A 72089-nucleotide genomic window follows, 5' to 3' on the forward strand; every position below is an offset into this window, starting at 1 on the left:
TACAAACATACAAGCTAATTTAATTTGACTTGGTATATTAACAAAAAACCTATTTATCACAACAGAGCGAAACTTAAAACAAAAAGTACTTATCCATTAAAAATATATTTTATTATTTGCTGATTTTTTAATTGTACACAGTGGCTAAATATAGCAATTAAATTGTGTTTTTTTTAAACATTAATTTTTTTTTGTGCTGGCAATATAAAACGATACAGCCGTAAAATTATTAAAAATAAAAATCATAAAATAATTTTTGACGTTTGTAATGTTTATGCGTGGTTCATGTATTCTAGAATTCTGAATATTTACAAAATACAATCAATTTACATAGAATATTTTACTGAAAGACATCTGGATATTGTTATCAAGTGACTTACGACAGTATTTTGATTATTCCTAGTTAGTTTTGCGTGCCCATTTTGGTTATTTAGAGAATTATGTCAGAATCGTAAGTGAATAAATCTCAGCCGAAATGGGCAGAACTAAAAAGAAACCCGGCCCAAAACGCAGAACGAAAGCGGCGACTCCTGAAAATACTACAGAGACATCGAGAATATTTATTAAGACAGAGGAAGAAAATGAATCGCCTTTAAATGTAAGAATAATTGAATACTTGAGAGGTAGAAATGGCAACCAGTTGATGAATGAGATCGACGCAATACTATTCTTTTTGAGTCGTGTTCGCCCCTTAGATGGAGCATATCGTCGGTGTTTTGTAAAAAGGGCGAATCAACCATTTTGGCGAAATCGAGACTTTAATGAAAATACAATATGAACCCCACTAGCTTTGTTGTGTAAAAACGGCGAATTTGTATCTCTACATGAAAGTAGGTACTTAAAAACGATAATCGACTAAAATTAAATTAATTAAAATTACGAAATAAAAAGCAACTGTGACATATTAGGCCTTTTAAAATATTATATAATAATACCTATTATAATGACAGTATTCTTTCTAAGCTTTATTATAAACTTGTTAGATATTTATAATCATCTACAGGTAACAAACAAATAAATGTCAAAAGTTAAAAACCCTCCTCCTGTAAAATAGCATTTTGGTTGATTCGCCCTTTTTACAAAACACCGATGATATAGTCACCACACGCCGCCTCCAAGAATCCTTGTCGATCGCCACCCTTGTCATAGTGGGTCTATTCTTTACTTATCGACCGCTAAAGTGATAAAGTGATTAATATTATCAAACTTAGGGTAGGTTTGTATCAAAGTTTTAGCACTTATTGTAACAGTTATAATAAGTTGGTTGTAATTGTTGCAATAAGTGCTATATTTTAACTGTTAACCTTTGACTGTTTAGACGGCTAACTTATTGTAACAATTATTATAATACTTCAATACAAATATGTAATAAATACTATCACTTTAGCGGTCGATAGTCGCCTTGTGTATAGAATAGACCCACAGGTTCTGTTTTGTATGGCAAGTTGAAGACAATTATTAAAAACAACTGAAGCCTACTTAATTCTAATTTTGGTAAACATACTTTTTCTTTCGACCATATCCGATCATATGGGCCTCCACAGGATGGAGGTTTGTATTAACAGATTTTGTTTTCACGAGAAATGTATGTCAGCCACTTGCTCAACCTATTAGGTCCATACTCTGACTCATACACAAATAGAAAAAAAACAATATGTGTACTTGCCAGACCCAGGATACGAACCTGGGACCTACAATGCTATAAGCCGACGTTCAAGCCACGCGGCTATCGTACATACAGTACAATGTATAATCAAAAATATTTGAAAAACCGCCCTTCATTCACATTTTTAATGTAAAAAACAAAATATACGTATGCCACACCATTTATACTATGACTAGACAATGGCGAAGGGTGGTAGTAGGCTGTTTAGATCTGAAATAGTGCACACTAAACTTTGTCAGTCATACGTATTTTCATTGAACTAATGTACATGTGCATGAATTTACTTGCAGCAATAGTGTGTATTTTAAACTGTCGCGATAATAACTGTTTACACGTAATAGTGCTGCTGTCTTGCCAATCTCATTCTTCAAGAGTAGGCGAGACGCGACGTTGTTATTTTATGGTACTATTTGACAAGTCGTGAAAATCGCTTTATCTTAAAATGAGACCGGCAGATTCGCCACTATCGTTCTACTGCGGAGGCGCATATATCGAACAAATCCTAACTGTCTCAACTTTTTTGATTCATGCATGCAATTTTGCAACTTGCACGATGATACATGTTTAGACATGCATTTTCTTGTTATGGCCGTGACAATACGTACTGTCAGCAGTAAATCCATGCATGTGTAAACGGGGTATAAGACTATAAATTGCAGATAGTGTTAGTTTTTAAAATTAAATTTGACTCTTGAAATCAACCATATCTGCTCTTTAGTTAGAGCATATGGACATCATCTGGCACCTCCAAGAATCCATGTCGCTTGGTTGTCTTCTTGTGTACCTCCGCTGTATACGTACACTCTGCGGATGGTATTTAGCGGTCTCTCAGAACGGTGGAATCTAGTTGGCTTGGATAACAGGCAAGCCACGTTGAAGTTCTTTTCAAGCATCCGTAGCACATGGCCGAACCAGGTCCAATGTTGTTTCTTCACTTTAAGTGTGATGACTGATGAGAGACTGCATGGTCCGCTCTCTTATCTCCTTCTAAACTTATATCACGGCACACGTTGTTCTGAGCTTTCATAAGGTGACATGACTCATTACCATAAAGAATGTAAGCGTCAAATAGGTAACACTCGGTTGTAACAGAGTACAGTCGTGAGTTCCAGCCATTGTGCATCGAGTTGAATGTTACTCTAGCTATTCCCATTCAATTCCTCTTTGCAAAGTGTCATCTCCCGTGAAGTTATCCCCACTTGATGTTTTGATTATCACTAATCTAGTTGATTTTCTTTGGGCTGATTTTAAAATGACATGAGACAAATAATTGTTATGCAGCCTATCGATAATCTCATGAATGCTCTTGATTGAGTTATCGAATAAGACAGCGCCGTGTCAGCTCGCATAGCTTCACTGTCAGTGACAGCTATGCCTCAGTCAGGTGGTATTGACTTTTGTGGTATGAATTCAAAGAAGATGATGAATTGAAACAGAGCAAGGACACAGCCCTGGCTGACTCCAGTCATGACCCCAAACCATTCCATGACATTATCACCAATTCTGACACAGCATTCACTATTCACGATTATGGCGATGATCTTGGGAAGGATCCCATATGTTCGCAATATCCTCCAGTAGGAGGGGCGGTGCGGACTGTTGAAAGCCTTCTCATAATCCACAAAGCAGTAGGCCAACGGACTATTTAGCTCATGGCTCTGCGGGAGAAAACATTGAAGGTTGTGAATTTGGTCAGCACATGTGCGTCCAGGTAGAAACCCAGCCTGGTTTTGGGAAGAGAAATGAAGCAAGGACACAGCCTTGTCTAACTCCAGTTGCGAGCTAGAACCATTCTGTAACAGTGTCACTGATTCTGACACAAGTTTTGAGAAAATCACATAAATATATTGTGACTGTACTGGGAATCGAACCCTGAGCCCCCGAATTAGAAACCAGCGTCTTATGAATTTGATACATTTATTATCCAGAGTTCATCCTAATTATATAATGGAATATGTTTTCTTTGAGGGCATTTCATTTTCTATGCATTTTCTGATCATACTATTATATTTATTACAGGAGTTACTTCCGACGAACATCGCATGCGAAATTAAGCCAGAGAATGGTGACGATTTTTATAGTGATGTTTCTTTCGACGACAGTTCGAGTGACCTACCAATTTCTGCTGATAATCCCATTAGAAATACGGTATCTGGCATTAACAATGACACAGCAGATGGCATCGGTTATACGGCATCCAAAATTAAGTCGGAAGATGATGATTATGTAACATCGTCTTCTTCTGAAGAAGATCCACTGATGGCTGGGGAAGAGAACGATAAAGAAATGCCTTCAGGTAAGTTATGTAATTATGTATAGATATTGTTTTTTTTTTTTACAGAATATATCCTGATTGAGAAATGTTGATTGGGTGAATCTAACTCAGGCCCAGATAGAATCAAATATCGATATTATGTAAATCTAACTAACTACAAGAAAGCCACGATCAAAATTGGATGATAGATGCGAAAACCTTGGATTACCATTTAGTTACATGTATCTAATTTGGCATTCACGAGACAATCAACAGGCTCCATGACAATTCGTCTCGTGTTAGTTTTAAAATCAATGCGAATAAAACCAACATTTTGTGCAATATCACCTGTCCTGATCCAGACTTTCCTCTGATTAGTGACGTTAAAAATATCAAGTGTCGACAGCTTCAAATACCCAAGAGTACACATCACGGGAGATGGCATTTTGCAGAGAGAGCTCGCTATCCGAATGGGAATTGCTGGAGCAACATTCAACTCGATGCGGAGTGTCTGGGACTCAGGATTGTACTCGGTGCATTCTGACGGTGATGCTTTACGGTAGCGAATCATGGCATCTTACGAAGACTCAGAGCAACCGTATACTGAGCTTTGCGACGGATACTAAGTAGGTGTGCGGTGGTATGACTTTAGGAGCAACGAGGAGATAAGAGAATGAATCGAGTAGCCTCTCACGCATAAAGTGAAGAAGCGACATTGGACCTGGTTAGTCCACGTGCTAAGGATGCTAGAAAGAACCTCAACCCGGCTTGCCTATTCTTTGAGCAAACCGGATTTCGGCATCCGTAAATACTATCTATAGAATGTATACGGCGGAGCTACGAAATGCTGGTATGATCTGAAACGACTCAAGAAGACTGGCGAGTGACATGGGTTCTTGGAGGCATCGTGTGCTGTCCATACACTCCGGCTGAGGGGCGCGCACATGGCTGAAGAAGAAGAAGAATTTGAATATTTTAGCCTGAGTTGTCCTAATTGAAATATCGAAAAACATTAATGGATATTATGAAATATTAATATACTTTTTAGAATAGTGGATCACATGAAAAGACCTAATATTTAGAATGTTGAAAACAGTTATATAGAATCTGCAATCTCATATTGTTATATTATTATCTTTGACGTTGATGTATTTGATTGGTCGCCGATGTACATCCACAGCATCTCAATTATAAATTAATATACATTTTTCTTTGCAGCCAACTCAGGTATCACATCCCAGGTTCGTACATGCAAGAATGAACCCGTCGCTAAGCTTCTTCCTTTGGTAAACGTGATGAAAGATAACAGAGGCAACGAAGTGTACAGCATAGACGGGCACACGTTCCGCTTCCACGCCATCGGCGACAACGGATCCATACACATTAAATGTGGCCAATCGCATCGCACTGGGTGCCCGGGGGTGGCTTTAATATCGAAGACGGTCAATGCTGTAGCTGTCATCGCACTGGGCGGCTCGCATAATCATGGGATGGCGAAATCGGACAAGAAATCACGTACAGGTATCAATTTAACATATTCCGACAATCTTTTCCACCCGTTCCAAATTGTTAACTAGACACTAGGATTTAAATAGATGGCGATGTGTTAATTTGTCGATACGTATCTCATGAGCCGGTAGTCAAATAAAAATAATTAATTTCTTTGTTAAACATTATTTATCAGTAAAAATCATAAATTTTAAGTAATCCAGTATATTTTTCGCACTCGTTCATTCATAGCCATCTACACTCGTAGATATGTGCGTTAATATCGTCGCCGTAGCGTACTAGCCAAGACCTGAACAAAAACCAACCATAAGTGCGCGTGAGAAAGCATTCGGCATACTTATAATCTCCGCAATATGCGTTAGAGTAAGATAGAAGAACATAGAGTAACATAGAGTTAGCGGTAATTATTTTTAGTTAATTCAGTAGAAAAGATGGTTAACAGTGTTGTATTTAAACGTGGTAGTCGTAGTGCGAAGCAAGAAGCTGGTATTACGTTTCATAGGTAAGTTCCACCAACCGCAAGTAACAACAAAACGCACGTAACACGGTTTTACTTAGCAAAACAAAACGCGGAGTCTATACAGTTTATAGTCTAAGGTACCAGCGTAATATTATGCTAATCGGACTGGCTGGACTCTATCTCCTTCTTACTAGTGCGTATTATGGAGTATGAGGCTCGCTCGCACGCATTCACATGCGTATAATATATTCATTCTAATTCGAAGAACCGTTTAAGAGTGCTCGTGAACAATGTGTGGATTATAATTAATAGGTTCGGCGTTCTTCAATGAAGAATCAAGATGAGAATACAGGTATGTACTGTTATATGATATATAAAAAGATTTTTTAACTATCCATGTTGTTTTTTGTGTATCAGATATAAACACTTTTTATCAACATGTAATTGTATTAATTAACTTTGTTCCTGTATGTATTGAACTTTATTTATTTTTTAACCTCTAAAACATTACTTGTCTGTAGCAGGGATAAGTACTATGATTGTATAAAGGATATTATTAAAGTTAAAATGAATAAATAAATTGATCAAATGTCCTAAATCTGACGCGCCGTGTTTATCTCGTTGATACGCAAATGCCTGATTATTTTTTTTATTTATTTAACCGGTTCTATGCCTTCAGCGAGTTTTCTTGCTCTATGAAGCTGTAATCGACAGGCCGCACATACTAATTCTGCGAGATTTCTCATCCGACTTTAAACTCAAATTACTAGACACTGCCGATTGATTTGCATAATCGAAAACAATAAACACATAGTGACATCTGTTTGAATAATTATGAAATACTAAGTCACAAATTATTGGTATTACAAGTAAGAGTTTCGCTCTACATTCAACATGTGTTAAAAATCGACCTGTCAGATACTCGTGAGCTAAAAAGAGGGTAACTAATCAACGCCTAAATGGTCTTTTATATAAGGATATAACAGTGGCGAAGGGTGGAGATAGGCTATTAACCCTATGAACGCGAACTATATATCAGTTATTCCAAATACACCGAGAAATAAACTATATTCGTGATATTCTCGCTAAAATAAATCGAAGAAAATGAAGACGTTAAAATATATCGAAGCAATGACATCCCGGCCAATATGGCGGACGTCCAGTGTTCACATGCACGATTTGAATGCATATAAGCAAGCGTATCGCCGCATTTGTATTGGAAATAAGGGCTGAGTACACACTGCTAGCGTTACTATGATAGATTTATCATTAAAAAGTCATTTACACTATTGTTCGAAGATAACATTCGTAAGTCGTAAACTCAAATTTTATTACCGCGTCAAATCATAATATATTTACTTTCGTCGCCATAAATTAATGTTCGTCATCAATGCTATAGTCGACACTTAACTCATTCATTTAGTGCTAACACTGCGACTGGCACGTTTGGAGTCGTTGGCCATTATATCTAATTAACGTGTTATTTAAATGTGGTAATTAAAAGGTAATTAAAGAATTAGCAGTGATTGTGTTAAGATTAGGATGTTTTGGAGGATATATAAAAAATAATTACCTACGGCTAAAATACCATATTATTTATGGTGCGCTGTCGACTTTCTCATTTTACAAAAGGCCCGTCGAAAGATTGTCAGGCAAAAATCGACCATGTAAACATGGCACTTCGTGGCACATATAAAATATACGTCATTATTACACGTAAAAATAAATGTAAATATGAAATATGGAACAATGAACAAAGACATACTATATTTACTGGAGAGCTGAGCGTCGATGAAATATTACTTTTAATTGAGAAGCAGAATTTTTAACCGGATGGCTGCCAATAGCGTCTTAAGCCGCGCACTTTTCCGTGAATAGAACGCCGCTCATACAAAAATGACATCTTTGGACGTACCGCTTTAAACGGGATTTTACTAACGTAAATCAATTATTTTAAACATACAAATATGTTGAACACACAACGACATCTATTAGGAATATCGACACATACTCAGAATTGAAACAGAATTCGTTTTTACCACTTGAAACGTAAATTGAAAAAAGCTTTGTCACTGGAATAAATGGTGGCGCTAACAGGGCTGTGTAATCCATTATCACAGTTTATATTACGGCCTTCCCCGAATTCCTGGTAAATTCTTAAATTCTGTTTTAATTCGTGTTCCATGTTTGGCGATTCGGATTATTTTTTGTGTACCTATTTCGCGGTAGAATATTCTGATTTTACTTTATTTCTGTTGAATTAGTTTTATCATAATTACTTTCAGAGAGAAAACAGAGTGCTTTGACACGTGATTGCCCTTGCCGTTGTTTGCCCTCCAAATCTGCACCGACGAAACGGAAGTCGGAATTGCCATTGCGTCTCACAGAAAGGCACTTTATGGGTAAATTACCTACAAAAGAGGATAAAGCTAAAGCAATGAAGAGATGTGTGGTGTGTCTGTCCAAAAGATTAAGAAAAGAATCAAGATATCACTGCAATCAGTGCAAAGTGGCTCTCTGCGTGGATATTTGTTTTGAGACCTATCATACCATAGAAGACTATTAATTATTTTAAAATCTTAGTGCGTGTATATAATTTTAATATTAAACTTACATAAACAATTACTTTTGACATATAATTTAGTTCGCGTATTTTCTATGACACATTTTGTGACAACCTTGATTTGTCATAAACATTTTAATTTTGTTATTATGGATAAATGGCGGCACAACCGGCGCACTCTTCATTTATTTGGTAAGTTTTTATAAGTAAACTTTAATATGTTTTCAAAAACGATATATTTAGAAGGTTTTATTTTTGCTATAAATTCGCGGCGTGCAAGGTACCGCCATATATACACCTGCCAGGAGTTAAAAGGTTGAAATAAATAACACAAACTAAAATTTACCAGGTGTGATAAACTGCAAAACAATGTTTATTTTTGATAGCCCTGGCGACGCATCGAGTACGCCCGTCTTTTCAAAGGCGCGTGATTCGAACGACTGGATATTGAGTGTTCTTTTCAAAAATATACTTGTTTTTTATTTGACATTTTTACAACGTTTTTATTAGCTCATATTCTTATTTGTCCTGTGGTTGTTTGTTCAGTACAAATCTTGCAATCGATTTTTAACTAACTTCTCGACATTTGAAACTTTTAGAATATATCAGCCAATGCATTTTTATTAATACTTTTAGCCATCTTTAAGTAGAATTGATTTCATTTTCAGTTAATTCTGTTTTGTATGAAAAGTTATTTCGGAAGAAATTCGTAAAAAGTAAAACTATTATTGGTTGCTAAGTGGGTCCTAGCAACTAAATTATTAATATAATATATACGTGCGTTACTATGGAAATCAGTGTGACATTTCAGTATTATTTCTATCGAGTACAAATTTTTTTTGATCGTTTAAGCTAGTCAAGTCAAGTTTATATGATTCAACAGAAAATTTAAAAACGTTTATAAAAAGTTCTTTTTATGTTGTAATTTTATTAATTTATGTGAAAAAATAAAATGAATTGGACACATGAGTAATAAATCAAACTTAATTCAAACTCAGTTTATTTCTAATGTAGTTATTTGTTATTATGATCTGTTGCCTGATATAATATCTACCTAAAGGTTTGACCTAATTTTTAAAGCATATAACCACAAGTGTGTCTTTCTTGTTTGATCGAAAATACGAGATAAAGTCTATGGCATGTTAACATGCCAATCGCGTTAAATGGTGACTTAAATCGTGCACATTAAACTTTGTCCGTCATAACTGTTTGTTTTTATTGAACTAAGACTACAATTTGAATGTGGTATTGGTTAGTTTTTAAAAATCAATTAAACCCTGCCTCAGCCAAACCAAAATAGTTTTGGTACACTTTGGGCAATCAGACAAAATTGTGCAAATTTTTTCATTCATTCTTTGTTTTCGTTGAACTAAGAATACATATTACAAATGTTGTTGGTTAGTTTTTTTTTAAATTCATTAAGCCCTGCCTAACCAAACCACAATAGATAAAAAATATTATTCTATCTATAAAATAACCAAAATTATGTATGATTTAATGGCATAATTTTAGATATTTTATAACTAGACGAGTATTGTTTGACTATTATCTATTATGGCTTGGTTTCGCAGGGTTTAATTGAATTTTAAAAACTTACCAACACCATCTGTATATTGTAGTTTTATTTCAATGAAAACAAATACTTATGACTGACAAAGTTTAATATGCACTATTTATGTCGGATCTTAACAGCCTACCTCCACCCTTCGCCACTGGGATATAATAACAGTCAATTGGTATGAGCACAGTTCATTATCAACTAACTATAAGTTTAATAGAATAGTATGTATTATTAAGATGAACGCGCTCGAAATGCAGAACTTAGAGTTCAATTCGAATTCTCGTTTTTAGTCTGCCACTCACTGGCGTAACCAAAAATGCAATTTTATTTGAAAAATGTTTATTGGGTTCTTGCGGGTTATCTGTGATCAATTTTAAAATATGAATTAACCCAGCAACCTAAGAACCTAAAAATCTAACAAGGGATCTATAATTAAGCCCATATCCGGAAAACGAGCATTATCCAGAAAACGTCGTTCAGAGATATTGGCAGTTAAACATTTCAGTTGCTTGTTGTGGAGATACCTGTTATCGAAAATATTTATTTCTGATGAATAAAAGTAGAGAACACGGTTTATTAAACAAAAAATTCGGTGTGTGTACTTATGTACGTGCGTTAGAAGTTATACTTCTTTGGCGTAACAAAACAAAAACAAAACTTGTGAATAACTGGATTCTTTGACAAGCTCTTAATTATCTTGTTAAATTACACACTCAAGAAAAAGGACCGCTTATTGGAACGCCGCTGGTTTATTTCTATACACTTTAACTTATATTACTAAATTATGTTGTGGTTTCTCGTTGTTTTTATTTTTAAAGTACCAACTGTCACTCTGACGTTTAATCGTTTGTTTATGTAACGAATTGCAAATGGCCGACAATAATAAATTCGCTGCCTAGGCATCGGAACAATTCTAAACTATAATATTATACTGTATAATCGTCACGATTGCAGTATCACACTGTGGCGTAAAGGTAGTTCGTTCGGCTGATAACCGAACAATCGGTGGTTCGAATCCAATCGAGTGTGTTTTTTTTCGTATGAAAAAATAAATTATGTGTTACATGTCACACGCCAAAAATACACTCTGATCTGATTTCGCAAATGCGCCAAAAGAAGTATAACTTCAAAAAACACTATTTTTAACGTTTATTGTTTCAGGAAATTCTTCTATCATTGAAAATAGAGAACGTTGCAATGCGGAGTCGTCAATTATACCGCTGATATCCCCCTTAACAATTCGAAAAAAACCGTTGAATGAAATAATAATACTCTGCTCAGATTCAGATTCAGGTGCAGATGACCATGTCCCTTTCGAGCATGGACATTCAATAAATTTGGAAAGTTCAGAATCATCAGACGAGGAGAATAGTGGTCTGAACATTAATGAAAATTGTGTAGAGGTCAGTTTAGTTTATCTTTCCTGTTTTAATATTCTTGTTATTTTTTATATTGATATTAAAATTTGTAATAGAGAAAACCCAGTTTTAGTGTCTCTTTAAATGTAGTATAGCTTTAATTATTAATACTTCCAGAGAGAATTTTAAGCTTCTATATCTGTTTCGGCATGGTATGTAATTTTTTTTTTTTTTAGAGCCCCGAAAGTGTGAGAGGTTCATTAAAAAGGGTTGCAAAATCTAAAAATACTAAAACACCAGTAAATCCATCACTCGATATAAGAGAAGAAGACGGATCAGACTACATTTGTGACGATGAACCGTCGTCGTCTCCGGAAACGATTCCGAAAAAAATGGTCACTCGAAATATGATGCCGTATCAAGCTGCTGAAACATCATCGCCGAATTTCAAAGCCGATGATACTTTGAGCAATAATGAAAAAAAAATTGAGGTGACAAGTCATTTTAATCCGTTAATTAACGTTACATATTTATTTATTGTAAAAAAGATCTCGACAACACAGTTATCCATCAGAATGTCAATTAAATATATTATACTCTCCACTGCCAAGTGCCTAGTCGTGATTGATTTTTTTGTATTTCTACTGTTCCCTCGGACGAATGAATTAAGTCATGTGAGTGTCTGTTTTTTTTTTCAGAAACCTAAAAAAACAAATAGGACTTGGGACAGAAAAAATGCATGCGTTTACTGCGAACGTTTAGTTACCAATTTTACAAGACATTTAAAGCGACACCATCCGAACGAGACAGAAGTGTTAAAATATATGTCGATAGCAGATTCCGATCCGAAAATTAAAAAAAAAAAGAGACAAGACATTACGGACGAGTTAAGAAACCGTGGAAATTTTGTGTATAATAGTAAAGTTTGCTCTGAAAAGGAAGGGGAGTTGTTACCTAATAGGAGAAACATGCAAGACAAAATGGCAACGCCTTCAAGTTTTGTGATTTGCAAAACATGTTTAGGCACGTTCAAACGTACTACATTTTATAGACACAAGAAATGCGGAAGAGATGGTGAAGAGAAACGTGAGGACATGCCAGAAAACTACAAGAAACGTGTCATTTCAACTCAGTCCTTGTCAATTATGCCAAAATTATCTTCAGCGTCACGAGAACTTCAAGAAAATATCCTACCGATGCTGAGAAATGACGAAATATCACTTTTGATCAAATATGATCCGTTGATAATATCTTTTGGTTCAATGCTGTTGAAGAAAAAGAAAGAACGGAGATGCCGTAAAGGCATATGCTCCAAAATGAGGGACCTAGCAACTTTGCTAGACATTGTAAGCAAAAAGGATCCAGATGTGAAACAACTAAAAGATGTATTAGACCCCAAAAAGTATGCACTATTTATAGACGGAGTGAGAGAAATGTGCGGCATCAACGAAAGTACAGGCCGTGTTAATGTACCGAGTATTCCGACAAGACTTCGTCCGTCTATAATCGGGTGTATTGAAATTCTTTACACTGATTCAATAATGACCGAAGATATTTCGACCGCTCACCCAGATGACGTTAAAAAAAATTTAGATAATTTTAAAACACTGTTAAAATCTAACTGGCAATGGGAAGTGTCACCGGATGCTGAAAAAACAAGAACAGAAAGTTTAACGACCAAAGCTGTAGTCCTACCTCCCGATGAAGATACTAAAAAAGTGATGGTTAAAGTTCATTCTCTTGAAGAGAAATATTATCATGAATTAAATCAAGATATTACAATACTTAATTATGAAAACTTATGTGAAGTAACTATAGTTCACATAATACTGTTAGACCGCGAAAGGTCTGGTGATGTTGCTGAAGCCGAACTCAGTTTCTACGTCAATAGAAAGAGGGATGAAATACCTTTAGATGTAATTAAACTGTTAGATCGTGAACAACGGGATGCAATCACCGATTTGGATGTATTCCAAATACCCGGTAAAAGAGTTCGCGCCGTGCCAGTTTTATTGACAGACGTCATGCGGCAGAATATTGATTTAATAGTTTCTTGTAGAGAATCATTAAATATACCATCATCTAACGCATACTTGTTTGCTAGGCCGCTAACTGCGGAGCCGTTTGACGGTGGAAAATGTTTAAGCCGAATAAAAGATATGCGTAATTTGATTGATTCTAAAATGTTGACGGCGACCGTGTCACAAGTTCATGCAAATCAAAATGATCAATATACTGAGGATCTGGCCGATCTCATCGAACATGAGGTACAAGCTATTCAAAAAGGCGTTGTTGGAAGCGAGTTATTAGCGATAGAGAATACGTCATCCGACCTGAAAATAACCGCCGAAATCATCAAAGACAAAGTTGTTCCTGTTTTAAAAATTGACGCAGATATGCTAGATCGTGATACAAAAATCAAAGTAAAAAGACGCCTTCGCTTGAGTTCTGACACGACACGTGAAAACGATGACTTTGAAGAAGAAAAAAAAGAACGGAAGAGATGGAAAAAGGTACACGTGAAATGGACTGAAGAGGAAGTTCAAATTGTGAAAAAATACTTTACGGAAAACATAACAATGAAAAAAAATCCTGGCAAAGCAAAATGTTTGAAAGTTTTGAAAACAGAACCAAGACTACATAAACGCTCCTGGGAGCAGTTGAATACTTACGTAAATAATATTTACAAAAACAAATTAAAATAACGTATGATTATAATATTATATTCTACAAGAATATGGTAAGTAGGTAATTGCTGTTTTTTCACCGTTATAATAAGCATTATATCCTTAACGGCTGTCTAGAAAATAATGTCGATTGAAACAAATAATATTTTTTGATTCTGTACAAACAAAAATTTCTTTGTTTTCATCTTGGCAAGTCAAGTTGTGTCCAGTGATTTTTCAACAACATTTCCTTTTAACCATTTCTATGCCTCACGATATTACTACGGCAGTATCTGACAGGCCGCAGATTTTATAACAAACTTAATATAATTATATTTTTTGGAAATATATTGAACGTATATCATAAAGACTTACCGAATAAATACACAATTTGTCGTTTGTGCCGCCAGTTGCGCAGACACATTTAAAACTACTCTTAACTTAAAATACTTAAAACACTTAACATTTAAGACACATTTAACACTTTTAAAAATGTCAGGGTTGTTACAAACTGTTGACTCTATAAAATCCAGATATACCACCTGCGAAATATGTCAAGTAATATTAGATGCTGGTGGCTATCGAGGTGCAGTGCGTAAGGCGCTCGCCTTCCATCCGAGAGTTCTGGGTTCGATCCCAGTGAGGATACAATATTTATGTGTTTTTCTCAAAGCCTGGGTGTTTGTGATTGTTCAAAATTACTAACAACCACCTTGTACAAAAAAATATTAGATACACGGCAACGAAAAATGTTCCAGTCTAGAAAGGGGGTTTCCTCTCCGTTTATTCTAATTAGTGTGAAAACGCTGTAATAACGACACGGTAAATGTACGCCCACGGTGGCCGCGCGGCATAAGCGTTGGACTACAAAGCCGTGGGTCCCAGGTTCGAATCCTGGGTCTGGCAAGTACAAAAAATTGTTTTTCAATTTGTGTGTGTCAGGGTATGGACCTAATAGGTTGAGCAAGTGGCTGACATCCATTTCTCGTAAAAAAACAAAATCTGTCAATACAAACCTCCACTCTGTGGAGGCCCATATGATCCTATCAGGATCGGACATGGTCGAAAAAAAAAAAAAAAAAAAATGTAGAGCGAAACTCTAACTAAAATTACTGTAATATTGATAATTTTCACAATTTTTTGTGGCTTAGTATTTTATAATTATTCAAACAGATGTCACTGTGTGTTTAATTTTTTAGATCATGAAAATCAATCGACAGCGGGTAGTAATTTGATTTTAAAGTCTGTATGTGCGGCCTGTCGATCACGGCATCATGGACCGAAAAAACTCGCTGAAGGCATAGAACCGGTTAAGTCCAGTTGCAATTATAAATTTGTGCATCATACATACAGAATCTTACATTCTTAGTTATATATCTTATGTCTGTTTTGTCTTGAATAAATAATATGTTTATTATTGTTTACCTACGTAATTGTAGTTATAAGCATTTAACATAACGTCGCTGCACGCGAAATACCTTCAATGTGGCAAAACCATGTTTAGGAGATAGAGACTTAAAACTGCTTTAAAAAATCTAGAACATGATAATTAAATAAATAATAATGCAGTTTCGTGGAGTAATATTATTTACACTATTTTGGATAGTAAAATTATAGGATTTGCTCACAAGTTTTGCAGAAAATGCTTTAAACGTGGATTTTTGCATTGTAGGTTTATTTGACAGTCTGTATATCGTCGTTGCGCCTTCAAAATCGGCTGAAAGTGCGGAAGTCACATTTTTATCATTTTTATCGGTATGCATATTTAAATGTGTATTCAAATTTTGTTAATGTTGAAAATTTGGGAGTCCAATGTCACATTGTTTTCAAAATACTTACTTCCAAAACGACGGTAGTCCAATTATTATACTTTAGAACTGAAAGAGTGGATGTCCAATTTAAGTAATTTTTGCTTTAAGCTATAGCAAAAAGATTTATTGCAAAAGTGCAGAAATCCAACATACGGAGTTTTAGTCCGAACGCGAGTGAGTATTTTCACTAGATTAGATTAACTATATTAAAACTGTTCTGCAAAATATTGAATATTGTGACTTCCAGACTTTCAGCTCTAAGGTACCTACAGATTTTATCATAAATCATATATTTTTTTCCTTGGTATTGAAGGAATTATTATAAAATTTTTAGTGCAAAAAACCTGTTTTGTGAAATTTATGCACATAGCCGATTTTGAAGGCGCAACGACGATATATATTTTGCCACAATTGAACACCGCGAGAGCGTATACAATTTCTCCGTTGTGCACAATCGAGTTAATTAGTTATGTTCATCATAAAATTTGATAGGAATACATCACATTGGAGATTTATAACTTTCAGCCAAAACAACATAACACATTGTATGTTTTTTTCAACGATAAAGAAAAAATTGGTGGTATTTCGCGTGCAGCAACAATAAACATGTTGTATAATACAAGATACAAGCATTTATATTTTACCATAGACAATACAATGAATAATGATAATAAATACCTTGTGTTGATTGATTCATTGGTTTTATTTTTATATAATAGTTCCTTAAAACAGGTCATAAACCTTGAAAATTAGTAGCTGTTATGTGAATGCATTACGTTGCGTCATATATATAGTTCAAACTTCCAGTGGGTTTAAAAGTGTGGGATTTTGCATAACATGATGTTCATGTTATTTTTTTTTTATATGAGTTCAATAAAATTGATGGAAATCATGCAGATATTAGTAGGGGAGATCGAGGTGGGTTGTAAACTCACAGTAATGATATGTACTGTCCAACAAGAAGATTTAGGCACAAGCCGGAAGGCGCTGTCGTCGACTAAATGGGAGGAACTTGTTAGTTCACAGTCTTAACACGTAGCCAAGAAGATGTTGCTCGACAGTAGAGAGCGCCTATTTTTCTGTAAAATCAAGCCGTGTTTCTTGCACATAGAGGACAGTAGAACCTCGATTTTATTATTATCAACTTAACTATGAAACATTATACCATCGTGTTGCTTCTCAGTACGGCTACCAAATTTAAACACAACATAGTCAACCATATATTCTACTAAAATAACTAAAAATAATTACCACTAACTTTATATTTAACTCAAAAACAATAAATTTCAGCAACACGTGCAGTTTTTAAATGAATTTAATCAGTCAAATCCATATTTATTGGCGATGTTTTGAAAAAATATGGTACAGTTCGGTTATGAGGAATACAGCGGAAAACACATTTTGAAAATACCCGATATACTAGATTATTTGTTAGTTTGGGTTAGTTTAGGTTAGGTTTGGTCAGGTTAACCTAACAGATAATTCAGTATATCAGCTGTTTTCACAATGTGTTTTCCGCTGTATTCCTCATAACCGATCTGTACCAAAAATATTATTTCTGCTGTAGAAATTCTATCTTACTCTAACGTATAGTGCGGAGATATTATAAGCGTGCCGAATGCTTACCTACTCGCACTTATGGTTTCTTTTTGTTCAGGCCATGGTTAAAACAATTTTTACATTTTTGGTCATAACTTCCACAGTTTCACCACTAATACCATGGACATGTACTTTTAGAAAGCGTATTTCATCCTTTACTTGCATTTAAAAGCAGTAAAGGAGCAATTAATTACTTATTAGTAAATAATCCTTTTTAAGGGAAGTGTTCCAACTGTTTCTACCCTGCTAGTACCGAGGTAAGTTGAAACAGCAAGTAAGGTGGTTGAAACATTTTTATATAGATTTACATCATAATACAAGGCTTATAATTAATTAAATTTATGAAGTAATCAGGATGTTTTTAATAGAATTTTAATGTCAGCGAAGATTCTCTTGAAAATTTCAATCTAAAATATCAATTATTTGCGAAGTTGTGTTGATTCTATTGGAGTACTATCTTTTGTGCAAATCATTAAAAAATGCATCACAACGCATCCAAATCTAAGCCGAAACACGAAGCCCTCTGATTGGTTCATTCCAATCGGATCAACAGAGAGAAAAATACAAAATGCATATCACCGCTCTAGGAATGGTTTGTCGAATAGACCAAATGTCAAATGTTCAGGAGACGAAATACAAATTTCAGTATCCTATATTTAAATACATGGAGGTATGTAAATTGTTGTTTTTACAGCATGTGAATGCTGTATTTATTATAAAGTAATTTAAAGAAAAGGATGGTTCTGGTCCATTTAGATAGTAAAAATCATTCTGCATTTAAAGGTCGATTTCGTCAAAAACGGATAGTCGACAAACCAATCCTATAGCGACGATATATCATGGGAAAGTGGGCATGGCTTACATGTGTGTCTCGATATTTAAATTGATCCAAATGTATCAATTTAGGTAGGTATACCATCTTTGGTAACAGATCAACAAATGAAAAATGATCAACAAAAATCTGACATACTGTTGCACCGGATTAACTTAGTATGAGAGGAGATATCTATACTTATATTATATATAGCAAATACACTACTGTCGTTGGGCCTTATGGCCTGTTAAAAATGTGTTAAAAAAAAGAATATAATATTATTAACACATTTTTTAATAGGCCATAAGGCATAAAGTCCACTAAAGCGGACTTGCGGGGCGCTCGCGCATATTCTATGTGAATCATCGAAAATACAACATAATCAAATACGCCAGCGCACACTGGATTTGACGACGCATTGTGCCCGCGTGCCCCATGATTCATCGTTTTTTGGCTTCTCAGCGATACGAATTAACGAAAATACAACGTAGTCCATTCATTGAACACGGCAAGCAAAATCACGCTCCTTGAAGCGTCGTCGATAGACGGGCGAGAAGCCATTATTTAATAACAGTGAACCCATTGTTTAGTTTGCTGCGTGTCCAATATTTCGCTGGTAGAATGATGTCATCGTGAATATTAATTACAAGCCCAGAGAAATAATATAAAATTTTTATTGCTTTTTTATGAGAGACGCTGATAATAATTATTTTGTGCTTCTTGGGCCCCTTATTACATAGGTGAAGGGTAATGCGCGGGTGGGAGGGGGCCTACTCAGTAGTGAGCGCACCGAGCGCTTTTTTGGTGGACTTTATGTCTAAGGCCCAACGACAGTAGTGTATGTAGTAATAGAAGAGAAACAATCACAAACATCCAGGCTTTGAGAAAATCACATAAATTTATTATGACCTCATTGAGAGTCGAACTCAGGACCCCTGTATTAAAGGCCAGCGCCTTATTCCCAGGACTACGAGGGCTAAATGCAGAGTCTTGTGATATGCCCAATTAAGATCGGGTGTGTTTTGTTAGGGTCATTAACTTCAATGTCCCGTACAAGGAAGCCATTCTTTTCAATTCGTTAAATGATTTGTAAAATTCATGTTTCTTCAAGTTTCTTAAACAGTTTTATGCCTTCAGCGAGTTATCTTGCTCTATGAGGCCGTGATCTCTCATCTGACTTTAAACTAAAATTACTAGCCACTGTTGATTGATTTGCATAATCAAAAAAATTAAACACACAGTGACATCGGTTTGAATAACTATGGAATACTACGCGACAAATTATCGATATTACAGCGATTTTAGTAAGAGCTTTGCTCTACATTTAACGTGTGTCGTTAAAAATCTGCGGCCTGTCAGATACTGCCATAGTAATATCATGAGGCATAAAAAAGGTTAAAGGTCAAGATATTGTGTGAAGGTGGAAAATGAATAATTTTGGGGTAACCTTACGAGGTTTGCCTGAATAATCTAAATGCTTTCTAGAAAAGCTGTATAATATGTCATTATGATACCTTGTCTTTTCTCATCTTATAATTAATGAACATTTAATGACTTAATTGAGAATAATTATTATTTTGTATCTTCAATTGTCACCTGAAATTCAAACTTTGCACATCTGAAAGTATCTAATTAGTGTTTTTTGTTTCAGATATGGTTCCTAGAGAACCTATTGACTCTTCATCATCAGACGACTCCGACAGCAAACCGCTATTATCACAAAAAAATCGTAAAAGTAAAAAAAATATTAAAAAATGTTCTACAAAAAGTGTTCAAGATACGGATACGGAGTGTTCTATAAGCGGTGACTTTGACATGGATGCGTATTCTATAAACAGTGATTCAGAAAAATGTGGTGTAGAAAAATGTTCTACAAATAGTGTTGTAGATGGAACGAGTTCTACAAAAAATGTTTTACAAGCAAAACGAAGGTCTACAAGAATTGACAAGAATAATGCAAATAACAGCAAGTATTTGGATACAAGAGAGTGTTCTACGAAAAGTGTTGTAGACACGAGACGGGGTTTCAAAAAAATCGTGAAGAATAAAAAAAATATTTCTGCAGATGACGATTCAGATGCCGAAGATTTTTCTATGAAAAGTGTTAAATCTACGAACGTCATTGCGGACAGTCCGATGTTCACGGTCAAAGTCCTAAAAACACGCAAGGGAAATAATGAGTTCTTAATTGATGGATTTGTTTATTTAATGTCACGCAGATCGAAAGGAACCGTCGTTTACGTGCAGTGCATAAATTTTAGGAGGAAGAAGTGTATAGCTAGGGGCGTGGTTAACTGCACGGAGGGTTCTTGCACGGTTCTCAGAATGAGGGGCGAGCATAACCACGAATCTGACGCCCTGGGCATCATACGCAGAGAGGCCATCGGGCTACTAGTTAAGAAGATCAAGGAGCAGCCAGGTGAAGATACATTTTGTTTCAACTATCTTTTATTCAAGACTTCATATTATACAAGTTTTAACCATTTTATGTACTGATCAGCGGTAAGCGAAATTAGTGTAATTTTTATTTGTGTAGCCCAGTGGCGAGGGGCGGAGGTAGGCTGTTAAGATCTGACAAAATAGTGCACACTAAACTTTGTCAGTCATACTTATTTGTTTTCATTAAACTATGAATACAAATTGCAGATGGTGTTGGTTAGTTTTTTAAATTATACATACCAAAACTATTATGGCTTCATTTACGCAAGGTTTAATTGATTTTATAAGGATAAAATTCAGGGACTTCGTTGATAATTTGAAATGAGTTCGTTGTGATGTTGAAGGTGGAACTATGGCGAAACCTGAGCTTGTGCCTCGCTCACCACAATAGCTCACTGTACCCGGATAGAGTCTCGGCTAACCGTGTATACCGTTGTCCGAGCAAGCAACATCTATGCTAAGCTGAGTCAGGGCCAAGTCCGGCCCAAAGCTAACTGATTGTTCAAGGCCGAGGATCGCCTTATATAGCGAACTAGGCGGCCCCTTCCTCGCCGTCCAGCTGATAACGCCGGTGTGCTTCGGTGGGGGACGCGCGATGGTGGGGACGCCCGCGCTGACTGTAGGTGACATCTGATGTGCGAGCGAGAAAGTATTATAAAAAGTAACCAATACTATCTGCAATTTATAGTCTTCAATAAAAACAAATACGTGCGTCTGACAAAGTTTAGTGTGCACTATTTATTTAATACAGGCGGCTATCGAGGGTGGTATATCATATTTATGTATTGAGGTGGTTAATTATTACAATGAATTTACAAATATATAAATAATATATATACATTTACAAAATACAACTTTTAGAATGAGATAGACAGTTTTGACGGCTAACTTATCATAACAATTATAATACCTCAATACAATATGATAAACCACCCTCGATAACCTACTGCCTCCAATAGCAGCCTTGTGTATAGAATAGATGTGCAGATAGTGTTGGTTAGTTTTTTTAAATCAATTAAACCCTGCCTAAACCAAACCATAATAGTTTAGGTATGCTATGGGTGATCTGACAAAAATAGTGCACATGTTTTCATTGTATTACAAATACATATTTCACATCTTGTTGGTTAGTTTTTTTAAATTCATTTAGCCCTGCCCTGCCCAAACCATTTTTTTTTCCGACCATGTCCGATCCTAATAGAATCATATGAGCCTCCATAGAGTGGAGGTTTGTATTAACAGATTTTGTTTTTTTTACCAGAAATGGATGTCAGCCACTTGCTCAACCTATTAGGTCCATACCCTGACAGACACAAATTGAAAAACAATATGTGTACTTGCCAGACCCAGGATTCGAACCTGGGACCCACGGTGTTATAGTCCAACGCTTAAGCCGAGCGGCCACCGTGGGTGTTAAAAATAGTGCACACTTTTTCAGTCATACTAATTTGTTTTCATTGTATTAAGAGTACATATTTCACATCTTGTTGGTTAGTTTTTTAAAATTCATTAAGCCCTGCCTAAACCAAACCATAGTAGATAAAAAATATTATTCTCTCTATAAAATATCCAAAATTATGTGTGATTTAATGGCATAATTTAAATTTTATAGATAGATGATTATTTTTTGAATCTTATCTATTATGGTTTTCTTTTTAAATTCAATTGAACTATGCATAAACCAAGCAAGCTCTCACTCGGATAGTGAAAAGATATGAGGTATAAGTTTCACATGGTCAAGCCTTTTGATTTTTTACAAGTTTTTCTTAGGTCGTATTCTTATTTGTCCGGTGGTTGTTTGTCCGGTACAAAACTTGCAATCGATTTTTAACTAACTTCCCGACTAGCTAGACATTTGAAACTTTTAGAATATATCAGAACACGATGCCAATGCATTTTTTTAATACTTTTAGCCATCTTTAAGTAGAATTGAATTCATTTTTAGTTAATTCTGTTTTGTATGAAAAGTTATTTCGATACCATTGCTTGCCGTTGCTAGGGGGTCCTAGCAACTAAATTATTAAATAATATATACCTGCGTTACTATGGAAATCAATATGGAATGACATTTCATTATTCAGTATTTCTACCAAGTAATTTAAGTAATTTTTTTTGATCGTTTAAGCTAATCAAGTCAAGTTTATATGATTCAACAGAAAATTTAAAAATGTTGTATATAAAAAGTTCTTTTTATCTTGTTATTATTCTAAATTATTGTGTATTTTATTAATTATTATTAAATTTTGTCATTTCATTCTTTTCGGTATTCTCTTTTTCATGTTCTCCAGCGTCGACAACGCAGTCGGTGTACGAGCAGGTGTTGAGAGAATCGTACTGCAACGCCGATTCGGAGCTTTTGGAAAAAATCCCGTCGTTTAAAAGCGTCAGACGCGTAATGGCCAGAGTTCGTAACGGATGCAGAAAATCCATGCCGTCATTCGAAAGATATACGGATCAACAATCAGATTTAAGATTTCCTCCGGACGCAGATGGTAGTTCTATAAACAGTGATTCAGACATGGAACAGTGTTCTACAAACAGTGTAAATTTTGCGCCTCAGTTAACTTCCAAAGTTCTACATAGTTTTGAAAAGAAACGGTATTATATTGACGGGTATGTCTATCAAAATGGCGTTTTGAATAAAGACGGAGATATATACGTACAGTGTAAACATTATCGGACAAAACACTGCGAAGCGACCTCTGTTATCAGATTGGTGGAGGGAGAAATAACGGTCATCGATAGGAAAGGGACGCACAATCATGCGGCTGATATGTTTGCTCTCAATACGAAAGACCTGATTGGACGAATGGTCAAGATATACAACCTGCGGCCAGGTATTTATAATTGCATACAGTGGAACCCCGATTTTATATGCCCAGAATTCAGTGGCAAAAGGTGGAGGTAGACTGGAGATTACATACTAAACTTTGTCAGTCGAACTTATCTCTTTTCATTAATTAAAATAAGAATACGAATTGCAGATGGTGTTGGTTAGTTTTTTAAATTACATATACCAAAACTATTATGGTTTGGTTTACGCAATTTATAGTCTTAGTTCAATGAAAACAAATACGTGTATCTGACAAAGTTAGTGTGCACTATTTATGTCAGATCTTAGCAGCCTACCTCCACCCTCCGCTACTGTCCTATGGATATGGTGTATAAATATTTTCATAGTAACTGTAGGTATATAATTTGAATGTTTTGACGATACATCAGTGAAGCGACGAAATTTTAAACTCGCTGGCATTCGGAGAGTGAACGTCGAGCTGGGAACACGTCAATTTATTTCGTGATGGCGACGGGGGTATTAATTCTTAAATCGTGTAAAGATGACTAAAAATGTTACCCATTTACTTAGAAAAAGAAAACATGTCAATGAATATGTTATTATTGTTACTAATAGAACAATAAACAGAACATTAAATGGACGCATGTTGGATTTATATGACAAATTATATTTCGTTCGGCATGCGTCATTTGCACCCGCGACCCACAATCCGCGCATCGCCTAGCCACAATCTTTTTAGACCATGCCTCAACTGAGGTATAGCCCTTAATGTCTTGTCATACTTCAAATAATATGTTGTTTTTAGAACAAAACCTCATTTATGAAATATTTAAAACAATTATGTAGAATTTACAAGTGCATATTTACTAGATATATATAATATCCACATTGAAATGTGTTTTTTTCTGTCTCGCCAGAATCTACAATATTTTCCACTTACGTGCAAGCAATGAAGACATCCGAAACCACAGACGACAGCGCTCTCGAAGTAACACCATCCGAACAGAGCGCAGAAGCTGCTCAGATTGCATTGGCAGTTGATAATTCGAATTCGAATTCAGAACAAGTTCCGGAACGAAATTCGCAAATTTGTAATTCGAATGCCGTTCTAGAAACAAATGACTCTGAAGAATCGAACGTGATGCATCATGTTAAAATTCTGCAAACCATGCGAGGTCAGGACGAATATTACGTTGATGGATACTTGTATCATAAAACTCGTTTACAATACGGCAGGAGGTATGTTCATTGCGCCAAATACAAATTTGGTTGTAAGGGGCGCGGAATTTTGAAAACGGTGAATGACGCCGTGACCGTTATCAAACTCAACCATTTACACAGCCATGGGCCAGACATTTTGGCAGCCATTAAAGCCGAGGCGATCCAGTTCATCCTGAAGAAATACAAGGATCAACCTGGTATGTTGAATTTTTCAAATTGTATCATAATTTTCTCAGTTCTTGCACAATTCAATGCTCGGTTACTTTGATTTGGTAAATTAGAGGCATCATACAGCACGATGGAGGGTTTTTTCTGCTTTCGGTATGACTTTGAAGGTCGTTACTCATTTGTTACGCCGTATTATACTCCCAAAAAGAAAAACATATCACCGGTTTGAAGAGCCACAAAACCTGCGAGTCAAGTATTCGATTCCCCCGTTTAGTGAAAAAATTCACATGTTATTTACTGTGCTTATGTTTTATTCAGAGAAATTAATGTTGCGCCTAACCAGCGCAGTCTCCTAAACATTTGGTTGATTAAATAGAGATGTAATCAAACATATATAATTTTGAAAAACACTTTCTGAGAGAATATATTATAACCAATAGAAAAAATCTTTTTTTGAAAAAAAGTAAGCCAATCCGACGGGGAATCGAACCCCGTATCTCCCAGGTTTACGCCCTATCCGTTGCATTACCACTATGCTACGAGGTGACATACTAATTGCGACAAATTGTAACTATTGATCAATTTTAATACCTACTCATCAGTGCTCTTCCAAATCAAGCTACTTTGGCAATCGATTTTTGTTTCTACTCGTCTGTTATATATGTTCAATAATCAGAATGATATATTCTTAAATCCTGTGAATTATTCGTTGAATGAAAGAAATTTGTTAATTAGAGATGTAATCATTGTACGGACTGTAGATTTCAGTAGTGTATCGCTTTTTTCAAATGTTGCCGTATGTAGCAGATACAATGGAAGATTTTTGTTTTGAAAATATTCCTTTCCCGGGTTTTCGAGGCGCAAGTTAGCATGGGTCTTACGGTTTTCCTGGAAAACGTGATTTCAGTTCACTGAGAGATAATAAATATTATAATTTCATTCTACAAAAACCTGTGTAGGTACTCAAACTTTTGCTAACCACCTTGGCAATGGGTACAGTCACTCTGATATCTCCCGTCCTCTATAGGAGTGCACGACTGCTTACGGCAGTGGTGAAGGGTGCAGAAATGCTATTAGATCCGACATAAATAGTGCACACTAAACTTTGTCAGTTGTTATCATTGAACAAAGACTACAAAATAAATAACAGATGGTATTGGCTATTTTTTTTAAATTAAATAAAACGCTGTGTAAAAAAGCCTTGTCAACCTTTACTGAACCCAAAAACTGTTGAAATCAGTATGTAAAATCGAGTGCTTCAAATCAAACAACGTTATCTACAATGAAAAACAATAGAAAACGTTATTTTACATTCTGGGCTACATGATAGTCAAACAACTTTATGTCAAAGTCGTCAGTAAAGTTTAATGTTAACTACATAAAGTTTCCCTTATTTTCATATTTTTTTAAAATCATACATATAAATTTTAACATCGCCATAAGCAAGATAAATGTACAATACACAATAAATTATAAAATTCATGAACATTAATTAGGTTTTAAATAAACATCTCCTTTGTTGAGTTGCAAGAAACTACAAAAACATTTTTTGGCTCTCCTGTAAAGTTGCACTTTTGTAGATAGTGTTGTTTGACAATAAGCCCTCGAAATGATACCGTATTTTTATATGTTATTTAATTTTTTTTCGGTGGACGACACTTGGACTTTAGAATCAAAACCGTTTTCAATATACAATGGAGTATTAAAGGAGTCATACGACCCGGCGGAATTGAAGGCAGTGGACGTGTTTCCATCGTTTAATAGCATCAAACCACTTTTATCCAGAACTCGTGGCAGATATTTAAAATCAGTTCGTACCACTTCGCCCACAAATTCTATAAAAAGCATCGAAGACGTGGACGAATGCTCTATGGTGGACAGCGACATGAATATGGACTACTCTACAGTCGGCGACGTAGAACAGTGTGACAATGAAGATATTCAAGATTCATACGGATATCCTATGGTATATTGCGATGTCAATATGGACCTGTGTACTACAGACAGTGACGGGGAACAAAATTCTACAAACGCCGTTGTAGAACCTCCGTCAAAATCGGTAACTAGAATAATGAAGAGACGCAACGGTAAAAAGGAATATTATATAGACGGCTACATTTATCATTATGGCGGCTTGAAGAAAGACGGGGTTATGTGTCTGCAGTGTAAGACTTATCGGATGAGACGATGCGAAGCACGTGCGCTGATCAGGGTGATAGAGGGAGAGATAATTGTCATCAAAAAGAAAGGGACGCACAATCACGCGGCGGAGATCTTCACTTCGAATCGGACCGTCCTGATTGAACGGATGATCGAGATATATAACCTCCGACCAGGTATTATAGTAATTGTTAAATAATTAATTCGGTTTTCACCGCATCCAAAGGGTTACATGTAAATTGTACATATTACATTTCACCGTAGCACAGTTCACCCTGAGCTTAATCCTGCTTCCTTATCGGAAAGAGATCACCGTACTATATTGTCGATTTTGGCAAAATTCATAATTTCAATAATGAAAATCTAACCTAACCTAAGTAAACTTAAGTTAACCTAACCTAACCTAACAAATAATCCAGTACATTGGCTATTTTCAAAATTTGTTTGCCGCTGGCTTCCTGTAAACCGACAAGAACCGTGTTTTATTAAGACATGAATTTTATGTCAGTACTATACGACCCAAAGAGGTTGGATGGTCTTTAATATACGACCATATATATCGATACAACATTTCATGCTGAAGTGTGATACGCCGAACTGCGTATGTACTAATTTCCGGACACGCTTCCAAAGACCTATGTATATGGAGGCTAGATGTTTGAAATTGATGCATAAAAAGGATCCCTGGTCTATTGATTAAGCTAGTTACGCGTGACTTTGCATAACAGGTTTATTTGAAGAGAACTTCACACTCTACTATGACATTCCACTATAATTTCAGATTCACTTAATTAGTTCATTACAATATAATATGTAGGTACACGATTCTGTGACGATATCGCCAAAATAAGTCTTCAATACTCAAATTGATAGTTTATATTTAAATTCAACTTTAATTTACATTTTACGCATCTCATGATTGTAGTAACAGTGGCGAAGGGTGAAGGTAGGCTGTTAAGATCTGACATAAATAGTGCACATTAAACTTTGTCAGTCATACTTATTTGTTTTCATTAAACTAAGAATACAAATTGCAGAAAGTGTTAGTTTTTAAAATTCAATTAAACCCTGTCTAAACCAAACCATAATAGTTTATAGTGAAAACACTTTTTCATTCATACTAATTTGTTTTCATTGAATTAAAAATACATATTGCACATCTTGTTGGTTAGTTTTTTAAAATTTCGTCACTGTTCTGGCAGAAGACACTAATTCGAAAAAATGTCATATTGAGTTAGTACCAAAATGTTCCTTATTTCAAACTTTACCGTCTGGAAACCTTCTTAATAAATAAACAGTCTTTATTTTAAAGTCATCCTTTTTACGATTACTTAATAAACTCACATGATAGACCATTATTTTAAACTTTTTAACAACTTCAAAGTCAAATTACTCAAAACTAGTATTCTCCAGTTAGTGTGTTCTGCCAGAACAGAGACGATTTATTAAACCCTGCCTAAACCAAACCATATTAAATGAAAAATATTATTTTATCTATAAAAAATATCCAAAATTATGCCACTAAACCATAGATAATTTTTGATTTTTTATAGATGATTATTTTTTGACTATTATGGCTTGGTTTTCGCAGCGTTTAATTGAATTTTAATAAACAAACTAACATCATCTGTCAATAATTGTAGACTTAGTTCAATGAAAACAAATACGTTTGACTGACAAAGTTTATTATGGACTATTTATGTCGGAGCTTAACAGCCTACCTTCACCCTTCGCCACTGCGTAGTACCATTATCAAAGCAGATATTAAAACATAAAATTTGACTATTAACACTTGCGGATAGATACATCCTTTTCAATTTTATATAGTCAGCCAATAGCAATACATTGACCATTATTATTAAGATGAATAATCATGTAAAACACTGAGAAATGCACACGTAGGTTATGTAAAAAAAGTGACATACTTCAAACTTAGGACTTAGGCCCCACTAGTACGCAGAGCAGTTGACTTAAACAGTAGACATTGTGGTCTTTTTTCAACTTTATTTTCATATATTTTGATTCCATCAGTCCATCCATCCTCAATGTCATCAGGCCCCTTAGGGTCAAAGAAATGTTTTTTTATTTTTCTCTACTTTGCAGGAGACCCCAAAGACAAGTAAATTAAAATTCCACTCACATTAACTATTGTACGACAACATCTTCTTGGCTACGTGAAGGAAGGCGCTGTTGTCTAGTAAATGGGAGGAGCTCGTTAGTTTATAATGGAAATGCGGTTAAAAATGGGAGGAGCATGCTAGTTCCCAGTTTTAACACGTAGCCAAGAAGATGTTGTCATAGAGTAGAAAGTGTTTTCGAAATGTACTGAACTATCTTTTATCTTGAATTTTTTATGTCTCCTGCGCAGCTATTCTTAACAATTAGCACTTTAGCACATTTCCGTTATTTTCATTGATCCAAATTAACACGGAAGGCATTCCATACACAAGGCGGTTATCGACGGCTATCTACAATAATTGATAGTTTCGTAATACGGCGATAATTTAGGTGGGTAGACATGTCGGTCAAATTCGGGTATGTTCGTGCTGGTGTATTCACCCGAACCTCAAAATTTTGTGTTGAAACGTCAAACAATCAAGATAACCTATAATTTTCTTAGTCATGTCATTGCGATTGCAGCATGTAATAAAACAAATATTTTGTTACTTCTGGCCACTCGATATTTGACAGCTCGCGGGGAACTATAAATTAAGGCGGCGGCCGTGATGTAATTATTTTTCAAAACACTCACATCTTGCATCTTGCATCTCAATTCTCAATATGTTATTGACATACTCGTATCTCTCTCTAAAAGTTAACACAGCCAAGAAAGGGGCTCTTAAAAAATAGCACTTTTTGACAGTCCAGACCATGGCCCCCACATCCTAAAGCGGGCCCCAAGGCTACGATATTTGTCGGGCCTACCCATCGCCAAGGTTAAAGGCAGTGTGATGCTCTACAGTAGCATTTGCCAAATGGTGTTCACGGTAAAATTAAGGGTACCTATTTAGTGTATTTTTATATTTGAAATATGGAGTTATCAAGTAATGATACAATAAAAAATTACATCGCACAACCACCTACCTACCTATTTTAAAATATAAACATTAATACTGGAAAATAGCGCCGCAGGTGACTTATTTTACTATAAGAGCAAATTTGTGATGTGTTTATCTCACTTATTTGGTCGACTCGCCACGCTGGGCCCCCAGGCTAGAGCCCTATCAGCCCCCCCTTTGTGGGGGCCATGGTCCAGACAGTTAACTCATTATAATAATTAACTACCTGAATACATACATAAATGTGATAAAGTGATATATTTTTCACATGTAATTCTTTTTGGACGTTAAGTGATATGTTGGAATAGCCACGCTGGTCACTTAACGTAGTATGTTGTTGAACATTGCTAAAAATTGAGATACATTATTTCTTTGACGAGCCGATATGTAATTAGGGAATTAATATTAAATATCATTGGATAATTAAAAGTGGTATCAAAATATTACTCTGGATTTAAGGCTTCGTAGTTTGTGACTACATATCCTTCTCGGCCCTTCATCTCAAATAATTCGGATATAAATTGTATTGAAATGTGTTTTTTTTGTATTTTTTTTCGGTACGTTGTCTGCTTCCATCAGAATCTACGGTATTTTCGATATATACGCAAGCGATCAAAGAAATGGCCGGCTCTACAGTCAATGATGCTGTCAAAGTAAAATCGTCGGAACAGAGCGTGAAAGATAACACTGATACATCTGCGAATGGAAGTATTTCAAATCCGAATTCGGAACGTGTTCCGGAACAAAATTTGAAAATCAATTCGAACTATGTTCCTGATTCGAGTGTTGGCATTAAGCCAGAATACAAACATCTCATTAAAATAATGCGAACCTCCAAGGGAATAGATGAATATTTCATCGACGGATATGTCTACCAAAGGTCTACCGTTCAATTGAACAAGATGTACGTTCAGTGTATGAAATACAGATTCGGCTGCAAGGTCCGCGGCCTTCTCAATATAAATGATGGCGTGGTGACTGTGGTGAGGATAACTCAATCGCACAGCCACGAGCCGGACATTTCGAGGGCGATCAATATGGAGGCCATGGAACTGATGCTGAAGAAATGCAAGGAATATCCAGGTTTGTAGTTTTACTCTGTCGGTTGTACTTTACAAGTTGTCATATCGCACCATCGCAACTAAACTGCCACAATCCAAAAAACGTCAAATAGAGAAAATCAGCTTTGAAGTTTTTACCTTTCACATTTTTGTACTGTGTTTTTGAAATATTGAATGAAGTTTTGACTTGAATTTGATGACTTAGAGATATGAAATTTTCGGTACATATACTATGAACGATAGACAATGAAACATAGTAATTAACTCAAGACACTTAAATTTGGACTTGTGGCAGTTTAGTGCGAGGGTGCGATATAGTCACATTCATATATTTAGGCTCCGACTTCTATGAAGACGCAGCTTAACCTGTCCAGGGCTGAGAACGTGCCAAATACATGCAAAACCTGGTTTCAGGCGCCAAGTAATATAATAATATCTTCATCTTCTTCGACCATGTTAATTGAACCTTAAACACACAGCGAGACTTGAAGAACAGGCAAGCCGTGTCCATCATTGTCTCTTTGCTCTTAGCGTGATGACAGGCTGCTTGGTCTGTTCTCTTATCTCCTCGTTACTTCCGAAGTATCCGCCGCAAACATCTGTTCTCGAAGCTCAGTAGGTATATCAGTGGCGAAGGGTGGAGGTAGACTGTTAAGATTCGCTATAAATAGTGCACACTAAACTTTTTTAGTCATATGTATTTGTTTTTATTGAACTAAGAGTACAATTTACAGATGGTGTAAGTTAGTTTTTAAAAATCAATTAAACCATGCCTAAACGAAACCATAACAGTTTAAGTCTAATTTGGGCAATACGACAAAATTGTGCACACTTTTTCATTTATAGTTATTTGTTTTCGTTGGATTAAAAATACATATTACACATATTGTTGGTTAAGTTTTTTAATTCATTAAGCCCTGACTAAACCAAACTATAATAAATAAAAAATATTTTTCTATTTATAAAATATTAAAAGTTATGTATGATTTAATTGCATAATTTTAGATATTTTATAGATATACATGTATTTTTTGACTATTATCTATTATGGCTTGGTTTCTCAGGGTTAAATTGAATATTAAAAACTAACCAATACTATCTGTAAATTGTAGTCTTATTTCAATGAAAACAAATATGTATGTCTGAAAAAGTTTTATGTGCACTGTTTATGGCGGATCTTAACAGCCTACCTCCACCCTTCGCCACTGAGGTATATGGATACTCTGAGCTTTCGTAAGATGCCATGTACCATCAGAATGCAAGCATTGAATAGGCTTCATTTAGTTTTAAATGTGTGCAGTCATGAGTCCCAGACATTCCGCATTATTTCTTTACACAAAATCTTCTCTTCTCTTATTGTGCCATCCCCTAGCGGAGGTTTGGCCGAATGGATAACAAGTACTTTTATCCTCTTATAATGTGGCCGAGGTACTGCAGTTTCCTGGTTTTGATACTATGCAGAACTTTTCGGTCATTTCCCATTCTATCGAGAACGCATAACCATGGCATACACCATACAGTATATATAAATGGCTGCATTTTTGCTATCGCATTATGTGATTTTTGACTCTAAGGTATCTTTAGTAGGTTCAAAATCCATTTTTCACGGTATATTCTTGATTTTTTTCAGTATCCCCTTCGAATGCGATATACAAAATGGTGATGGAAGAATCCTACGATGTCAATGACACAGAGGCCATGAAGTTTTTTCCGGCCTATCAAAGCATATCACATTCAATCACAAGAGGCACTTTTAAATGTCGAAAACTTATGAATATTCCTCAAAAGGTAAAGAGAAGAAGGTTCGCCTTAATGCAGCCTTCGAATACTGCTCTAAATCAAGGTCCTAATTGCCAAAATTTAAATCTCGATTCAGTTCCAAATTCAAATATTGACTCTGTTTCGAATTCAAATATTGATTCTCTTCCGAACTCAAATATTGATTCTGTTCCGAATTCAACTATTGATTCTGTTCCGAATTCAAATTCAGATTCCGTTCCGAATTCAAATATTTTGCCGACGGTCAGAGTTCTGCGTACAATCAGGAAAAACGATGCGTACATTATAGACGGGTACGTGTTTCTGCTTAGCAAAAAGAGCATCACGGGCAAGGCGTACCTGCATTGTAGGAATAACCGTAAGACGAGTTGCTACGCCAGGGCCATTGCCGAAATTCGAGAAGGCAGAGTGCCGCTGCTGGTGCAAAAGAGTGGTGAACACAACCACACAGCGGACGTCATGGAAATAGCACGGACGGAGGCACTCGCGCTGATGTTTAAGAAGTATCGAGAGCACCCTGGTAAGAATTTTATATTTGACATAATATATAATTTGGTAATACGACGGGGGGCAGAACTCAACAGTGGTGCAGTGGGTAAGGCGCTGGCCTTCCACCCGAGAGTTCTGGGTTCGATTCCCGGTCATGACAAAAACATTTATGTGTTTTTCTCAAAGCCTGGGTGTTTGTGATTGTTCAAAAATTACTAACAACCACCTTGTACGAAAAAGCAAGGACATGGTTATTAATAATTCAAAAAAAAAAAAAAAACATGTATTCATCGGATTCTAGTCAATGTACTCATGTACAATGTACAATTTTATCACCTGTATTCTGCCCAATTATGACGAACTTTAAATAATTGTCTTGTAACTGAAGCGCTTCTCAAATTTCGTTAATATTGGTTATCGGCTTTTGTGGTTTGAATCAAGGTACCGAAGAGTCCTCCCCGGCGTTATCTTACTCTGATAGGTACGTTTCTGAGGTGTTTTTCATTCTAAAATCTTGTGAATTATTCGATGAATATAAAAAGATAGTTTATTAAATTTTATATTCATTGTAAACAATATTTTTATCACAGAAATAGTAAATCTTTTACCATTATAATATAGTAATTTTTTGTTATCTAAAACTGGTCTTACACCAGGACGAAGTGTGTGAAAAATTAAATGTCTACATAGTTTTAATCTTTTCTATGCCTCACGATATGACTATGGCAGTATCTGACAGGCCGCAGATTTTCAACGACACACGTTGAATGTAGAGCAAAGCTTTTACTACAATCGCTGTAATATTGATAATTAATGGCTTAGTATTTCATAATTATTTAAACAAATGTCACTGTGCTTAATTTTTTTGTTTATGCAAATCAATCAACAGTGGTTAGTAATTTAAGTTTAATGTCAGACGAGATAATTTGCGAAATTTGTATGTGTGGCCTGTTGATCACGGCATCATAGAGCGAGAAAACTCGCTGAAGGTTAATCTGCCAGAATCGTTCTAAAAAAAGATTTATTCATTCGCAATAAACAGATAAATACATATGAAAGTGATAGAAAAATTAACTCTACCGGCATTGTAATAAATGTAAATTTCCAAACTACGTTAATTTATATACTTTTATTGTGTTAACTGTCAATTCATCGTGGAAATGCATTGTATTAAGTATTAATTTTAATAAAACGAAAATTTTATCGTAAGTACTGCGCATCTATTTTATACACAAGACTGCTATCGGCAGCTGTCGAGGGTAGTTTATCATATTTATGTCTAGAGTATTATAACTCTTTCCACCTGTTCCCATAGACAGTGGCTGCTTTCCACTTCGGTACCCCAAGAATATATCATCGGTACCCCGATCTAGCCAGTAATTTTTGACATATTGGATTAATCGACATTATTTCTTTTTTATCTTAATTTTCTATGTTTACGTGATTCAAAATTAATATGTGCAATATAATATTAATGAAAACTGTTTGACAAAGTGTCAGAATGCACCAGGGCCTAGAAAAAAAAGGCAAGGCAATTTTTTCCAGGGTTACGGATGCCGTTCATTCTGGTCCCAGTATACCACTAGGCATGGGCCCTCGATGCCCCCAGCAGGGCACAGCATCCCCCAAAATAGGGCACAGCATTTTTGAAACTCGCAGCAGACAAAGTGTAGTGGAGATGTTTCTTGGAGGCAGTCAAGATCCACATTACACTACGCTAAAAATGTTACAGATAAGCCGTTAATTAGCGTTCTAATAAAAAAAATCGTAAGACTGGCTGATGTAGTCGAAATTCAATGATTTTACCAGTTTTTAATATGCAATATAATTTTTTAATAGTGGCATCTGCATCTAAAATATACAACATGGTCGTAAACGAATACTACGATACGACGGACCCCGAGGTTATGAAGACGCTGCCGACATTCAAGAGTATCATGGACAGACTTCGGAGAAGGGGTACCAAACTGAGAAACAACTATTTCAGGTCTACTCCCAAATGGAATCAAAAATGCAAACCCAAAAATCGTGACCCAAATTCGATTCCGGACTCGGATTCAGATTCATTACCCGACGAAAATGACGTAGGTCCTGAAGAAGTCTTACAAGAAAAAAATACCCAGAAATCGAATAAGGTTAAAGATATTGGTATTATTAGAGTGAAGGAAGGATCCGGGATTCAACCCAGTGTTAAGATCCTTAAGACCCGTCACGGAAACAATGAGTATTTTATCGATGGGTATATGTACCAGTTGAGGAAGATGTCGAAATTCAATACGGCTTATTTGCACTGTAAGCATTTCCGCCGGAGTAACTGCTGGGGACGCGCTATTGTGAAGTTGGACGGGGACGCTGTCAAGGTGGTTCAGCTGAGCACTTCGCACAGCCACGAGCCGGACACCACAGGGGCCATCAGGTCGGAAGCCATCGGCAAGATGATCAATATTCTGCGGGACGAGCCGGGTTAGTACATATTATCAAAATTAATTAATTAATTTTGCCAATAAACATAATATACAATAAAACATTCTTCTATGGAGTTGAAGCCTGAATGTATGACATTGTTGCCAAAAAAAAAGAACCCCTCGGTCTACTGATTAAGTTAGCTAAACGTGAGGTTCATTTGAAAACATCTTTACACATATACGATGGCATTAAACAATATTTCAGATTCACCCAATTAGTTAATTACATACATGACTATTTGCAGCAGTGGCGAATGGTGGAAGTAGGTTGTCAAGATCCGATATAAATAGTACACACTAAACTTTGTTGGACATACTTATTTGTTTAGATTGAGCTAAGAATACAAATTACTGACGGTGTTGGTTAGTTTTTAAAATCAATTCAATCAAACCCTGCCTAAACCAAACCGTACTATATAAAATGTATTCTTATTTACACATTTTTTTAATGGTTGCACAATTCGATGTGAATCTGGGCCGCCTCACGAACAGATTTCATTTTACGAGAGGTGGATGTTAGCCTCTGGTTCAACCTTTTGGGGCTATGTTCTGTGCCCAAACGTGTATTTTAAAACGGCATGTGAATTTCCCAGACTCAGAAATCGAATCCGAGGCCCACGACTTCATAAGCAGACACTTTACCACTCGTTGATAATAATACCCACATTTCCTCCAATTACAAACTCGCTGTAATTTTTTTTTTTTAAATTTTACTTCTTCATTTTTCTCTATGGCGTGTAGATTCCACGCCGGCCACGGTCTACGAACGAGTGATGTCCGAATCGTTCGACAGGACTAACCCCGACGTCACGACCGCCATACCCTCGTTCCAGAGCATCTCGAACATCCTCCGCAAAACGGCCAACAGAATCAGAGGAACACCCAGTCGCCGCAACAATCGGAGAAGAAACATAGAAATGAATCCAAATTTGGATAAGGAACAAAACTCTGTTCCGAATTCGAAAATTCAAACTGATATTAGCAAGTCCGTAGTGAAAATACTGAAGACCAGTAAAGGGAGAGACGAATATTTTATCGACGGTTTTATATACCAGATGACAAGACTCAAGGGAGACAGTAGTAAGTATCTGCACTGCAGGTCTTACAGACGGTACGGATGCTGCGCCCGCAGTGAAATAAAACTTGATAAAGGGGCGGCCACCCTGGTTAGGAAGACGGGATGGCACAACCACGACGCGGAGATCTCATCAGCGATCCGGAGGGAAGCCCTTAAAATGATGACAGACAAATTAAAAGACCAACCAGGTAAATTTTGTGTCTTCTTCTTTTATTGTCTTTAGTCAGATTTGTTCTTTCCTGATTTAAGCCCGGTCGCACTAACAAAATCGCCTCGACTGCGATATGTCCATAAATCAAAACTGCCGGCAATGTTGCAACTATCTACCGCGCACACAGGCAGATACCATCCCGGGACAGCAGTGGCGGAGGGCGGTGGTAGGCTGTTACGATCTGCCATAAATTGTACACACTAATCTTTGTCAGTCATACGTACATGTTTTCATTGAAATAAGACTATAATTTGCAGATGGTGTTGGTTAGTTTTTAAAATTCAATTAAACCCCGTGAAAACCAAGCCATAATAGATATTATAATATCATAACAAGCTATAAAATATCTAAAATTATGCAATTAAATCATACATAACTTTGTTATATTTTATAATAATAACTTTGTTAAATTTCATAATTTTTATCTATTGTGGTTTGGTTATTCAGGGCTTAATGAATTTAGAGAAATGAACCAACAAAATGTGTAATATGTATTCTTAATTCAACGAAAACAAATAAGTATGAATGAAAAATTGTGCACAATTTTGTCATATCGCTCAAAATATACCAAACCTATTATGGTTTGGTTTAGGCAGGGTTTAATTGATTTAAAAAAAATAATCAACACTATCTGTAGTCTTAGTTCAACGTGCAACTGATATAGTGCACTACTTATGTTGGATCTTCACAGCCTACCTCTATCATTCGCCACTGGTGTCAGTACGTTAAGTTACATGTGTTGTGTGAATGACAACAAAATTGAGACATTTGTATGTGCGATAAGACGCATCCCAGATTCAGTCTAGACTAAAGAGATTAACTTAAAGAAGAGAAAACATGAGGGTCTGTAACCTTACTGTTATATCTTGGCTATCTGATCTGGAGAACTACGGATCCGCACTTTCAGGTATAAATCTACATCACTGTAACAATCAGGTAACACTGCATACAGCTTTATAAGATAGTAGCCAAGATATTATGATGGTTCTAGAATAATTGGATTATCAGACTTGCAGATTCCCCATAAGTGAACACTACTGTAACTTGAAACTTCAAATTGGTAGGGAATCATGCACTTTACCTAGATATGTCACTGGGAGACGGGTAGAAATTTCTTAAGATCTTACAAAATGTTTTAAGCTAAACAAAAAAGGTTAGGAATCACTGCATTAACCTATGCCCGGCAATGGACAGTTCTTATAATTATACATGGTTAATTAATTTTTGTTTATTTTTCTCGGTTCTTTGCCGTTAGAATCGACTCCGTCGACGGTGTACGCCCAAGTGATGAAAGATTCGTTTGACGTCACCGATCCCATGGTGAAAGCTGCCATTCCTTCATACAAGAGCGTGTCTTCGATACTCCAGAAAAAGGCAGCGCGCATCAGAAGGGACATTCCCGGCTTTAGAAAATTGAATGTTAAAAAAAAAAGAACCAAAAAGAGAAAGAGGGAAACTTCGGATTCGGAAGAGGATGATTCGAATATAGAACAAGAGTATGATTCTAATTTGGAACAGGAACAAGTTTCGAACTTGGAACACGATTCGAATCCGCACGAAGACGATAATTTGGAACTGATTCAAGAGTTGGATCCGTTCAGTATAGAGCTTGACTCGAATCATGAATCGCCGACTCCAGGCCCTCGACTCGATGCGATTCCGCCATTGGATACGCTGTCGGAAGCCAATTCTATTCTGGAACCAGATTCTATACAGAAATATATCATATGGAAAGTGTCAGATTGAAGAAATCATTTTTAAATGTCTAGACCAGTGGTTCTTAACCTTGTTGGAGGTACTGACCCCCACCAGTTCCATATGCGCATTCGCCGAACCCTTCTTAATTGGAAAAATAAAATATGATATTTTTCAAATTCAAAATATAGGTATATATTTTACTGGTGCACAAAATGAACCGTGCATCAACATCACTGTGTTCAAAGAACAAAACCATTAAAACATGGTTTTAACACAAAAACAAAAACATAATAATGAATATTTACTGCAAATCAGTGTGACTTCTGCTGTTGCCTTTCAGAGACCTGTTGAGAAATGCGCGGCGTGCCACTCTCATGTCATTTTCGCAACAAAGTCTGTTCCTTTTCTTCGTTTTTATGTCCAGCATCCTCGAAAAGGATTGCCCGCAAAGATATGTTGTAACAAACGGTATGAAAATCTTCAGAGCTTTCTTAGCAATAATAGGGTACGTTACCATTTGTTGACACCAAAACGTTGAGAGTGTTGCTGTTCTGAAGAGTTGCTGTTGAACCTGGCTCTGCTGAATTTCAATGATTTCATCGAGGTGTTCATCATTGACATCTGTTGTCTCAACACTAAACCTTCCGCCGAACCCCTGAGACTGACTCACTGAACCCCTGGGGTTCGATCGAACCCAGGTTAAGAACCACTGGTCTAGACATTGATAGGTTAATTACTAGTGATATAGTATAGAGATAGTTTGGTTTTGGAAGTGATACGATTCATGAATAGATAATATTATTGTTAACCAATTGATTGGGAAGATTTACAGCTGTCTGGAATATTGACTGCTTTCAGTGATTATGACAAAGCCTAGAACTATGTACGAGGGTGGGTCAATAATTCCTTAGAAAAAAGCATTAAAACAGGTTTTATTTTTGTATTTTTTTTTTATTTCTCAACATAATTTCCTTGGAGCTCAATACACTTGGTTAGACGTTTCTCAATTTTTTTTAAACTGTCAGAAAAATAAGTTTTCGGAAGGTCCTCAAAATAAGTATTTGTCCGATCGATGACTTCTTCATTTGAAAAAAAACGTTGTCCACTTAGCCATTTTTTTAAGTTTGGGAAAAGGAAAAAGTCACTGGGGGCTAAATCTGGCGAATACGGTGGGTGGTCGACCAATTCAAACTTCAATTCTTCAATTTTAGCCATTGATCGTAAACATGTGTGAACACGGGCATTGTCCTGATGAAAGAGGATTTTTTTCCTGTTTAAATGAGGCCGTTTTTCTTCAATTTTGTTTTTTAGCTGGTCCAATAAAGATGCATAATAATCCCCTGTTATTGTTTTTCCTTTTTCCAAATAGTCAACGAAAATAATTTCACGTGCATCCCAAAATACAGTAGCCATAACCTTACCAGCTGATTTTACGGTTTTCGCCTTCTTTGGACATGGTTTGCCTTCGCAATCCACTGCTTTGACTGTTCTTTCGTCTCGGGAGTATAGTGGTGTATCCATGTTTCATCTACAGTCACAAAGCGACGAAAAAAATCATCCGGATTGCGTTGCATGAGCGACAACAGGGCTTTAGAGGCCACCACCCTACTGCGTTTATTGTCGACTGTGAGCAAACGCGGCACCCATCTTGCAGAAATATTTTTCATGCCCAATTTGTCATGTAAAATAGAAATGACGCTACCTTTTGAGATCCCTGTAACCTCAATTATCTCACTCAACTTTAATCTTCGGTCACTTAACACCATATCGTGGATTTTATTGATCATTTCTGGTGTAGTCACCTCTACAGGACGTCCTGAGCGTGGTTCATCCTTTGTTGATGTACGACCACGTTTAAATTCATTTAACCAGTTATAAATAGTTGCAAGTGAAGGAGCAGATATGCCGTGAACTAAATCCAACTCATTTTTTATTTCCTTTGCTGTTAACCCTTTTATATTAAAATGTTTAATAACAACTCTAAACTCAATTTTCTCCATTTTCCATTTTTCCATTTTCCACAAGCAAATTTTTTTTTTAAATGTACGAGAAACACACAACAACCCGACCAATCTGATTGAAACTTCGCAGCATACTGAATCGGTAGTGCCGCTGCATGAAAACAAACCGCTTGCATTACTAGTCGCGCCACCTGTCGGCTTTTCTAAGGACTTATTGACCCACCCTCGTATTATAAATAAATTAATTATTAAAATAAAAATCAGGTATTTAATTTTATTTTTCATTGCTATTCCGAAACACGAAACTCCTTCTCTTGGAATGGAATCGAAGTAATTGCTACCAAAAAATCCTCGTAAAAATCCTGTTAGATAATATTGCAAAGGCGAAAGGAACTTTTTACTTACAATGTTTTTTAAATTTTCTGTTGAACCATATAAACTTGACTTGACTAGCTTAAACGATCAAAAAAATTTGTACACGTCATATTTATTTCCATAGTAACGCACGTATATATTATTAATTTAGTTGCTAGGACCCCAGAGCCCTAGCAGCCAATAATGGTGTCGAAATAACTTTTCATACAAAACAGAATTAACTGAAAATGAATTCAATTTTACTTAAAGTTGGCTAAAAGTATTAAAAAAATGCATTGGCATCGTGTTCTGATATATTCTAAAAGTTTCAAATGTCTAGCTACTCGGGAAGTTAGTTAAAAATCGATTGCAAGATTTGTACCGGACAAACAACCAACGGACAAATAAGAATACAAGCTAAGAAAAACGTTGTAAAAAATAGTGCACACTTGCATAGTCACAAAATATGTGCATTGATATCTTCGTCGACCACGTATGGTCCCTTAGCTGGAGCATAATAATATATATACAGCGCCTTGAAACCATATATAATTTTAGATATTTTATAGATAGTAGAATATTTTTTATCGACTATGGTTTGGGAAGACAGGGCTTAATGAATTTAAAAAAAATTACCATCACCATCTGTAATAGGTATTCTTAATTTAACGAAAACAAATAAGTATGACTGAAGTGTGTAATATTTCGGTTGGATCACCCATAGCATACCTACACTATAATAGTTTCGTTAAGGCAAGGTTTAATTGAATTTTAAAAACAAACCAGCACCATCTGCAGTATGTAGTCTTGGTTCAATGAAAACAAATAAGTATGAGCGATAAAGTTTAGTGTCCGCTATTTATGTCGATAGCCTACCTCCACCCTTAGAGCCGTTTCAGACGGGACACCGGTGTCGCGCGCGTATATAATATAGGAGGCTTTTGTATTCGAATAAAGGGGCCATTGTATTATGTTTATGAACGCCCCAGAGCTAATGAGTCAACGCATAATTTCGCGTTATAAATTAGAACATAAAACTGGCTATGGTAATAAAAACAAGTGTATCGGCGGTTTGAGAATGTAGCGGCCGACGGAAAAATGTACCAGACACGTGTTGACTCATCAGCTCTGGGGCTTTCATAAACATAATAAATGTGTCCTATATTATATCGAGCGCGACACCGGTGTCCCGTCTGAAACGGGCCTTAGCCACTGCATAGCTTTATATTCTTACGTAACAATGCTTCTGTTGGTCCATTACTGATATAACATAAAATAAAATATATTTTTTATTAACGTAGATTTTAAACAATCATTTAGTAAGAAGTCTTCGTCACTGCCACGTGTAATTTATTTGCTCCAATTAAGGAGCAGTCATGGATTGTGGTGAGGCAGGCACAGAAAAAGTTTCAGGGGGTCCATTTTGAAAAATCATCCATAATTTCTTTTTTATTGATTTTTAAGGAGAGGAAGAGGGCAGGGTTAATCGGATGCCACTGACGTCCACATTTACCTTGCCTACTAATTCTCATAGCTTCAACCGTGGAATATCGCACTTTTCGTGATACACACATGACCTGCAACTATAACTAAGGATGTTAAGGACCTACAAGTTATTGCGAGCTGTCTCATCCACAAGTGGCTGGTGAATGCGCATGGATACAGTCAAAATTTTTAGGATCGTTAGTATTCATTTGTGTCATCCGCGCTGTTTTATTTTTTTTAGACATTTCGCATCAGAATATTAAAGAAAAATCAAATAGGATGCGAGGCCCGATTGAACCGAATTGGTCCAATCGCCCTAAGGCCCCGTTCAGCGTAAGCGCATTTGGCGGAGCGTAGCGTTGAGAGGCGCGCGAAAGTTAAACGTATAACCATGTGTGAAAATGTACATAGACAATTTTTTTTTTGGTTATACGTTTGAGTTGCACGCGCCGCTCAACGCTCCGCCGAACGCGCCTACCCTGGATGAGCGCTAAGACTGGGCCTGCATTCCCCACATGCAGACACTTAAACACCTGGCCCGCAGGTATAACTATGGATATTCACTTATGAGTTATTGCTAGGTGTCGCATCCGTGAGTGGTTATCAAATACGACTGACTTGACAATCATAATAATTATTTGGATGATTATTGTCCGTTTGTGTCGTCAGCGCTGTTTTGTCTTTTAGACAAGTGACATGACCCGGCTCACGGCTAGCTCAATAATGCTACCGGGCCGTCACTGAGGAGACTAGTGATGAACTAGGAGAGGTGGATCTCCTTTGTAGTATCACAACTTTCGAATTCCCAAATAAAACTCTCAGCTGGTGTGGTGCCGAATTTATTCGGGTTCTAGAGTTCACGGTTTCACAATAAAGTTAACTGTCATTGTTCCCGTAATTAAATCTCATTAAAGTATCATTGAACTATTTATTTGTTCACTATAGGATCTCTGTGAAATCTTTCACAAGTTTCCAAAAAGTCACACCTAACTCGGAGAATGTATACGCAGATATTCTTTAGATATTTTTAATTCATGAAATATTTTCCCAAGAAGAAAATATAAATTATTCTTTAGTCACATAGTATTGGGTTTATAAAAAGAATAGAATTTATTTTATTGTTGTTTATAAAGTTTATTTATGTTCACAGTATGTTTACAAATATTTATTTGTGTTTACAAACTTGTTTACAAAAGGTTTGCTTAATGTTTACAAATTTATTTACTAAAATTTGTTTTTATGTTTACAAATTTATTTACTAAAATTTGTTTCTTAATTATATTTACTTAATAAAGTTTCAAAAATTTATTTTATAATCCCGAAAAGATTTGTAAAATTTATTATTACAAACTGAGTTTATTAATTTGTTTTTATAAAACAAATCCGATCGCGTAATTTATCCCGATTACATCACCTCGTATGATGAGTAATGAAAAATAAAATTACTCCGCGAGCGCGTTACTATCGACAGATACGTGGTATTCGAGCTACGTTTTAGCGGCCGACGTCACTACCGACAGATACGTGTTATTCGCGCTACGTTTTGCCCGCCGAAGGGGACTTACTGGTACGTATGAATCGCGAATGTACTGAGAACCATGTCTCACAACTTAGCAGTAAGGACTGCTGCTTGTTGGAGATCGCTGGTGAAGAGTGTAGAAACTAATGAATTTACGGAAAAAGGATGTCACCTTTTATACCCTCTGGATAGAGGTTTAACAGGAAACAGTCCGTAAGGGATAGCAGATGTATATCTTTCTCTCACGGGATAAATTTACGTATATCTCCCGTTCCTGGCAACTTTCTAATAGAGATATCTTCTAATTAAATCGGGTTAAATTTACTCTACTTTATTTCCGCAAAATTAAGACTTAATAGGGGTGTTTTAAGCACCCTCTAGAACATGTCCTTTAAATACGCAGTTACGGTGACGTAAGCAAAATAGTTAATTTTATATGATTTTTCGTGTTCGAACGAAGGGGAAAGTTTCTAGCTTTCCAACGAGGTATCGGAATAGGTATTCGGGTACTAGATAAGGGAATGGCAGTCTTTAAATTTAAAATGTCAAAACGAAAGGTTGACACCCATGTACTAGTCCTTTCCACCACTCTTGGCCTTTTTAGGCCAATAGAATTTTACTAAGTTTTAATAAAACTATTTATTCCCGCAGAAAACGTTTCATTCGATATTTACCTTCCGGACGAATATTATTACGTAGAAACTCCATAATATTATACTTAACATTTCAACTTAAATATTTAAATGCTTAATCCTAACAAGATGTTAATTACAAGCGACTACAAATTTATTTAGTCTTTAATAGTGGCTTTTCCATAGTAATCTAAACGTAACCTTGAATCTATTTTTATCTGGCAACTCAACACAGCTGGGCCGTAAATTCGAGTCGAACAGAATTCAGCTAAAGTTCAAGGTCACACGTCAATTTGTATTTTTAGTTGCAGTATTTGATTCTTTTATTTACCCAAGACGCGATTAAGATTTATTATTGTTTATGGGTAGAAACCCATCTATACCAGAATCTTAAGTTTTTCCAATTGTTACTTTTACAATATTCATTATAGTCAGTGAGTTATAGTATTAACAAAATCTATAATTATAATTACGCGTCTATAAATATAGGTACGCGTTTACAGTATTTTTATAACGGTAGTTAACTTCTATCTTGTATTGATAAAATTAGTATTAAAATTCTTTATTTACAATTATACAGTATATAAATTTATAAATATTCAATTTTCTTTTTCAATTTTCATACATTTCCATTATTGCTATAAAAGTTATTGAAGCATGTACTTGCTAAATTTTACGTAAACAATCTCTCCCATAACTTATTTTCTAAGTTTAATGGAGATTTCCCGGAAATTATTTCCAAATTAGATCGCGCCCAATCTACGCGACGTGTCATTTCGAGGCCTGTGGTCACAGCGTTCCAATTACACTTGAGCAGTCTCGATTCTCCGAGGTGAAAATTTTTTACGTAAAATTTTTATTACATTTACAAAGAAAAGGTTAACAACATACATTTTACTTCCTATTACTAAACGATTACGCTACTGGTTACCTGTTCATGGTCTCTTTCGACCATTTCTTCCCTGCTTCTTCCATAGTTTAGAACCATGGGACTTATATATCCTGTCTGAACCGTGTCGTGAGGTTGTCGCAAGGCTATTGAGAAGTAGAATTGACTACAAGGCTAGATTTGTATAGTTATGTCGTTAAACCATACTCTGCCACAAACACTAACTGAAGGTCGGCGTTTCTGCTCGTGTCACAAGCCACATCGGAATATTAAAGCAAATATTGAATCCCCAGATATTTGTACCAATTTATGAGTGCCACAAGCATTGCTTGTCGGAGAATACCGAGAGGAGTGAAGCCAGCCCGTTGAGAAGTCCAAATCGTCCGTGTCACGATCCTCAGCCTGACTAAGAATAAGAAGAAGTAATATTCTATTTATCTATATAATGGGATAAATACTGGGTGGGGTCCGGACCCGAAGACCTCCCCTTTGTGTGTGCGTCTAGGAGCAGTCATGGATTGTGGTGTTGTATATTGGACTATTGTAAGCTAAAAGAGTCCAGCGCGACCCTGGTTTGACAGCTATAGATTGCCAGTTCAAAGCTCCACACAATTTGCCGCCACTGCTTGCGAGTAACAGATTGTTGTAAATCACTGTAAATACCTGACAGATGCAGTTTTTATTACAAACATTTGCTTTGTAAAACGTGTTCTCGATGAAAAACAAAAAAGAATTTATTGATTAAATAGTACTATTTGTTTTTGTTGAAGTATTATGTTCAAAGAATTTTCATATTAAACAAAATGCTTAAATATTATTTAAATAATTTTGTAGAATAAATATTTTATTGTATGTGCATTTTTTGCAGGTTTAGCTATTTGAATTTTATTATAAAGGTGTTTTTTATTTATTTTTTTACTTCGATAGGAATTAAGAAAGGGTCAACTGTCAAACCGAACTGTGGTATTGCACTAGTGATGTCCATAGACAAAGTGCCACCCTTAGGCACGACTAGAATGTCATCCCCCTTTTATTTTTGGTTTCAAATTTTATGCAAATTTTTTGGTACTAACAAACCGCCCTTTTACTATGGACGAATACAGGGGCTTCTCAGGAGAGAGGGGAGGATGGTTGTTATTTATTGAGACAATAGATATTACAGATATGGGTAGGTACAAAATTATTGTTCAATTACAAAAGGGCGTGTAGAAAAAAATATTTTCTGGAGAATGCGTCTTAGTTTGACAGAGAGGCCGGAGCTGACTTCAAAACTATGTTCACTATACACATTTTAAACCATGTAATAATGTATTATATACTATCATTTAATTAGTTCAACTAGTAATACCTACTATACAATATTCGCATACATTGAAGATGTCAGAAGGCGAATCTTGGAATACTGCATCCAAATCCTATGGAATGGTACAAAATAGAGGTGAGTTGGAAATACTGTCACAAGTTTGTGTACTTAAGTTTCGGATGAAAATACCCATACTAAGTATTTGTTGCCCAATAAACTTGTTTCAAGAAACTTGAAACGTATTAGATGTTCGAATTCGAACGCATTCGCTAATATATGCGCCGTGACTCGCTATTCAGTGCTATTGATATTAAATGCGCGCGAGCGAGATATCATGATACACGTATGTCTAGCCGTGATATTATACTCAACTGTCATTGTTCTCCCTTTCTCCTCTGTTGTAAAGTTGGTATAGTGAAGGACAGAAATGGTCACGTGTTCGTTTTATAGGATACTTTTGAGTTCGCCTTAGGGTTTTAGGTTTAGAGTTTTTGGTTTTTGGTTTTAGTTGAGTATGAAACTTTATCGAGTCCAGGAGTTCGACACATGGTATGAGATCTCGCCGACCGCTAGCTAGTTCGTAGTTTTTCCACGTATGAAATCATCGCTTCGGCGTCGCGACTCGCGTATTTTTAGTATGCGACGGGTTTTAATTTTAGTTTTAGTTGAGTAAGACATTTACATCGAATTGACGTCAGTCGCAAGCCGGAATAACGAAGTTCTGATAACGTTAACTGACGACTGAGAAAGTATAACGTGAAGCGTGGCCGTTTCGAGAACTACAATCCTATATAGTCTTTTCGTCTTTGTTCCCCTCGCCCTGCAAACATTTGACGTTTGTTATTTGTGCGCGTTGCAAGTTTGTGTAAAGTGCTTAAACGTGTTAATAATGCAAAAACTGTTGAAAAGTGGTAGCAGGAGGTTTATAAGTCGTGTTATAAGCTACTGCGAAGAAGAAAAAAACAAAATGAGCTCACTAAAAATATTGTAAATTAATATAGGTAATGATTTTCATAATAATTCTCGAACCGGAGCGCCATTTTTAACTTTTCCACGAGACAGAGCGGAGTTTCGAGGATTTCACGAACCAGAGTTGTGCTCCGGTGCATTCCGCTCCATTTTGAGCGCTGGGGTATTCAGACCCGAAAACCTTCCCCCTGTGTTGTTTCCCATCTGCTTGTACTTACGTTTTAAAGTATGAACTGACAATAATAGCGCCTGTATACGTGCATGGATTTATTGGCAGCAATAGTGCGTATTTTAAACTATCGTATCAATAACTGTTTACACGTAAAAGTGCTGACTGTCTCTCCAATCTCATTCTTCAAGAGTAAGCGAGACGCGATGTTGTCATCTTATGGTACTATTTGACAGGTGAAAATTGGTTAACCTCAAAATGAGTATAGTTCGTTTTTTTGCCGGCAGGTTTGCCACTATCGTTCTACTGCGCAGGCACAGATCCCTACTGTCGCATGAAAATTCAGAAGCTTCCAAACTTTTTGAAGTTATACTTCTTTTGGCGCGTTTGGGAAATCAGATCAGAGTGTATTTTTGGCGTGTGACATGTAACACATAATTTATTTTTTCACACGAAAAAAACGCACTCGATTGGATTCGAACCACCGATTATTCGGTTATCAGCTGAACGCACTACCTTTACGCCACAGTATGATACTGCAATCGTGACGATTATACAGAATAATGTTATAGTTTAGAATTGTTCCGTTGCCTAGGCAGCGAATTTATTATTGTCAGCCATTTGCAATTCCTTATGTAAACAAACGATTAAACGTCAGTTAGTGATATAAGTTAAAGTGTATAGAAATAAACCAACGGCGTTCCAATAAGCAGTCCTTTTTCTTGAGTCTGTAATTTAACAAGATAATTAAGAGATAGTCAAAGAATCTAGTTTATCACAAGTTTTGTTTTTATTTTGTTATACCAAAGAAGTATAACTTCTAACGCGCGTACTTGTGTATGTACTTATTAAGTGTGTACATATTAAGTAGGTACACACAACAATTTTTTTAATTCATGCATGCAAGCTTGCATCTGCAGGATAATACATGTCTTACTGTCAACAGTAGTACATCCATACACGTGTAAACAGGGTATAATAAAATTAAGAATTTTTAAGAACCTAGTATTCCTCGGTAACAGATTGAAATATAATTATTTCAACACATAAATCCCCAATGTTTATAAATTAAATAAAAAAATCATTGTTTGATTAAATGTATTAGCAGAGATGTGTATATTTTTTTAATGCTACTAAAATAGATTTATATTAACATTAATTACACATTGTTCATTATGTCGAATAACAGGGTTAAGTCAATAACGAAGAACGTTCTTTGAATACGTTGTTTAAACAAGCCTAATACAATATAAAGAGTTTGAATTATTTTGTATGATATAGTAGGGATAGTTGATTGAAGATTACGCAGAGAAATAGGGTAAACGACACTTTGGACGGCCATCATGATTGCAAAATTCCTGTTTTTGACGTTTGCCTGTTTTTTGATGGTAAGAGACATTGACTTACTTTTCCCTCCATATTTAGGTATGGTTCCAATATTGTAACTCAATTCCCGACGAGTTGTAATAGAATATGCATTATTTTTCAGAAGGTTTATCTTATCATCGAAATCTTTTTAGATATCGAGGTGAAATTGTATTAAATTACTATCAAAAATATAATTATTTTGAGTGTTATGACACACCCACGATAGCCGGGCGGCTTAAGCGTTGGCCTATCGCGTCGTGGGTCCCAGGTTCGAATCCTGAGTCTGACAAGTACACATATTGTTTTTCTATTTGTGTATGAGTCAGAGTATGAACCTAATAGGTTGAGCAAGTGGCTGACATCCATTTCTCGTAAAAACAAAATCTGTCAATACAAACCTCTACCCTGTGGAGGCCCATATGATCCTATTAGGATCGGACATGGTCGAAAGAAGTTATGATGGAACAGATAGGTAGAGAAGTAGTCATTTAACAAAAAAAGTTCTTATTTTGCTTTTGTATCATGAAATGAGCCAAAACACTGATCAAAAGGCAAATATTTCGATACGCACAGATTTAATCTTCAATTTATAATCAGTACCAGTTTTATAATTTAAGTTTTGTGATTGCACCACTCAAAAAATTGACACACATGCCGTCACCAGTGGCGCACCCAGGGGGGGTGGGGGGGGGGGCAAGGGGCCCTGGCACCCCCCAAACATGAAAATTATCAGGATGATTTTAAACATTGAAATTGAAAGCCAATAAACTATACCTTTGGGCTTAGACAAATAAAAACACGGCAAAAAAATGATTTGTAATTCTCCAGCACCCTTTTTAGAAAAATTTCTTAGATTTTAATTTCTAACACACGTCAGGTTTTTTTTAGAAACCCAATCCATAATGGATCTATCAAAAAATTCTCGGTGTCCACCTGAATTCCGGAATGGTGTAGGTGATGGCTGGGGAGGGCCGTCAGGGCTCTATCCTGGGCGTCCGGGCTGTGGAGGGCCCGGCTGTCGGGTTGACCAGATAAGTGTAATAAACACACATCATAAATTAGCTTTAATAGGAAAAAAGTCGCCTGAGGCGCTATTATACTTCATGGCCATGAACATTTTCAATTATATAATTGTGCAATATATTTTTTGATTATTATGTGTCGATACTCGACAGCTCCATTATTAATCTAGTATTAAAAATCGCCAATAATTCACTGTATAAGTACCCTTAATTTGAACTAAAACACAATTTGAAAAACGTTAATGTAGTGTTTCACACTGCCTTTAGGGGGTAGGTTGCGGTAGGTAGGGGGCCCGCCAAATATCCTAGCCTGAGGGCCCGTTTTAGGATGTGAGGACCATGGTGTAGGTACACCAAGTGTAATAGACAAAAGGGTGATAAACGAGAAATTAGGATGTGAAGAAGAAAAAGAGCCTATGGGACTAATTAACATTCTCCTCCTTGCCCCCCCCCAATATTAAATCCTGGGTGCGCCACTGGCCGTCACCATGCCTCCTTCTGTTAGTATAGTGACAGTTTCTATATTATGTTACAGTTGGACCAGATTACAGCTGATTCCAACGAATCAAGGCCGCAAGTTAACCCTAATTCAGGGTGGGAAAGATACTGCATAACACATCCCTCCCACCCCAGGTGCAAGTGCATCAAGCTATGGAAGAATTATTGTTACCACGCGAGGCGCATTCACCCCCTTTGCGTCTGCAATAAGTACTGCCGTGTGTTGTGAGATGCATCGACTATTGACTGAATTAATTAGACAGATAACATTTAACTCAGAGATTATTTTGGGTACGATAATTATTATCTCCCCTTCCATACTTCAAATTAAATAAAAACAAAATCATTGAATTGGATAGTAAATTACTAAAAGCGGAATTACCACAAAAAACTGGGTTCCCTCCTTATTACAACGTTTTTTAGCTCCTATTCTTATTTGTCCTGTACAAATCTTGCAATTGATTTTTAACTAACTTCCCGACTAGCTAGACATTTGAAACTTTTAGAATATATCAGAACACGATGCCAATGCAATTTTTAAATACTTTTAGCCATCTAAGCGCATGGTCCCAGCAACTAAATTATTTATATATACGTTTGATACTATGGAAATCAATATGAATCATATGATCAGTATTATTTCTATCAAGTACAATTTTTTTTGATCGTTTAAGCTAGTCAAGTCAAGTTTATATGATTCTACAAAAAAATTAAAATGTTGTATATAAAAAGTTCTTTTTATCTTGTAATTATATTAGCATAACATTCTAATGCTAGAAACACATTAAAATCACGTGAGCTTGAGGTCCATATTACTAGGGTCACCTCACGCGTATCACGCAACACACCAGTGGCGAAAGGTGGAGGTAAGCTGTTAAGATCTGACATAATAGCGAAAGCTAAACTTTGTCAATCATACTTATTTGTTTTCATTGAACTAATAATACAAATGGCAGAATATAGTATGGGTTAATCTTTAAAATTAAATTAAACCCTGCCTAAGCCAAGCCATAATAGTTTAGCTATGATAATATGGGGGATTCAACAAAAATAGTGCACACTTTTTCAGTCATACTTATTTGTTTTCGTTGAATTAAGAATACACAATCTTACGGATGGTGTTTGTTAGTTTTTTTTAAAGTCATTAAGCCCTGCCTAGACCAAACCAAACTAGCTAAAAAATATTCTTTTATCTATTAAATACCCAAAATTATATTTATGATTTCATGACATATTTTTAATGGTATATTTTATTGATAAGTACTACATATTATATAAATATTTTTTGATAATTTATTATGGCTTGGTTGACGCAGGGCTTAATGGAATTTTTGAACTTGAAGTTTCGAGATGTGGCTGTATAGACGCATCCTCAAAATTCCTTGGACTGACAGGGTGACAAATGTTGAAGTTCTCAATCGAATGGGGAAGGACCGAGAAGTTCTACGTAGTATCAAAACCAGGAAACTACTTTACCTTGGCCACATTATGAGAGGACAAAAATACGGCATTCCCCAACTTGTCTTTCAAGGAAAGATCAATGGGAAGCGTAGCAGAGGACGGCGCCGCATTTTGTGGCTTAAGAACCTCCGTGACTGGTACAAGTGCAGCTTCACTGAACTGTTCCGGGTAGCAGACGACAAAGATAAGATCGCCTTGATGGTGGCCAACCTCCGCTAGGGTATGGCACAATAAGAAGAAGAAATGGAATTTTAAAAACTAGCCAAAAGTATCTGCAATTTTGTTTGAAACAAATTCGTATGACTGCCTTTGACAAAGTTTGCACTATTTACATCCGATATTAATAGCCTACCTCCACCCTTTGCCACTGGCGGGGAGCAGTGTGACTAGTGGTTTGTTCACCGTCAAGATTTCATGCAACTAGTCATTGCATAAAGCTGTCGGGTGTGTGGACAGCCTAATAATATTCATTTCACCACATTGCGTGCGTGACATGCGTCTAAATTCTTAAAGTTAGCATTCACGTCATGGCGCTGTATGCGGTTACAGTATTACGCCATGCGCTTTTTCCATGTGGCGGTATTGTAACGGTTTTAGTTCCAGAAACGACCGTGGTGACGTGTATGTTTTGATATAGAAGCGACAGTCTATTTTTCTCATTACATTGTGTATAAATAAACATCATAAAGCCTAACTGTGTTTCATTTCAGTACATATTATTATTAGTATAGTATAGTATATTGATGTAGTACCGTGACGTCCCGTGGGTAGCGTTGCTTAGTGGCGGCAAAAACGAAGGAATGAATACATTGACGTCCTTAGATAGAATGCCGCCCCTAGGCAGTGCCAAAATGCCGCCACATTTTTTATGCAGTACTTTACATCATCCTTTCATGACTCCAATATCTAAGAAATGTGTTGTTTGGATAAATTACTAACAATATTTTATAAACCACTAAATCTAATTTAAATGCCATCTCTGCTTCAATAGACAATATTGCGGAGTCTATGGTTTCAGATAGGTACATTTAAAATACACTTGACAACTTCCAAAACTCGTGAGTGACTGGCAAACATATTTGGATACATTTTAAATTAGGTATGCACATGTCATTGCTGTTCACCAAGAACGAAACGTTCAAGGACAACTGAAGTAAGCTGGACATCGCGAACCCGACAAGAAAATCCTTTTAAAACTTTTATAGTAGGTACCTAATTAATACATTTTTCATTTCCAACAAGTGAGCTGAATTTTTTAATGGAAAGATATTTCCGTTATTACGAAGTCTAGGTAGCTATTTCTATAGTGATTCTCCTCGATTTGCCGCCCTTTGGGTAACTGCCGCCCCCAAGCGACGCTCAATCTGCCTACCCCCACGAGACGTCACTGAATGAATACGATCATTACAACATTTGAAAGCAGCGACGGTTGTACATAGAGCGGACTTTTAATGGACCTATTACCTACTATGAGTTGACAAATGTATCTGAAAAAATATAAAAGCCTACCTATCTACCTTCTGAGACAAGGCACATGGAAACTTAGCAGTACGATGGCTGCAGGTAGAACGGAAAGCAAGAAGGATTCGATGACAAGAGATTGTCGTCACTTGCCGCTTACGTCTTGGACAGTAGTGTCATGCCCTTTTAACACGCCGGCATGGTTATTATTGATTATTGTAGATATACTAGAGTCATCCTATTAAATACATACTTTTCACCATAAGTTGTTCTTTATTGAATTAAGCTCCTCACCCCCAGCCTTAACACCATGAAATTTTAATAATAATTACATATGGGAACTCCCTTTTGTGGGACCTTATTTCATGGCACCCACAAGGGGGGAGTCTAGCCTGAGGGCCCGGCGTGGCCAGTTAAGTGAGATATACATACACCACAAATTTGCTTTAATAGTAGAAAAAGTCGCCTGTAAAGACAAGTAGAAAATATAATTAAAGAATATTTATATAATGTACGATGCAATTTGATATTATGATATAGTTAAATGATAATTCATGTGTTGAATTTTATTTAACATTTTTATTAGCTCGTATTCTTGTTTGTCCAGTACAAATCCTGCAATCGATTTTTAACTAACTTCCCGACTAGCTAGACTTATTTTTAAACTTTTAGAATACATCAGAACACGATGCCAATGCATTCTTTTAATACTTTTAGCCATCTTTAAGCAGAATTGAATTCATTTTCAGTTAATTCTGTTTTGTATGAAAAGTTATTTCAGAAAAATCCGTAAAAAGTAAAAGACTATTATTGGTTGCTAAGGGGGTGGTCCTACCAACTAAATTATTAATATATACGTGCGTTACAATTTTTTATTTACTTCATTTATCAAGTACAAGTTTGAGCATATTGAGCATAATAATTCAATAGAAAATTTAAAAACGTACTTATAAGAAATGTTCTTTTTATCTTGTAATTATTTTAATTATTTTTAGTGTGTTTCCTGACTATAAAAATGACTATTTATCCAATATGTCGAAGGGTCATAGTAATATGTTTAAGCGCTTCATAATATTAATATGATTCTGAATGTCGATAACTTAATATTCCAAGTGCATTTATTTAAAATTACATGAAACACCCTTAATTTGACCTCAAACATCCTTAAGATTTCGGAGAACATTATTGTAAAAAAACCACACTGCCCTTCATATTAACGGTAGATAGGGGGGGGGCACCAAACATACTGGACAGTGACGTCCCTAAATAAAATGCCGCCCCTAGACAGCGCCAAAATACCGCCTCATTTTTTTTAATAAGTACATTATTTTTATCATCTTTTCATGAGTCCAATATCTAAGAAATGTGTTGTATGGATACATTACTATCAAAATATCAGACTAATTATTCGCAAATCTGCACGTGTCGTTTCTGGTCACCAAGGACATCGAAGGGCAACGGAAGTAAACTAGATAACGTGAACCCGATAAAACCAGTGAGGTGTTTTTTTAATGGAAAGATATTTTCATTATTACTAAGTTTATGTAGCTATTTCTATATTATATTCCAAATGATTTTCCTCGATTTGCCGCCGTTCGAGTAACTGCCGCCCCCAAGCGACGCTCAATCTGCCTACCCCTACGGGACGTCACTGTCTGGGGAACCGATTCCGGATGTGGGGTCCATGCCTTAATTATTCTCAATTTTGCATCAATATGGTTTATTATAAATTCAGCAATGAAAAAATGCTAAATGCCCTAATCTCCCGTTTATTTTGCCTAACTGTCAATCCAGCCCTGACTTACTTATTAAATATCATTGTATGCTTTAGTATTTAACAGAGATGTCTATAATCTCTTAATGCAAATTAAAACAAATTTAAATTAACATTAATGACACATAATTAATTATATCAAATAACAGGGTTAAGTCAATAACTAACTGAATCTTAAATAAACCCAATACGATATAAAGAGTTAGGGCTATTTTGTATGGTATAGTAGGGGTCTATTCAGTTGATTGTAGAATACTTAATGAATTAGGGTAAACGACACTTAAACAGCCACCATGATTGCGAAATTCCTATTTTGACATTATTTGCCTGTTTTTTGATGGTAAGTGACGTTGGATTGATCATAAACTATGCTAATATTTAGGTGCACACACTAAGGGAGGGAAGGGGGTTCTGGTTCCAGACCCCCCACAGGAACAAAAAGAATACAAATTATCTAGGACCTAGGTGAATGTAATATTACTTCTGTTTCTTCTTCACGAGGACCTTATGACTGAGGATTGTAACAAGGATGATTTGGCTGTAGATCAGCCTTCTCAAAGGGTTGGTCCTACTCCTCTCGGTATTCTACGGTACGCATGGCCTTGTCAGTTAAGTAGAAGACCAGCTGCACTCATGAATTGGTGCAACTATCGGGGACATTAATTTAAATGGTTAAATATTCTGACATGGCGTGCCTAAAAGAGGTGAGTTGGAAATACTGTCACCAGTTTGTGTACTCAAGTCTCGGATGTAACTACCCATACTCAGTGTGTGTGGCCCAATAAACTTATTCCAAAAAACTTGTGATGATAAATCATCGCGAGTCGCTGTTCTGTGCGCTCGCCAGTTGGTAGACTACCAACACTATTGACATTAAATGCACGCGAACGAGATAGCACTTGAATATAGGTATATTTTAATTTATTAGTCTATTGCATTCGAATGTATGAACAATAGGTCATAAAATTATGTGTCGCAGCACAGTGGTGAGATGACGCACAGGCTCAGGCTTGTTATAATTATGACCGCTCAAAACATGTTTCAAATAAAAAAATGACTGTTATTCATTTTTGTTAACAAAAATATTATAACCTAACAGAAAAATAACTCATAAATTTAAAATGTGTTTAAAATTTTTATAATAAATAGGACATTTCTAAAAGCGGAGCTCAATGTATTTTTAGCGATTCTATTGAAGCCGATACACAGTCTGAGTTCCCTGAGCCGATACGTATTTCAAAAATACTATTATGGAGTTGGTTTTAGTTCCAGTTGAGTATGAGACTTTCGTCGCATACGCACGCCAAACGCACTATATAGCATTCCAAATACTAGTAAGTATTTCGGAACAAGTTTCGATACTAAGTATTTTTTTATACTGGTAGTAAGTATACTAAGTCTTCAAAATCGACCAGTTTTCCCACCTCTAGTGCTTAATAGATACTCACAGAAAAAAGGTTTGGGGAGGGAAACATTTCAAAAAAATGTCCATAATAATAGTATGAAAGGAGATAGGAGGGGGTATGTTCAACAAAATCTAGCAGTGGCCACTGACTTTCTCATTTAATCAATATATCGTCGCATCAATCTCGGAACCCATATTTTTTCGACTATATTACCACATAATATAGTATTGTAATAGACACTTCGCACGTTCATTTCTGTCATGTGCTGTATAGACATGGCCACCACATCCTGAAGCGGCCCCCCCCCGGTCACGATGTATGGCGGGCCCTCCAACCTATCGCTAAGGTTAAGGGCAGTGTAATGTTCTACAACAGAAACTCTAGGGTTCCGTGTAAAATAAAGGGTATTTCGTGTATTTTTCGAGATTTTTAGCATTTTTAAATAAATCCATTTAAATTGTCCGTATCATTATGAAGCACTAATCACGACTCCCTTTTGTGATACTTAGCTAAGTAGGTACCTAAACATGCAACCATTATTCAGGGAACAGGCCGCAGGCAACTTTTTTAATACTATTAGAGCAAATTTGTGAAGTGTGGTTAAGTGCCACGCCGGGCCCCCAAGCTAGAGCCTTGTCAGCCTCCCCCTTGTGGGGGCCATGGCCTCAGACGTTTGCACCAATACTAGTCTTGCACTGACACAGGCTTTGCGTGTCGTACAATGCCGAGAGGAATGGGGCCGACCCATTGAAATGGTCAAGCACTACAGCCAAATTATCCTGGTCACGATCCTGGCGAAGAACAAGAAGATATAATTAGGGCCTGGATTTATATGCTAGTGCATGTTTTGTTAGGGTGTATGCACAGCTATGAGAGTTGCACAGAAATCTGTTTTGAAAGACACAGAATCCAAAAATAAAATTTTATTGTGCATATAAATGCATATTTGAAACGTTAGAGTATATTTTATAAATAGATGCATATTTTAGAGCTTTTGAATTTATATTTTTTGTTTTTTTTTTTAATTATTTTATCGAAATACTCGTATAACTAAGTTAGGAAGGTAGATAGTTTAGATGCACTTGCATTTTAATGCCATCTCCGAGCTGTGGATTTATTCGAAAAAGTGAAGTCAACTTGGGCACTTTTATTTTAAAGTTTGCCCAATCACCTCTGTGGACGTTGAGAGGTTGTTTTCCGCATATAAACAAAATACTGACAGATACCTTATGCGAAAAAATTGAATGCCAGAGCATAATATTAAAAAAATTATTGTAATTTTTTTCGGGCGAAAAACAGAAAATAGTATTTAGGAATAGTTAAGTAAGTCGTTTTTGTTTTTTAAGTTATGTTTGGTTTACATTGCATTTATTATTCAACTATTTGTACTTGTGAAAAAACTATTTTGAAAATCGTAATTGATTAACTTTATATTCATTGTTTATGTTTTTTAGTTTTGCTATCGTATTATGTTATAACTAGTTATTCATTTTTTTGTCAGTAATATAGGGTAAAGTGGGTATTTACAATTTTTTCCCACAAAAAATGAAAAATTTTAACTGCATATTTCGTCGGTTTTAGTGCATATTTTATTGATTTTAAATGCATACGTGCATGTTTTTTGTTGCATATAAATCCGCTCCCTAGATATAATATTCCATTTTCCCGAATAATCCGTAAACCCCATTCTTGTATGAAAATCATCTTATCTGGGATGGTATCGAAGTACCGGTCAAAAGGCATTGATCCCTTTTTGACAGCTGCCCTACTTAAATACTATCTGATAAATGTTTCGTAAAACTTCAATTAGCGTTTAATTTTACAGTTGGACCATACATCGGCAGAGTCCGGAGAGTCAAGACCGAAAGTCAACCCTAATTCCGGTTGGGAAAGATATTGCAGAACCTACCCCACGAGTCCAACATGCAAATGTTTCAGATTGTGGAAGAAATATTGTCACCACGCGATTCATATCCATCCTCTCTGCGCGTGTAATACAAAGTTCCGTGCCGTGTGGTAGACTAAAAAAACATCGTTTAATGACTTTATTAGGCAATTGCGCCCAGGTTTCTATGGGGTCTATTATAGGTACCTACTAGGGTTGCCTGTTAGAAAAGTAGATCAAAACTTATCATTTTCAATGTTAGGTAGATATTATGCTAGAATTACACTATGTACGATTCAACTACGTGAGCGCACGTGACCTCGCAGTAAGCTTACGCTATGGCAAAAATTGTGAAAATAATATTGATTTACTTGGTAGGTATTTAAAATGTTATCAGACAGATACTCCCATAGTGTAGCATAATATATGAGCCGGAAACGAATAGTGTCAGCGAAATCTGCTTAAATGTATCAGAAACACATTCATGTCACCTCACGCGTATCACATCATACCATCAACCTCACGCGTGAAAGAGGTTTTTAAAATTTTCTGTTACATATTTTTGAATCACATCATGCTCTCACGTAATGGTTTTAGTGATATGAAAATAGTCTATGATGACAGGTTATTGAAACAACGTTTCTGTAGGCTGTCAGTAAGTTTTTATTATTGAATGTTCTCATTGATATATCACGTGCTATTATGTGACGTGATGGTACTGTGTTTCTAGCATTTTAGTGTCCTCAGCCATATAAGTAGGTATGATACGTTTATTCAAGTTAAAGTGTGGTAGATTACTGCCTACCTGAGGTTGGATATGCCAGAACTTTACCTACACGAAATACCGACGTGAAATAATCGTATTGCAGAGTCATTATGCACATACCTGCATGTATGTCATTAACATATCAAAATAAATATGTGAAATTAAAATTAGTGTTTATTTTTATTTCCATCATCAAAACACACGTGGCAATAATCCACACACTCCCTAATCCTCTTCCAATATTCGGAATTCTACGGATTGTTGAAAACAGTAGTTATATGCCCACGGTGGCCGCGCGGCATAAGCGTTGGACTACAAAGCCGTGGGTCCCAGGTTCGAATCCTGGGTCTAGCAAGTACAAAAATTGTTTTTCAATTTGTGTGTGTCAGGGTATGGACCTAATAGGTTGAGCAAGTGGCTGACATCCATTTCTCGGAAAAAACAAAATCTGTCAATACAAACCTCCACTCTGTGGAGACCCATATGATCCTATCAGGATCGGACATGGTCAGAAAAATATATGAATATTATTATATACGGAGTCGAGTCGTGGACCCTGAAGGCAAGAGAATGGAAGGCAATTGATGCCTTTGAGATGTGGTGTTGGCGCCGAATGCTTCGCATTTCTTGGACGGAGCACAAGGCGAACCAGTCAATCATCCAGAGACTGAAGATAAAGAAACGGCTGTTGACGATATGTCTGAGAAGAATTCTGCAGTTTTTTGGACATATTGTCAGGCGCGTACCGGACAACCTGGAGAGACTGGTAGTTTTGGGTAGCCTCCAGGGAAGCGAAGCAGAGGAAGAGCGTCTGCGCGATGGAGCGACCAAGTGAAAGAGCTGACTGGGGGCACCATCCATTCTGCCCTGAGACACGCGGAAGATCGAGAAGGATGGAAAGTCTTGGTCGCTCAAAGGATGGCGAAATTTAAATGTGGGCACGATCCTCAGCCACGAGTGCACGACCAAGAAGAGAGGTATGAATATATTATAATATAAACTTTTAATTCGATTTATTCAACTTGAATACACAGAGATATTATTATTACGTATGTAAATTTTTGATTTAAATTCTTATTTAAAACAGCTTGTGTTCTATAGAATAAATTAGTTCAACTTCGTTTGTTGATTTGATAGAATAAATTTATTCGAGCAAAATGTGGATCAAACTTGCCTTCCTGATCATCAGCTGCATTGTGTTGGTTAATACGAGGGTGGGTCAATAATTCCTTAGAAAAAAGCATTAAAACAGTTTTTATTTTTGTATTTTTTTTTTATTTCTCAACATAATCTCCTTGGAGCTCAATACACTTGGTTAGACGTTTCTCAATTTTTTTTAAACCGTCAGAAAAATAAGTTTTCGGAAGGTCCTCAAAATAAGCATTTGTCCGATCGATGACTTCTTCATTTGAAAAAAAACGTTGTCCACTTAGCCATTTTTTTAAGTTTGGGAAAAGGAAAAAGTCACTGGGGGCTAAATCTGGCGAATACGGTGGGTGGTCGACCAATTCGAACTTCAATTCTTCAATTTTAGCCATTGATCGTAAACATGTGTGAACACGGGCATTGTCCTGATGAAAGAGGATTTTTTTCCTGTTTAAATGAGGCCGTTTTTCTTCAATTTTGTTTTTTAGCTGGTCCAATAAAGATGCATAATAATCCCCTGTTATTGTTTTTCCTTTTTCCAAATAGTCAACGAAAATAATTCCACGTGCATCCCAAAATACAGTAGCCATAACCTTACCAGCTGATTTTACGGTTTTCGCCTTCTTTGGACATGGTTCGCCTTTCGCAATCCACTGCTTTGACTGTTCTTTCGTCTCGGGAGTATAGTGGTGTATCCATGTTTCATCTATAGTCACAAAGCGACGAAAAAATTCATCCGGATTGCGTTGCATGAGCGACAACAGGGCTTTAGAGGCCACCACCCTATTGCGTTTATTGTCGACTGTGAGCAAACGCGGCACCCATCTTGCAGAAATATTTTTCATGGCCAATTTGTCATGTAAAATAGAAATGACGCTACCTTTTGAGATCCCTGTAACCTCAATTATCTCACGCAACTTTAATCTTCGGTCACTTAACACCATATCGTGGATTTTATTGATCATTTCTGGTGTAGTCACCTCTACAGGACGTCCTGAGCGTGGTTCATCCTTTGTTGATGTACAACCACGTTTAAATTCATTTAACCAGTTATAAATAGTTGCAAGTGAAGGAGCAGATATGCCGTGAACTAAATCCAACTCATTTTTTATTTCCTTTGCTGTTAACCCTTTTATATTAAAATGTTTAATAACAGCTCTAAACTCAATTTTCTCCATTTTCCATTTTTCCATTTTCCACAAGCAAATTTTTTTTTTAAATGTACGAGAAACACACAACAACCCGACCAATCTGATTGAAACTTCGCAGCATACTGAATCGGTAGTGCCGCTGCATGAAAACAAACCGCTTACAGTACTAGTCGCGCCACCTGTCGGCTTTTCTAAGGACTTATTGACCCACCCTCGTACTTTCATCTCTAACTTTTTAATAGAATTCCACTAACGTTTGGCTGATTATGTACCTACATTAATCTTTAAGGTTATCCCATGGCCTTCACGGAACGATGATTGGTAAGCAACTCAACCTATATCCAAAGTTAAGGGTACCTAGTGTAATGTTTTACAGTTTTGCTCCGCGAAGTAGAATTAAGGGTATTCCGTGTTTTTTTAAAGCTATTTTTTGCATTTCTAAATAAATCCGCTTGAATTATTAAATTGTCATTGAAGCATTGATCGCGACCCCCTTTTGTATCAGTCAAGTAACATGTGACCCTTTGTCGTACCTATTGGATAAATGAGTCGCCTAGTGTCATTACTAACATTTTGCAATATTGTCATTTTTGAGTTAAATATATTGGTGATAGTTATTCTAAAGGCATTAATCTATGTAAAGAAAATGGTTGGGAATCAAAAGTCACTCTAAATCAGTGGTTTCCAAACTTTTGTTACTACACCCCCTTTTAAAAAACTCTAACCTTGGCGCCTCCCTCCCTTTATTTCATTGCATAATACAGACACCTTTTTAAATAGCCAAAAATGTACTACTTGATACAACAAATAAAAAAAACTTGATCAAGTATAAAAATAAACAAGATTTTTTCTAAGTACTTATATTATATTCATTTTTACATTAATTTGTTTTTCATGCGATGGATGTGCTTGCTTCTTAGGAGAAAGTGCTATTTTTCTACTAAACGGGGTCGATATTTGGATTTCATTGCAGCTGATGCAGAAAATCCCGTTTCGCATTAAAATAATATGATGTTACGAATGGTATAGCAGTACCCCAGTAGCTACTATACTTACAACTTGCATTGCTTTTCTTAACAAACTATTATATTATTTCTTCACTTCGATTCAATCAAAATTGAACTAGGGTTTTTGTTTCAATGAATAATAATTATTGCATGATAATTCTATCATTTTTTTTCCTTTTCAATAGTAGTCAATCCAAATTCATCATCGTTCATTGACAAATGGATTCTATCATGGGCCCCACATCCTGAAGCAGGCAACCAGGCCAGGATCTTTGGCGGGCCCACCTACCTATCACTGAGAGGCAGTGTGGTGCTCTAAAGTAGTGTTTCCTCAATTATACACGGGAGTTATCATTTAAATATTGCAATCATCAGAAAGGTATCACATCAAATTATTGCAACGCACAACCACATATTTAAAATGTTTTATAGGCTATTAGAGTAAATTTGTGATGTCTGTTATGTCCGGGCCCCAGGCTCTTTATAAACTATGCATTTGCAAACTTGCACTTTTCGCGCCTCCCTTTGCAACACTCCGCGCCTACCAGTTTGGAAATCGCTGCTCTAAACCATGTAAAAATCGTTCACAAAGTTGACTGTTGGTGTCATAACTGAATGAAATGTGAATTCTGTCATAAAGACCTTTTCAACCAATCAGGGAGTTATATTTCTCATAATGTGCTCATCATGCATAATAATTATGATTATGTACATAGTACGGTTTCACAAATTCCTCGGAGGCTTCACACATCTTCATTCTAGGTTCCATAATTAAAATATCAGAAGATCGTTTCAGACGAAGTCTTTTTTTTGTAGCTGATGACCTAAAATTTTTATCCATATGTCTACATCTGGATATTTTATTTCAATATAGCACTTTGGATTTCAGATTTTCACGGATTTCTGAATAAAAAAATATTGGATATCTGCCTTTGTCTCCTGATTTCTGTTTCCATATTATTATCTCGTCAAATAGGTTTAAAATTATTTAGATGCATATATAAATACTCCATCCGTAAGTAATGATATATTATTATGTAGTTATGAGCATAATATGGCCGCTGGAATGCAGTTATCGTCGAGTCCTCTTTCCCTACATCCCTAAAGGGTATTAGTGGATTAAACCTAATACTGGTACCTACCGCCAGGGGACATAGTGTTTGTTATTCAAAATCATATCCAATTTTAATCTAACATTATCGTAGGCGTTTGGAAATCTACCTTGCCGAATATGAGGATGTAGTTTTAAGTCAAAAATAAAAAGAAAAGATCAGAAAATTAAAATTTACAACAATGTTTTAATCATTTCTTGCATCTCACAATATATCTATGTACCTACTACTTTATCCTATCATGCAGTAGCATTGGTGCATAGGACAAGCACAAGGTCACGGCAACAGAATCATTGAGGTTGTGTCACAAGGATACGTATATTGTCGTCCTCTCTGACAGCATCCGGAACACAAGTCCCAGCCACTTGAAGCGTCTCTTCATGACTACTAATTATATATTCTTTGTTTTAGCACAGCAGTGCTCAGCGTGTGGGGATTCCGATCCCCATCCGACAGGATTGGTCCCAAGCAATGGCTGCCAACCCAACATCGCTGGAATGAAGAAGTTCTGCGCTCATTACCCCAAACACCCCAAGTGGTCTTGTTTCAGGGCGTATATTAAGTACTGCCATAAGTGCTGCCCACATCCACTCTGCAAATGCTGCGAGTGATGTAAATGGTTCTAAACCATCGGTTTCTCATTATTTTTTTAACGCTCTCGCTAATAGATCTTATTCTAATTGGGTTACTCAACATTGGAAACCTATATTATAATAGATTATTATTCACTTAATTCACTACAGTATTTTAACATCTATAATCTTCTAAAGAAAGACGGTTTGATCCAATTCGTCAATGATCGATTTGGTCGACTATTCAAATCGATATAACTAACTAAATAATTAAATCAACTAGGTTCTTTACTATATTAACGCGGCTATATCAACTTCGCCAATGATCCACTTGATGAACTAGGCATTTACTTAAATAAACGTGGTAATTTTGGTCAACTGAAAAAGAGGATTGTTTTAATGAACTTAATAATTATAAACGTTGAGTTTGATAAGACAAGCAGTCGCAATGATTATAATAAAAAGAGGCGTGCAACAATGGATGATAAAACAAACCTTATTAAATGCTTTTCAGACGTTCATTATGCTGCTTATTAATACTTGGTATTGATAAAAAATTGTGGTCAAATTAATAGGTACAAAGACAGGCGCAAAACTGCGAGGTTTTAACAAATGAACTCAATTATTAAGGCTATACCTCAGTTGAGGCATGGTCTAAAAGATCGTGGCTAGGCGATGCGCGGATTGTGCAAATAACGCGTGCCGAACGAAATATAATTTGTCATGTAAATCCAACATGCGTCCATTTAATGTTCTGTTTATTGTTCTACCAGTAACAATAATAATAATATTATATTCATTGACATGTTTTCCTTTTCAAGTAAATGGGTAACGTTTTTTAGTCATCTTTACACGATTTAAGAATAAATACCCCCGTCGCCATCACGAAACAAATTGACGTGTTCACAGTTCGACTTTCGCTCTCCGATTGCCAGCGAGTAAAAAATGTCGTCGCACTTATAGTTGAAAATTATTTGCCGTTTCACTGAAGTATGCTTTTAACTATTATACCTACATTATTTCAATTTAATATTACTATATAATATCTCTGTTGAATATGGTTAATTTGACCAAGTGTTTAAAAATGGACTATGATCTATCTGTATGTATTAATCAATAAAAGTAATAAAGACAATATTTATCGGAAAATGTTTTTTTTTATTTATTAAATTTGATATTCTTCCATTATATAATAAGGTACGAGTACATACTTTTAAAGTTTAATAATACTCCTCTCGAGGAAGATGTATGGCTTGAGGAGATAAGAGAGCGGATCAAGCAGCTTCTCGTCAGTCCAGCGACGAAGGGTGGAAGTACACTGTTAGGATCTAACATAGATAGTACACACTAAACTTTTTCAGTTATGTTTGTTAGTTTTGGCAAGGTTTAATTGGATTAAAAAAAAACTAACAAATACTATCAACACATTGTTCCCTTAGTTCAAGGGTCAGCAAAAAGAGCCGCATGTGGCTCTTTGAGTATTGACGTGTGGCTCTTTGCCAAATTCACAATTTTTACAAAAACTTTTGCAAAATTCACAATTTTTTTTTGTCATTGATTTGTACACTTATTATATTATATAATGACATTATCGCGAGCCTAATTTTTTCTCCGTGATGGTTGATGCAAAAAGGTATGATTGTTGTTGTTTTAAATCCGCCCATTTCAAAAGTAGAAAAATTATTTTTTTCTCCATTTGATATTGACACGAGCACTTTTGAAATACAATTTTATTGGTGGATTTAACAAGCAAATAGTTATGAAGCTCAAAATTTGTAGGTTTTGCCACCAAAATTGAGGATTTTGAGAGAGAAAAATGCAATTTTATTTCACAACACAAGTGGGGCGCTCTAAAAGATCTACATAAAGTAGATACTACGATTTTTAATACATATTATGGAATAGCTTTCCGAACTCATATTCAAGTCTACATAATATTATGTATGTGAACAATCATTTTCAAACATGAACAATATAAATAGCATTTAGAGAAGCCAAATAACCGATGAGAATTTAGAGTCGAGCCTGAAATTAAAAACTACAAGTTACATATCAAACATACACACTCTCCAAAGAAATTCAAGGAAGGTCCCTTAAACCGTTTTAAAAAAAATCGGTTAGGTACGTGTTCAAACAGGCGCGTTAACATCATTTTACTCCATATTTCAATTATAGTTTGTCAATTTATGGCTACGGCCGTATGTTGTAGCTTCACCACTGAAGAATGCCAAAAAAATGGCGTATTTAAAAAAAAAACACTACCTTATTCTTAGGTCAATAATTATTATAAAGCAATCATTATTCGTAGGATGTTTATCACACTTGAATGTCAAAAACATAGCTTATAATTAGTATCTTTAGAATTATTTTAAAATGTGTTAATCTTGCCCATTTTTTAAATTATAAAATGCCTAATTCTTGTCAAATTTGGGATTACAGAGATTATCAATATATTTTTTTATCGTAAAGATTTCACTATAATAATGTCAATATAAATTATACTGATGGCTTTATGATTGCGTTTAAAAATTAATAAATGTAAAAAATCTTAACACCACTGCAAATTTATGTACTGAAATATGACTATATTCTAAAACATTAGAGCGAGAGGTTTAAAAGAATACTATTTTATGTAATAAAAATACTTTATGCAGTCATAAAATGTTTAAAATAAATATAAAGGATAATAAGGCTTCAAAATTATATAAATAGATTATCTACAACGTCTAAGTAATGTCTAGGCTTATGCTCTGAAAATACCATAAAAGCTCCATTTCGACCTACATTGGGCATGTGAGTCCTTAAGGGCAGCACTTTGCCTAGAGACGTCACTGGTTCCGGGTGTCGGACGATAGAGCAAATATCGCCCCGATGATTGGACACCATCTCAGAATAAGTATAAATTCACCATCAAAGTCTAAAAACATTAAATAAACTTAATAAGTTAGGAAATTACATCTTTGACCAGATCGACGCCAAGAAAAATAGAGGAGGAGATCTATGCCTTCAATGGATCCCATCGAACATGGGTATTGAGGGCAATGAAATTGTGGATGATCTGGCAAAGGAAACTGGCCATTCAGGGGTACCATATCAGTGGATACCAGAAAACCTGGACTGGAATGAGGCTATAAAGAAAATGGGCCAAAGTATATGGATAAATTTTCACCATAGGGCATCATTAGAAAAGTGGAGTAAGTCTATTCTACCATCACCACTAGAGGTGCCCTGATTTGTAGAGTCTCCTTTGACAAGGAATGAGCTTAAGTTAATACTGAGGCTAAGAACAGGGCACACAATGGGCAAAAGATTTGATGTCCTCATGGGAAGAAGCGAATCGCAACTCTGCGATGAATGTCATGTTTTAGAGGACATTGTACATATAGCAGTCATCATCATCATCAGGGGCGCGACAATCCGGTGTGGCCTGGCCTCCTCCAACAGCTCCCTCCACTTGTCCCTATCCAGTGTGGCCACTTTCCAATTTGGTACCCCCAGAATACGGCAGTCACTGGCAGCTCCATCTAACCAGCGAATCTTTGGCCTCCCTCTTCTTCTACGTCCTATTGGGTTTCTGGACATCACTCTCTTTGCCGGTTCATTGTCATTCATACGGTGCACATAACCTAGTCATCGCAGTCTCCCAATCTTAATTGATTGAACTGCGCTGCAATCTTCGTACAGCCCGTAGAGCTCAGCATTATATTATCTTCTCCTCCAATTGGTGCCATCCCTGATCGGTCCATATATACGGCGGAGAATTTTTCTTTCAAAGATGTTCAGGGCTCGTTCATTTCGCAGAGTTAATGTCCAGGTTTCCGATGCGTAGGTGAGCACTGGCTTTACAAGTGTCTTGTAAAGAGTGCTTTTAGTTCGGCGAGATATATAAAACTGTCGACCGTATCAAAATTATTGTATGCACCAATATCTAACTTTGGTGCGACTTCTCGTGGTGTGACATAGACAGGCATGAATTTAATTTACAAGTTAGCAGTACAATGCCCTGAATATGAACTTCAAAGAGTACAGCTGCGAATTGCGGATATCTATGAGAATGTCGACGAATTGAAAGGTGTCCTGGCAGTGGGTAAGACGGAGAGCTAGGCAAAATTGTAAAGTTATTTAACAGAATAGGAGTGAGGACCTGATCGACGGATCCCCTTCTAGAAGAGAAGGGGCGATATGACAGTGAGTTGCAGTCAAAGCCTCGGTAGAATTACAAAAAAAAAGTTAGGAAATTAGTTTTTTTACCTCTACCACGGATTATTAAAAACAGTTCTGTACTTAAAAATTATATTCGCACCCATATGCATGTATAATATAAAATTTTAATTTGATTCTTCCAACTTGAATACACAAAACTTTGATATTATTATTACTTAAAATTCTTATTAAAACAGCATGTGTTCTATTGAATAAGTTAGTTCATCTTTGTAAGTTGATTTGATTGAATTAATTATACGAGCAAAATGTGGATCAAACTTGCCTTCCTGATCGTCAGCTGCATTGTACTGGTAAGTAGGCTGATTACTTTTTGAGGTTATCCCATGGCTCCCACACCCTGAAGCGGGAGCCCGGGATACGATGTTTGGCGGGCTCCCCAACCCATCGCCAGGGTTAAGGGCAGTGTGATGTTATACAGTAGTGTCCCTAAATGGTATTCCTCGGAACTCCAGGGTTCCTCGAAGTAAAATTAAGGGTATTCCGTGTATTTTTGGCGTTTTTGTATTTTTAAATAAATCAGCTTCATTTGTTTTATTTCACGACCCGATTAAAATAAACAATTCTTTCGATTTTTCAAAATTTCAATTTATACAACTTTTATGTTTAATATGTCTTCTCACTATCTCGCTCTCTCTCTCTCTTACACACTTTAATATGTTTACTCTCATGCGTTACAGATAATTTTAAACAATAATAATATAATGTATAAGGTGCATGGGTAGATAATGTTATTATTTATTTTTGGCTAATTTAAACATATTATTGGTGGTACCTATGTAGTAAGATGTGATATTACTTCCGATGTTACGTATGATACGTCCTGATAGTTGCGTTGTGTGTGTGTGACATGTTCGGGCAGTGATGAATGGAAACAAGAGTTGGTATTTTCTTGGTTTTATGTTATGGTAATAAGGTCTGATAGCACGGCACTACGAAATACATTATATTAATTCCAATTTGAGTGTAAAGGTTTAAATTGTACTTTAAATTTTAGATATTTAACGAGAGACACGGACCAGCGGCGCATGTCGACTACATCTTTTAGTAAAATTCAATGACGACTGTATCATTTCCGTTGCGTCATTGTCTATGGTCTATAGATATCCATAGACAATAACATGTCAGTTGTAGGGTTATATAACCTCTACAAGACAAATACACCATACATATTTAAATTGTCACACCGTCTACTGAGAATTATAGCATTTTCACAAAACCTGACAGGTTTTGAGGCACCCTTTTTGAAATTTACCAGTGTGAGAAACGAGTATTACAGTGCGAATTACAATAAAATATAATAGTATTGATGTCAGGATTTTTTTATTAGGATACGGAATGTCACCCTATCTGACGGCAATCCGGAACACAATTCCAAGCTACGTGAAACCTATTTTCATGACTATTTATTTTGTTTTAGGCACAGCAGTGCTCCGCGTGTGGGGATCCAGTTCCTCAACCGACAGGATTGGTCCCAAGCGATGGCTGCCGTCCGAACATCGCCGCAATGAAGAGGTTCTGTGCTTGTAATCCCAAACACCCCAAGTGCTCCTGTTATAAGGCGTGGATTAAGTACTGCACTCCAAGGTGTCCACATCCACTCTGCAAATGCTGCAAGTGGTGCAAATGGGTCTAAGAAATCCGCCTGCCTTCACTGACAGACCTCAATCCGACTGACTACTCAAAATTGGAAACCCATAATGTAATAATATAATAGATTGTAACTTGATCCAATACAATATTAATTGAAAATCTATAATATACTAACGAAGGCGGTTTGATCTACTTCGTTAATGGTCGGCTTGGTCAACTATTTGCTAGTGGCGAAGGGTGGAGGTAGGTTGTTGAGGTTCAACACAAATCGTGCACATTAATAATTTTGTCTTTATTACTTATTTGTTTTCATTAAACTAATAATACAATTTGCAGATAGTGTTGGTTAGTTTTTCAAATTCAATTAAATGCTGCCTAAACCAAATCACAATAGTTTAGGTATGCTGTGGGTAATTAGACAAAAATAGTCGACACCTTTTCTCTTGTACTTAATAGTTTTCATTGTATTAAGAAAACATACTATAGGTACAGATGCTGTTAGTTAGTTTATTTAATTCATTATGACCTGCTTAAACCAAATCACAATCGATAAAAATATTCTTCTATCTATAAAATATCTAAAATGATGCCATTAAACGATACATAATGAATATTTTTTGACTATTATCTGTTATGGCTTGGATCAGACATTGCTTGAAATTGTATTTTAAAAACTAACAAATACTATCTACACACATTAATTCAATGAAAACAAATACGTTTGACTGACGAAGTTTAGCCTGCACCATTTATGTCGCATCTTAACAGCCTACCTCTACCCTTCGTCACTGCTATTTTTTACAACGTTTTTATTAGGTCATATTCTTATTTGTCCGGTGCTTTTTTGTCCGGTACAAATCTTGTAATCGATTTTTAACTAACTTTCCGGCTACCTAGACATTTTTAAAACCGTTAAAATATATCAGAACACGATGCCAATGCATTTTTTAATACTTTTAGCCGTTTTTAAGTAGAATTAAATTCATTTTCAGTTAATTCTGTTTTGTATGAAAAGTTATTTCGGAAGAAATCCGTAATCCGATCCACTATTATTGGTTGCCAGGGTCCTAACAACTAAATTATAATATATACCTGCGTTACTATGGAAATCAATATGAGTGTCAAAATGACATTTCAGTATTATTTCTATCAAAAAATACAAAGTCAAGTTTATATGATTCAACAGAAAATTTAAAAACGTTGTATATAAAAATTCCTTTTTATCTTGTAATTATTTTTATGTTAACACGGCTTGATCAACTTCGCCAATTATCCATATTTGATCAACTACTCAAATCGACTTGGTAATTTTGGTCAATTTGATTGTACCTAGTAGATTAATTATTACTGAACTGTAAAAGATAACTCAATTAGCAATAATTTGAATAATTATTCCGTTATCATTTACAACTATAAAAAAATTTGATCTTGATCTTGATCTCTGTTGATCGCAATGTATTTGTTCAAGTGGAGAAACAGATC

At 36.0% G+C, this 72089-nt stretch overlaps 1 protein-coding gene and 3 long non-coding RNA genes across 12 annotated transcripts in view; all 4 read left to right on the forward strand.

Moving 5' to 3' along the window:
- Positions 1-258: 258 nt before the first annotated feature.
- On the forward strand, positions 259-39824 carry LOC147076513 (uncharacterized). 4 transcript variants are annotated; one of them, XM_085941169.1, is made up of 13 exons: positions 259-598; positions 3686-3962; positions 5139-5441; positions 8175-8291; positions 19913-20680; positions 22989-23537; positions 24412-24912; positions 26554-27219; positions 30682-31185; positions 32794-33462; positions 35271-35894; positions 36638-37162; positions 38441-39824. In XM_085941169.1, the coding sequence occupies exons 1-13, from the start codon at positions 476-478 to the stop codon at positions 38929-38931; spliced, it is 6117 nt and encodes a 2038-aa protein (XP_085797295.1). In that variant the 5' UTR covers positions 259-475; the 3' UTR covers positions 38932-39824. The 4 variants fall into 4 exon arrangements, with proteins under 4 accessions (XP_085797295.1, XP_085797296.1, XP_085797297.1 ...); XM_085941170.1 differs by lacking the exon at positions 8175-8291; XM_085941171.1 differs by lacking the exons at positions 259-598; positions 3686-3962; positions 5139-5441; positions 8175-8291 and adding an exon at positions 8461-8644.
- A 9617-nt stretch (positions 39825-49441) lies between these two features.
- On the forward strand, positions 49442-53207 carry LOC147076514 (uncharacterized). Its single transcript, XR_015069512.1, has 3 exons — positions 49442-49552; positions 51090-51884; positions 52861-53207. It is a non-coding gene; the product is annotated as an uncharacterized LOC147076514 (long non-coding RNA).
- Positions 53208-60914: 7707 nt separating this feature from the next.
- On the forward strand, positions 60915-65942 carry LOC147076515 (uncharacterized). Of its 5 annotated transcripts, XR_015069513.1 has the most exons (3): positions 60915-61003; positions 62392-62423; positions 64633-65942. It is a non-coding gene; the product is annotated as an uncharacterized LOC147076515 (long non-coding RNA). The 5 variants fall into 5 exon arrangements; XR_015069516.1 differs by lacking the exon at positions 62392-62423 and having other exon boundaries at positions 60915-61007; XR_015069515.1 differs by lacking the exon at positions 62392-62423 and having other exon boundaries at positions 60915-61007; positions 64638-65942.
- A 3273-nt stretch (positions 65943-69215) lies between these two features.
- The window catches only part of LOC147076516 (uncharacterized), a 3039-nt gene continuing 165 nt past the window's right edge, over positions 69216-72089 (forward strand). Inside the window, exons 1-3 of one of the 2 annotated variants that reach the window (XR_015069520.1) lie at positions 69216-69307; positions 70435-70819; positions 71376-72089. The exon at positions 71376-72089 is cut by the window's right edge and continues 165 nt beyond it. This is a non-coding gene — a long non-coding RNA (uncharacterized LOC147076516). Of the gene's footprint in view, positions 69308-70434 lie in introns of both variants that reach the window. The other variant, XR_015069518.1, reaches the window with a different exon arrangement.

Source organism: Rhyacophila brunnea, unplaced genomic scaffold (genome assembly GCF_057557595.1).
Source record: "Rhyacophila brunnea isolate RB1 unplaced genomic scaffold, BYU_Rbru_1.0 scaffold_13, whole genome shotgun sequence".
In the NCBI taxonomy this organism is placed as follows: domain Eukaryota; kingdom Metazoa; phylum Arthropoda; class Insecta; order Trichoptera; family Rhyacophilidae; genus Rhyacophila; species Rhyacophila brunnea.

Excerpts from the sequence above, each read along its gene's own strand:
- LOC147076513 (XM_085941169.1), top strand. The coding sequence starts at position 476 with ATGGGCAGAACTAAAAAGAAACCCGGCCCAAAACGCAGAACGAAAGCG. Across the intron at positions 8,292-19,912 it reads CACAGAAAGGCACTTTATGG|ATATGGTTCCTAGAGAACCT; the intron begins GTAAATTACCTA and ends TTTTTGTTTCAG. Across the intron at positions 24,913-26,553 it reads GAAATACAAGGATCAACCTG|AATCAAAACCGTTTTCAATA; the intron begins GTATGTTGAATT and ends CTTGGACTTTAG.